This window comes from Alosa alosa, chromosome 10 (genome assembly GCF_017589495.1).
Source record: "Alosa alosa isolate M-15738 ecotype Scorff River chromosome 10, AALO_Geno_1.1, whole genome shotgun sequence".
Lineage (NCBI taxonomy): Eukaryota > Metazoa > Chordata > Actinopteri > Clupeiformes > Clupeidae > Alosa > Alosa alosa.
In genome coordinates, this window is record NC_063198.1 from 32160599 (window position 1) to 32232687 (window position 72089).

Below are 72089 nucleotides of genomic sequence, written 5' to 3' on the forward strand. Positions count from 1 at the left end.
ATAATATAAAATAGGCTAATATAATAGCATCAAAACCTCCACCCACTCACGGGAAAGAAAGCCGTTTGAGCCAGACTGTTTATTTATTGTCTAAACCTAGCCTAAGCAATTGACTTTCAATGTAGACATAGAAACGTAGAAATGCCCTGCAGTGAATAAATTATTATTATTGTTATTATTATTATTATTATTACTACTACTACTACTACTACTACTATTCTCATTAGGCCTATTATTATGACACTCCAGTAGAAGCTAGGCTACTCGGCTCGCCTACAGATCCACTCATGACAATGTAGCCGGCTGATTCGACTGACTCGCACTCATAACAACATAACGTGAACCCGGTCCGCCCCGGCTGATCCAAATGACCCAGGTAGGCTAGCCTACTCAAGCAACTCCATACAGAGCTTGCAATGTTTCGGACTGTCTTCGCGACCTAATTGCATTTTAAAGTAGGCTATGCGTGCAGAATATATGTTATTTCAGAAGTGAAAGCATGGCTTTTGTTGTGGATTTTCTTTTAACCTTGACGAGGAGTTACTCGCTCCTCTAAAGATCCACTCATGACAACGTAGCCGGCTGATTCGACTGACCCGGGTAGATACTCAAGCAGCTCCATGAGTGTGCAGTTCGGACTGTCTGCACGACCTAATTGCATTTTAATATGCTACATCTATACACCAAATCTAATTATGTCTAAGCTACATGCAGAACATTGAATGTTATTTCAGAAGTGAAAGAATGGCTTTTGTTGTGGAATTGCTTTTCACTTCAAGGAGGAGCTACTTGCTCTCGCAGATCCACTCATGACAACGTAGCCGGCTGATTCAACTGACTCGTACTCAACGTAGCCTAACCGGCCGGCTGATCCGACTAACCCGGATTGCCACTCAGCCGCTCCAATCTGAGTCCCATGGTCTGCGAATCTGCAATGTTTCCGGCTCTGCGGGAAGTTAACCAGGTATCTCGGACTGCCTGCTCACTCAGTCGCTTGAGTTGATTTGTGGAGTTGTGGTTGCCTACGAAATTGTTACATTTTTGGCAGCTACGATGGCTAGGGCTAGGAGGCTAGCTAATGTTGCAAAGAGGTTTGTGTGTGTGGCTGTTTCGTTTTTTAGATTGAATTGTAGTAGGACTCAACTGATCCGAGTTAATGATACTAGAGACTCGCGACTCATGGGTTAATTTAAAGACACGGGTGAAAGATCCGAGTGAGTCACGACTCAAACACCTTTATTTGTGAGTAATTATCTGGAAAGAGGTTTAAATACTTCTGCTATATGCCTCATTCACATGGTTATGGTGTGAGAGTTCGTAGTTTTCAAAATCACCAGAGCCATTATTTCGCTAACTTTATATATTGACAATACATTTAAAATTAAGTGTGTAATATTTACATTTAAATACATGGTGAACCGCCTTGTTTAGCGGGCTTGTGGGTATTCTGCAGATACACACAGACATGATCAGCCAATCCACATGGACAACATAATCTGTGGCCATTGGTAATTTGGCACCTAATTACTGCCTAATTGGCCTGTTTGAGAAAATGAGAGCAGAAGAGACCTCTGAAGTTCGCCTACAAAAAAGAACCAAAACGGACATCTTTTGCCCATATAAGGAGTTCCAGTTGTTAATTAAAGCTAACTACCTATGGCAAGTTGCATTGCAAGTTAGCTCTGGGGTAGCAAAAATCGAAGTGTGCCGCCTTCACATACCGGAGATCACAGTATCCACTCGAAGGCAGAGGACAAAAGTGTGTTCAGGAAAACGTCTGCATTTCAGACTTTTTCATTCCTGCGAGAGTTTAACAGGTGCGATAATTCAAAATCCCCATGTTCTTTTCCCATAGGAAAAATCGCCAGATACCGGATGTCAAAGATGGCAGCTTTTTTGTAGGCGAACTTCAGAGGTCTACTGAGCACATGCTGGACACCATTTTTAAAGATGGCGGCAGCACGCATATTTTTGGTTGAATTAGCTAGCATCGGCCACTGAAATGAATGGGGTTGTTGAATTAGCTAGCATCGGCCACTGAAATGAATGGGGTTGAATCAGCTAGCATCGGCCACTGAAATTAATGGGGTTGGAATTCCTCCCTCTCTCCAGCTCTATAAAATGACCTCCCTGGTTTGCCCTACACCATCAAGACCAAGGCATATGCAGGAAACATGCAGGATACTGACAACAGTTAAAACACAGAAACATGCGACATCTTCACCTCTGATTTCTATTGATCATTTCCAAATGTCTGCGCAGAGTGGTCCATAATCGCTCAATGTGCATTTAAATTGAAAGAAGAAACTTCTTATTTGTGTGTGGTTGTACTATTAAAAACACAACCGGTGCTCTACTCAAACTCTGCTCCCTTGGGACTAAACAAGAAAGGCATCTCAGTGCTGTGGTTGGACCAGGGGGAGATAGAGAGAGGGAGAGAACAAGAGAGAGAGAGAAAGAGAGAGAGAGAACATGGTTCTGTGCTCATCAGCCCGCACTGAGACTCTGCAGAGCTAATTATGTAGCACGACAGCTCTGTAAATACATCTAATGAGTTAGAGAGTGGAGGACGGGCGGCACAACGCACCGTCTGCTGCTGGCAGGGGGGCTCCGTCTGCCAAGGATGCCGCCCCTCAAAGGGCCGTGTGCTGGCAGCCAAGTGTGACAATTCTCTCTCTCCTGCGCTTCAAACTTTTTTTTTTCCCACAACATACTCAGCTATTTCCTTATTTTGTTCCAGGCACAGCCAGATGGAGAGCATCAGTGTGACAGAGGCGTATAACGATTTTTTTGTTTAACATGATAAATGTAAAACTGATATACCACTGCAATAGCAAGGATCTGATATCACAAATGTTGACAGCAAAACAGCCACTCGAGAGCTGTTGGTTTGAAAATCAGTAAAAACATTGAAATCTCAGCGGGGAAAGTGCCATATGTTCAACTCTTTAATGCTTCCACTTTAATGATAATAATTCATCTATCCTGAAAACAGACTCATCACTGTCGCCCAAACTTGTCTCTTTTACGATCTCTGTCAGGACTACTGAGCGCATTTACGACGATCATATAATTCCGAGGCGGACTGTTAAAATGCCACGGTTGTACATTTCGGGAGGCAGATTCCACGGATCATTACGTGGCACCAACACTGTAGGCAATACAGCAAGCCTCAACTGCGAGCGAAAGACCACTGTGTTCCCAAGACAGGGCCAGATGACTTTCTCAGTCAGGCTCGCTCATGACATAATGACTTTGAGGGCTAAACATTACTGATTAAAAAAGAATAAACACACACTGACTATGTATGCGGCACTTTCTGTTTGTGGGCGGTCTGTTTAAAAAAAAGATTACAGCAGTCTGTGCCGGGGAAATCTATGCACAGCTCTGTGGATTAGGTTTGTTTGTCATCTTTGTTCATAGTTAAGGAGTAAACAATCACAGCAGGTGTGTGTCAGGCATTGCCTTCATGCCTGATTACCCTCCACAGCCACGAAGACTGGCTCATGTGGCCTGAAACTCTGTGCAACAAGTCTCACAACGCTTAATCAACAGGAGAATACCCCTAACAAATAAACAAGTATCAATGACAACCACAGTCTAAAAGCGTCTACCATCTTTACTATTTTAATTGTGAAACAAACACTGGCAGCTGCAATCTGTCAATATGGTGATCTCATTTGTGCAGCCCTGTACGTGTCAATAGGGCTCTCTCCTCCTCCTCCGTGTCTCAGTGAGGAGTTATCTTCTGGTGTGCTGATCCATTCAACTGACCTGGATCACTCGGATACCAAAATTAATGTTTCGATACCGATACCAAGTCAAGAATTGCGATTATTTTTTCGGTAAGGTGTAATCTACACGTTACTATTTCCAAACCAGTAATCAGCTTAAAGTTACTTATCCAAGTCACTGTGCTTTACTATTTTTGTCATTTTCTTCTTGTCTCGGGGATTAACGTAATATATGCTCACGTTTTCAGCATGAGGACAATTCACGTGTAATACCAAGCAGCGACACAAACATAAATAACAATGGAGGGAGGAGCGAGATGCGCATTTTCTAACTGGAAATACAGTCATTATTTTGAGTTTGTCAGCTAAACATGACAACATTAAAGTATGTTGTACACTCTGTGCTAGCGACAAAGTGCTGTCTAGCTAGGAAGTTCCAGGAGTCTCCCGCATAGTGGCTCCCTGACACCCACAAATTAAGGGCTCAACATGCTTCTGCGTCAACTCCACGACGTAGGCCTAGCTATGCCGCCACTCCTACATTTCGGAGTGCAGGGGACAAGCAGAGATGAGCTATGAGACAAAAGTTCACACTCGGTATCATGTTTCAACACACTTTAGGTCAACATCACACCGAACTTCTCCTTTAAAATCTCCCGGAATCTAGAGTGAGCGGGCATGCACACGAGACCGAAACTTCAAATCGAGTGTGAGTGTAGCACATGACAGAGAGGGAGGGTGCGAGTGTGCGCTAAATCAACTAATCAGATGACTTTAGCATTGCCCATGGTGGGTTAAATGATTGCAAAAGACTTCTGAGGTGAGTTTAACTGTCAGACACCAAACAGGACGAGGACCGCAAAAGCGTCACGTTCAAAAGTTTATTTAAGGGTTGGGGGTTAAGGGGGTTTCAGGGGTTCTGGGGGGGGTACAGGAGTTCCAAGAGTCTGCGTGTGTGTGTTCCCCCAGTAGCCGAACAGCGATGGCAGGAGCTGGATGATCCGGGAAGTCCGGGGCTGGAGAACACAGAAGTAGTCGGCTGGGTCCGATCACAGGCAAAGAGTCAGAGGCGTTTTCCAAAACAGGCAGGTAACTGGTGCTGGTTGCAGACGATCTGACAAGTGTGGACTGAAAAGCAAGGCTTTATATACAGGGCATGATGAGTGGTGAATGCAGTGCAGCTGGTAGGTAAACGAGGGTGAGGCAGAGCAGAGCAGGAACAGGTCATCAGACTTCAATCAGCGCGTGTTACCAGGCAGAGAGAGAGCTCATGACATTAACAAGTTTGTTAGACATTATTTGCATATTATTCAGACCTATACTAGATGGCTAGTTGCCAAGGCTACATGAAAAGCCCAAACTACCAAAATCTACATATTTTATCAACACAATTTCTATATAGGCCTTCCTTATTTGGTGTACTGACTAGACATTACAAACCTATTCATCTGTATTTCAGTATCTAGATAGGCTTCGGGATACCTCCCTGTCTTATATGTGGAGCGCTTTGGGTTGCACTCTGTGCATGTTAAATGCGCTATACAAATAAAACTGACTTGACTTGACTTGACTTGACTGAAATACTTTTTGTAGGTTGGAATGTCTCACGTTACTGTTAAAATGCACTTCCAATAAAGTGAGTATTGGCAAAACCAGTTGTCATTTTTATGTTGAGGTGGCGGGGGTGGCAGCTGCTGAATGTACAGTAACTAATAAAGCAACTTGTAATCTAACTTAGTTACTTTTAAAATCAAGTAATCAGTAAAGTACTTATGTTTCTTTTTAAAGGAGTAATCAGTAATCAAATTACTTTTTCAAGGTAACTGTGGAAACACTGGGCATATCTTTAATGTGGTGTGTAGGTCTAATTGAGTGCCCATTGGTGATTTGTACTGTAGGTGTAATTGGGTGCCTGTCACTTGAAATACGTGAGAGTAATTAGAAACATGGTAGAGTAATTAGCCTTCAGTCTCACGGTTAGGCTAGTGGATACAAGTTGTGCATAGTGTATAAGGATATGTGGATGCAGTTCATTTTGTTTTCTATGTCATTAGATAAAATAAATGATCAAAAAACTAACAAGTTGAAGAAAATCTTTCTGGGATCATATGAGATAAGTGTCTTGCAATGTTCATTGAGCACTACTGACAGACGTGACCTGAGCTAACGGGATAGTTAGCAAGAAGCTCTCTCCAGATGTAAAAGTTTGCCATGGTTCCGTAGCCTATTTCTGAATTACATTAAAGTAAGTAGGAGAAAGCAGTGGAGAAAGTGACAGCGCAAGAAAGAAAGTGCGTCCAAATTCACCCATTCTTCTCAGTTGAACTACTTGCGAAGTGGCCTACTCATCATCACACAGAATGAAACTTTGAAAGAGCTTTTTCTCAGCTTTTAAATGATGTTAGCCGATAAATGCTGTGTTGAATGGTTCGCGAGAAAAGTAAATAATATAATTCAATTTAATCATACATTCTACTGAAGGTTTTGCGTCCATGATCTCCCTACCCATTCATCTCTTATACTTCACGAACCCTTCTTTAACACATGACAAACCATATATCAGAATAAACAGCAGACCTTACCGAACACAAAGGTGTAAAGTCCCCTGTACAGTTAGCCGTTCCAGAGTAATCCAGTTTTGAATTTGCAGTACATTTCGACATGCATGGACATCCAAATTTGGGCTTTAAGTTTTACAATGTGTTAAATTCTTCCACATGATTTCATAACGGGCCAAATACAAAATAAATTTTCGCCTAGATATTGGTAAATCAGAGGACGGCTGACTAAGAGTTTGTGAAAGTAGCCTTAATGATCACAAAATGCTAAGCATGCATCAAGGCTATTTGAGTTTCTTAAAGCTGAGCTGTGCTTAAATTGTTCAATACATGATTTAATAGCAGGCCAAATATAAAATAAATGTTATATATAGCCTAGATATCTGTAATTATTAGATGATCAGATGATTTACAGTTCTATGTAATATGTCATGTTTCATGTTTTTGTAATGTTTCATGCAGTGATGCAGGTCTACTGCAGTGAATAGGCTAAATACAACTTTGATCATTTTTATATGCTACTACTGTATAGTTAACTTTGGCCTTGGTGCCCTGACATGTGGCCTTTGTGCCCCCCACCAAATATGCCCAACTGAAGGCCAAGTGGCCTTGCCCCCAGAATGGTGAAATTCCAAGCCTGCGCACCACTATCACGGGCTAGGGGAGCATGCCTTGCGCGCACACGTTACTTCAAAAGAACACAGTCATTCTTAAAAGTATGATACTAATAAAATTAGGTATCGTGGCAATTTTTAATTTCAGGGAAATTGCGATACTTGTGTAGTCTCGGTGCACGTGCAACATTACCCGGATCATGTCTACCAAATTATCCTCACTGATAACAGCTTGCAAAGCAACATTTAATTGTCCAACATAATTATACCAGATACATTTAATGGTTATGGGGAACAGCAGTCAGCAGACATCTGACAGTGTCCCAATTATTTACTCTGAGAATAACCCAGGATATGCCTGTTGACTGTACAAATATCACCTGGCAATAAGCACACATGGAGAGTTTGCTTTAGTCAGTTACATCTCTCAAAATTGAAACCTTTAGATCACGGACATTGCCAGTGGTTACTGTAAATCTCTCAAAATAAAACCTTTAGATCATGGACATTGCCAGTGGTTACTGTAAATCTCTCAAATAAAACCTTTAGATCACGGACATTGCCAGTGGTTACTGTAAATCTCTCAAATTAAACCTTTACTGTAGATCACGGACATTGCCAGTGGTTACTGTACAAACTATGAACAGGCTAAGGCATCTGTCATAAATCAGTTGCATCATTTGGAGGGCAGTTACATGTGAGCAGAACAAGAGATGCAGGGATTGGACTACAAACCATAAGAGTGAGTATTCTTGAATATGAATATTGTTTAATATTCTTAAACTGGAGCACATTGAATAATTTTGTCTGATTTTCTTTTTTCAGTTTAGTTTTCATAGCTCCTGAGGGTCTACTTATGAACTCAACTGACTGCATGGTAAAGCTGAGTAGAAAATGAAGTTGAAATGAAGTGAAGATGTAGTTCAAGGTTGCAAATTTATCTTGCACAGTGTCGGCTAAAATAAACAACTCTGTAAATACACCAAGATGCAATTTACTTTTTTCGCTTTCAATTGGAAGGTGTCTTGCTGAGATCTCAAATAAAAGAAACAAGGTTAAACAAGTAAAAATAAATTGAAATCTGCAACTACATCTGACTACTCTTCGGCAGAGAACCTGCAGGGGCACCTGAATGGACAATATCACCTTTTCCATTGTCGTGTCAGATATTCAGACTTGGGCCAGAATTTAAGTCCGTACATCTTGCCCACAACGTAACAAAAATACTCCATTATATGTGCTGAAGTCAAAAACGTATCCCCAAAAAGAAGGTGCAAAAGTCCGGCAGAGTTCCATGCAAAATTCTTTTAATGTTTCCATGGCACAAAGCCTGAGTGGATCGTACGATCGCACTCCAGACAATTGACCGTTCGCAAAAGCCACGCCCCCTAGCCCGTCAAACTCAGAACAGAGTTGTCAATGGTACAGTAGCTGTTATAGCAGGATATATTAGAACGCCAAAATATTATTGGGAAAATAAGTCCCCACAGGGCCGAACCGCGGCGCGGCGGGGTCTTGTTTCGCCCTGAAGGGACTTATTTTCCCATAATGACCGGCGCGCTCTATACATTATCCCGCTTTTATTATACCGCTACTTGCCAAAACGAATAATAAACTCCCCACGATATGACTTTAGCTTACATAGCCTAGCCTATTTGTTACCATTCATCGTGGCATTTGCTGAAAAACAAATAGTTCGCAACAACACACGCTGCTGAACTTGAATCAAACATTCTTTAGAACACAGCTGATCAACCGTCTGCTTTCACGTTTGAATGAAGTTCCAGTCCTTGCGTACAGTAGGTATATGAAAGACGTATCAGAAGCACAAAACCCGTTGCCATTGACAGCGGTAATTATATGTTTGCAGCGGTAATTACATGAATTTATTTTACCGTAGAACGTTGGGAAATCCCATTCAAGTCAATGGAGCGTTCTACTAGCATTGTGAAGAGCCGTATAATAAGACTCTGTAAAAGTTACAGCACAAGAGGCTCTTTTAGAGAGCCACGGACCTAAATTAATTTACAATCATTTCCAATCCGTTAAAATTGTCCGACTGCAGTATGACATGAAGGCACATATCTAGCTAATTTTGTTGGGTGATGAACTTAAACGGGAGGCGAGTGTGATTCACTGATATTAATATTAGCTGTGCTAGATAGACTTGCATGCATGTTACAAGGACACTGGGCCATTCATGGAATAGGCGGGTCAGTATATGGACAAAAAAAAACACCTAACCTCAAAAAAATTGATACAAAAGGTTTTTCAACTGATTATGATACCTTTAGATGTACTTAATAACATATTAAAAATCTAGTAAAATCTGACCCCAGTAAAGAGGTCATTTTCAAGATGGCGTCCAAGATGGCCACCAGAAGCTAATTTGGGATATCTGAAGCATTAATCAGCCTAGGAAAGTGTTTTTCGTGTTTAATCAGATTTAGAGGTCACTGATTCATATATGTCTAGAGATGCACCGATATGGAATTTTAGGGCCGATAACGATAACCGATATTTATTGGTTTGTTGTGGCCGATACCGATACGATAACCGATAATATTACTCTTAAAAAAAAAATCAAGCGGCAATGACGGGCCCGAGCACCTGCGGGCCGCAACCCGTGACATGTCAGAATCCAACAAAGCACCGACGTGGTGAGTTTCTGAAATGTACATATTTGATGCGTGTGCTATTTGTTTTTGTAATTTATTTTCTGCCACATTTACTCGCTTGGCCAGGTGGGGGCTTAATGCAAAGCAGGCCCATTGGGTGTCATCATAATCATAATATATATTAACCTGAGAAATTTCAGACCATTCATTTTAAGCAAAGAAAATTTCTGACAAACTTTTTATATATATAACACCAGTTAAGACATGTCTTATCTTCCTCCATGCATGCACAATACAATGCCCTCTATAATGAATAGGCAAATCTAGTGTAAAGGGGATATATGTTGGCATGTTAAGTCCAGGGAAAACAAATTAAACACCCTAAAATATGTATTTTCTGAAAGCATATAATCTGTAGATAAGATATAACACCATTTAAAATATGTCCCATCTTCCTCCATGAATGCACAATACAATGTCCTCTATTCTGTATAGGCGAATCTAGTGTAAAGGGGATATATGTTGGCATGTACAGTCCAGGAAAAACAAATTAAACACTCTAAAATATATATTTTCTGAAAGCATATAATCTGTAGATAAAATATAACACCATTTAAAACATGTCCCATCTTCCTCCATGAATGCACAATACATTGCCCTCTATTCTGTATAGGCGAATAGTGTAAAGGAGATATATGTTGGCATGTACAGTCCAGGAAAAACAAATGAAACACTCTAAAATATATATTTTCTGAAAGCATATAATCTGTAGATAAGATATAACACCATTTAAAACATGTCCCATCTTCCTCTATGAATGCGCAATACATTGCCCTCTATTCTGTATAGGCGAATCTAGTGTAAAGCGGATACATGTTGGCCTCTTTTGTCCAGGGAAAACAGATTAAACACCCTAAACTACATATTTTCTGAAAGCATATAACCAGCAGATGAGATATAACACCAGTTAAGACATGTCCCATCTTCCTCCATGCCATGAACAATGCATTGCCCTCTATTCTGTATTGGTGAATCTAGTGTAAAGGGGATACATTTTAGCCTATATTGTCCAGGCAAAACAGATTAAACACCCTGTTGGATTCTCTGGTTGTTGCGTTGTGTTTTAGTTCTAATGTCTGTATTGAAGATGGTCAATAAAGCTTTTGACGGGCGGATCAGGATTGGCGATTAGATGATGATTTATTGTAGATGGTACAACAATGAATAACAGAACACAGGCTAAGTCTCAAACAGTAAAACTGTGCAGAGTCTAACAGTTGTGGTTGTTATTAGAAGCTGCTGCTGAGCCTTCTATGGCTGAAAAGACTAAACGCCGATGGAGGGCTGAATGATTTTTATTCCTCCTGCCATTTATGGGTAGAGCATTGAAACATTTTCAATTTTAACATTTAAAATCCTATTCTTGTTTAATTTGACCATCATCTGATATCAATTTCAGTCAACAGCCCTGTAGGCTGAGAACACAGAATAGTAATTGAGATATAGCCATTCTAACCTGTTGACAGCCATTTTGGCAGCCATTTTGAAAATGACCCCTTTCCCAAGGTCAGATTTTACTAGATTTTTAGTATGTTATTTAGCATGTCCAACAGTACCAGAATCCATAAAAAACCTTTTGAACCCTATATTGACCCGCCTATAAGGAACATGGTGCTGGCCAAAAAACGGAAACATAGCCTACATTGCAGAGCCACTTTTACTTTATTATTATATGGTGAATAAATGTTACACTACTGTGCACAGCCCACTGATTTATAAAGATCAGTGGCACAGCCCCATGCTCTGACGTGACGAAGCTAGCACGTTATTAGCAGCGGTTAGCTAACTATGCTAACATTAGTTATCTACAAGTCTCCTCCAAGTGACAATCATTTTATATACAATGCTTAGCTTACTTATTAATTCTTTATTTATCTTACTTACATTGAGTTGACTGTGGGGCTTAATCCACAGATGTGGTGGAGCACTGTTTTGTTATGGTTTGCTAAGGAGTAACCCTTTGCTTTAAAATAGTGGAGATCTGGGACGAGATAATTTAAACTAATTTCACATAATTACAGAAAACTTAATCAAGGATTGAAAGGCATTTTTCTGTGTATCGGAGTTGTGTTAATCCCACATATGTCATTTGACTGTCCTTTTCAACTCATATCACTATAAAATCCCATAAAACCGGACAAATATCAAGGCTCCCAATACATTTCAATGGAGCCGTAAGGTGAAGTTGACGGGCCATGTCTGCCTGCACGGAGCTTCTGGACTGCCATTGGCTCATCTGCGTTCGATGGGCGGGGTTTTGCGAACGGTCAATTGTACCAATATTTATACCCCTCCTTAGATGCTGACACAACACTTAGCAACCTCGAACCCACAGGTGGCATTATGAAAGGATTGTTGTTTGGTTTTATCTTTTGCTAGTCAGCATTGTTGTTGCCAGGTGTACGAACTTTTCACCGTAACACAAGTTCAAAGGTATACACAAAGTTTAGGGGTTTATATAGCGATCAAAGGTCACACATCGTAATGGGTTACATAACGTTCACTCGCTTGCTCTCTCATTGGCTGTTTTGAGTAGCCTAGAGTCCACTTCTAATGCCATCTTTATCTCTGCAGCTGCAAGGCTAAGCATGCTTTTTCAAACAGGCTTCGCCTAGCCACAGTGAGACACAGAGAGACATTGGGATACAGAGTGCACATAGAGAATAATTCTGGTAGAATAGCTTCAGTATGTTAATAGTATTAGTTAAACTTGTTATTTTAAAATGTTATAAAACAAAGTTATTTAAGAATAACTTCAGTGTATTACTTGATTACCATTAATGTTATATAAATACATGTTTTACCGTTTCAAACTCTTTCTCATTGTGATGAGAAACCATAGTAATAATTTATACCACACCACCCGATTAAGTCTACATACAGCTGGTGAGTTTTCTGATTTATTAGGCTACTCTAAACATATAAATGGTTAACATTAACAATTTATGCCAGTCTAATTTATTACATCATATTACATAACATCATATCACATACCATGTTAATCTGCTCTACGCCTGCCTTTAATATGAGTGTTTTTGTTTTATATCTGATCAGAATATAACAGCACAAGTGTGATAAAGTTATATTTTACGTGCTGTCATATATTCTCCTTAATGTTACATTGTCTATGGGTTTGATTGACATTATATTGGAGACTTCTGTTTTTGTATCCTATGTTGTTGTTGTATGTGTTTGGTATAGTTGTATTGTTATTTATTGTTGTTTGTGCTTAATGTTCTATGTGGCTCCCTTTGAAATTCCCTCCGGGGCAATAAAGGTTTCATTCATACAAGAAGCTTGTGAAAGTATAAGATTAAAATTGCATTCTAGTAACAATAGTGAACATTTAAGTGCTATACCTGGTGTGCAATACAATCATTCTGAAATATTCAGCATGCTGTTGAAATTAAGCTCAGCTGTCAAGAAGCTTGTGAAAGAGCATATATAATAGCCACAGCGATGTATGCTATCCTGTTCGTCTTGTCCAACCAGCTCACTCAGATCTCATTTGAATACTACTGTACCCTGTTCCTCTAGTCCAACAAGCTCACACCTTTATGACAAGCCTTCATTCTCTCAGTTGAGGATAATTCTCAACGTTCAAACACGTTCAAAGAAACAGCTCACAAACCTAAAGGATATGCAGACCATTAGGAAAGGACAGAGCGGGTAATATACTGAAGGATTTTGACATTATGGTAGATGTGTAAAAACTGTCGTTCTTGAGCTAAGTGGTTGATTTACGTATGGTAGCAAAATGTACGGCAGAGTGAATGGAACAAAATATGGCATGCATGTCTTATCTTTGATTTTCTAGATGTCTTTGCCAACACTGTTCATCATCTTAAGCTGAGACAGGCTATGTGGAAATCCAATTTTGTGTCCTTTCAGAGTTCTCAGAGATACCTACAGTGGAAGTGTCGCTGGCTTAAAGCCAAAGCTTTTGTTGTACACTTCTGTTGTGATGAACTGGTTCATAACTCTTTGTGCACACTGCATTGTCAAACCATCTAACTAATTGGCTTCTTTTCAACACTTTCAGTGGGGGTCCACTGAGAAGACAAGGTACAGTGTTTATACATTATTTTGGTGTAGTTAGTTTCCTTTTGGATGAGCATAGGATATACTCTACACTTGTGATGATTATAATGTGCAATGCTGGCCATATGTTGGTTCTAAAATTGGAGTGAACTGCTATGTAGCCTAAATCGTATCATGCCATTTAAATGCCAATGAACAACACTAATGCTCAAAAAGTTAGCAGACTTTCTCAAAAAGTTAGCAGACATCATTATTCCATTTTCTTGCACCAAGTGTGCTCTCTGGCTGCAAGGTCAAGACTGGATAACTCTGATCTTTTCCATTTATAGACTGGAAACGTCTTTTGATTGTTTTGACTACAATTGCTTTAACATGGATTTTGGTGTCTTATCAATCACTCCTAAAGATGAAAGTTGTCAATCTTCTTGGTAAGTTGGATTTCTGTCCTCTTTAAATGGTTCAAACCTTTTTTTTAAAATGTATCAGTGTTTCTTAACATCTTAATCAGTCCACTCAAGTACTTGTGTTATCAAGGATTCAAGTAACTGTAACCCAAATTAGTATACTGCCACTCCAAATTATGTAGCCTAAACATAAGTATGCCAAAACAGATACCCTTACTCAAGGGAGTATAACATTAAAATTGCATTCTAGTAACAATAGTGAACATTTAAGTGCTATACCTGGTGTGCAATACAATCATTCTGAAATATTCAGCATGCTGTTTAAGCTCAGCTGTCATTTTTTGATGTTCCTCCTGAAAGACATGTGTTATGTGGAGAGTAAACATTATATTCTGTCTTGTCTGTCCACTATTAGTAACTCTAGAATGGACAATGCCCATGGTATTTGTAAAAGAAAATTCCATGCAAACTGTCATGTTTTCATGTAAGTTCTACAACCAAGAAGATTGAATGCTCAAATTTCAAGTGATCATCATTCACATCATGCCATACCATAGCATTGTGTTGGCGTTATGGACGTGACAATTTTGTCTGGAATTGCCCCTTTAATAAAGCATGGCAAAACTGGTTTAAAAACATGGGCCTACCCTCCTGTTGTGTTCGCGGTTAAATTTGACCGATTGACAATTCTTGTATTCCTGGTCAAAAATGAACGTGCATTAGAAATGAATGGGTGAGAAAATGGTCAGTGTATAAAATTGAGTCAAGGCACATATCTATTGATGAGATGGACTGTATATGTGCTTCTGTGCATTCACACGCACACACACACATGCACACACACATACACACACACACGCACGCACACACGCACACACACACACACCGTCACTCTTTGCTTCTTTGCCAGCCCCCACTGGAACCATATAGTATTTTGCCCTTTCTGACTTGCATGAGCTCAGGTCAGTGAGGCCTGGCTGCGGGCCATAAATAGCAAATGGAAGTTCAAAACTGGTAATATCCAATAGAACTTAAGTTGATACAGAGGTCTATCACAACATTAGATGATAATATATGTTTTACTATGGATTTATAACAAGTTAGTCATAGCACTTGATTAGGCATAGCACTTTATCAGGAAAGAAATTAGGAAGTTAGCATGTAGCACATAAGAGTCACCTGTAATGATGGTGGATCAAGGACGGATCCTTCAAAGCTGTGTGTATCCTCTGCGTGCTTGGAACAAGCACACTCCTGTGAACACATTTATGGAAGTCAAGTCAAGTTCAGCACATTTCATACACAGAGGTCATTCAATGTGCTTTACATAAACAAAACCAGACAGTAATAACAAATGAAAACATAAAAGGGAAATAGTGAAAGAATAGTTTAAAAGGTCAAGATCATATTAAAAAAAAAATAACGCACAAGGTAAAATCATTTAAAAATAAAGAATAATTAAAAAGACAAAATAAAGACACAAGGTAGAATAATTTTCAAGGCAGATTCAGAATTTGTAACTCAGTGCAGTTAGCAGAAAGCATCTGAGAACAGTTTGGTCTTAAGTCTAGATTTAAAACTGGCTACAGTTGGGGCCTTTTTGTCATCGGAAAGTTGGTTCCACAGCTGAGGCGCATACAGTAGCAGCTAAAAGCTGCTTCACCATGAATCGCATGAATATGCATGTTTAGTTCTAACAGCAGGTTTTACTAGCAGGTTTTTCTCCTGAAACCTGAGAGGTCTGGAGGGTGTGATTTATAAACAATATAACAATAAAGTTACTTACTGGAAGCCAGTGCAGGGACTTAAGAATTGGAGTAATGTGGTCAGTTCTTTTAGTTTTTGTTAGGACCCTAGCTGCTGCATTTTGTATCACCTGAAGTTGTTTGATAGTCTTTTTAGGAAGGCCTGTGAAAAGTACATTGCAGTAATCAACCCTGCTGTAGATAAATGCATGAATGAGTTTTTCTAAATCATCTTTTGACATCAGCCCTCTAAGTTTGGCAATATTTTTGAGGTGGTAAAAAGCTGATTTAGTTATCGCTTTCATGTGGCTGTTGAAATTCAGATCACTGTCAATGAATGAACCAAGATTTTTAGCAGTATCCTTTGCTTTCAACCCTTTTGTGTCAAGGACAGTGGCAACCCTAAGTCTTTCCTCCTTTTTACCAAATATAATTACTTCAGTTTTTTCTTTGTTTAGCTGAAGAAAATTTGAGACATCCAGGTGTTGATCTAGCTAGACTGGAGCTAACTGTTACAAGTAGCTTCTAGGGCCTACTAACATCACTTATTGAAGGCCTGTTAACCTTAAATCCTCTGGGTTGGTCTGAAGACACAGCTGTAGCTACGCCATATCATTGGACTGAGTGGGACTAACGTTAAGTTAACACAGACTTTTCTTTATTTTTATTTATTATTTATTTATTTATTTTATTACTTGTTAATTTTTGTTTGTTGTCTGTCTTGTATGTCTACCGTTGTCTCGGGTACGCTGGCGATTACGCCGCTCCATCAGGCATCTTTTGTCTTGTGCGTCTTTTGTAAATTTGTTTGTTTGTCTTGATGTCACGGGAATGCTGACGACTACGCCGCTCCGTCTGGCATTTTGTCTTACGCGTAAATGTCTAGTGTGTAAAGCGACCTTGGGTGCTTTGAAAGGTGCTATGTAACAAATAAAATAGTACTAATACTAATAGTATTAGTATTTATTCCATACCAGGGGTGTCCAAACTTTTTGACTCAAGGGCCACATTGGGTTTTTTGGAACACAACAAAAAATAATGGGTATATATAAGTTTTATATAATTTAAATGACAAAGTAATTTTGTTGTAGAAAATTAATTTCTAAAGAAATACTGTTAATTTGATGTTGTTTAATTAATTTATAAATAGTGCACTGTCACTTTAAAACTCTTTTGCCAGCTCCACTCAAATATAGCCTATGGCTAGTGCTGTGCCTATGGCTCATGCCCTCTCACAGTTTATAAGTGGTCAGTAGTGGGAACTACTGTTGCCATCGCGATTTCCTTTTAAAAGTTTCTTATTTAAAAGGTAGATATCAATTATCAACAATGACAAGCCAGCTGGAACATGCCGCGCTCTCTCCCTCTCGTGCATGCACGCTCAAATGCGTTCCTAATTAAATGGGTAGTTAGATCTGCTGCAAAGGAGATACTATGTATCTCGATGTAACAAGCTGTTTCGACATTGACATTGTAATCGCTCTCTAAGAAGAGTATAAAGCAGTTTGCAGTAGCCTAAAGTTACTCACAGTCGTCTATCGCTGGAAAAAAATTGCGAGCGGCCTAACCTAATTAAATGCTCGGCAGGCCGGATTAAAGTGCATGCGGGCCGGATCTATGATAAACTAATAAATGCTCGGCGGGCCAGATTAAAGTGCGTGGTGGCCGCAGTTGGCCCGTGGGCCGTAGTTTGGACACCCCTGTTCTATACACTGACACAGAGATTCAAGGGGCCATAGTGACAGAGCTAAGTAAATTTGTGTGTCATCTGCATAGCTATGATATGAAATCAAATTATGTTGGATGGTTTGTCCAAGTGGGAGCATATAGAGGTTGAATAAAAGTGGCCCCAAGATCGACCCCTGGGGAACACCACGTTGGTGTTGAGGTACAGTTTCCAATACCAACAAAGACGATTTAAAATCTGTACTAAACAAAGCAGTTCACTATGTATTTAAATGTACACATTGGGCGCTATCTTAACGATCTGAAACTCAAGTATCAAATGATGGATGTTGCTGGTCTGTGGATGTTCCTGATCTGTGGCGGAATTGTTTTCTGAAACTTGCAAAATATGAACAGGGAACGTTTGCGCCGGAACACGGCTTGTCTTTTTGCTGAACCACCCCCGTGGGCGCAATTGCATTCCCTAATTTACTGACGTCTACCTGTGGAGGGAAATTCCAATATGCACTGAATGCAAAATAGGAAAGACAAAAGCGCCAGTATACAAAGTCAATTGTGCTTCAGTGCACGATAGGGCCCATTGTGTTATTATCACTATGTAAAGTAACCTAAATGAAATATGGGCTCAAATCATTTTACAACTTTGAACTCTCACACCGTAATAGTGTAAATAAGGCATTTAGGAAGGATATCTAAACATTTTGAGAGAGAATGAGAGCCACTGCAAGCGAAATATTACACTTTTCTCTTTATGATTTTGCTTAATAGTTGCTGCTTTGTGGTTTATATTGGCAAATGAATCAATTAATTTATTCACGTGGGAGAATGACTGGTGCATTCATTGTTTTTCAAAAAGAAGCGGGCATGATTTTTAATAACGCACACCTGCAGCTTCCTGCACACTCGCTAGTCTGTTACATTGTGTGTTTTCCGAATGGTAAGAAGAAGCCTTGCCTCGTCTTTGAAGGATTTGACTCGACAGGGCTCGTTCTACCAAGCACGAATCCTCGACTTTGAGAAACAGCAATAGTCTTAACCAAAAGGAGGCTAAGGGGTACACTGACTATATCATTCATGCGTTTTCACCACCTACTGACAAATGCGTAGAACACAACAATCATATGGTTTGTGTCCCCTGTAGTCTTGTTTTGGTGTACAATGGCCGCTGCCTGAATAAGTCGAATGATGTCAACTTTATCTTCCTACAGGTGACACTGAAGGATTTGTACAATCAGACATGTTTAAGAAGATATATGCAGAAAGTAAGTTAATCCTCTACTGCAAGAAGTCCCAAGTCTATTTTTGCATATGCGTATGTGATATATTCACTGATGTTCACTAAACATTCAGTTGGGTTTGTTGTTTTTGATTGGCTGGTTGGTTTGAGATGTTGTTGGTGATTAGGTTCAGAGGGCAGTCAGGTCTCCTGACTTCCACTGGTTGTGTCACCGCACATTCACTGTTAAAAACATTCTTGTCCGCGCTGTGGCACTAGCGTTATTTGTATAATTATAGAGTTTATGCCAACTGCAATTAGTTTATGAAGAGAACCTTCATGACCATTAATATTTAATAAATAATTAATTAATGATGATTATTTTAATTTTGTTAATGAATCATTTATCCGTTATTCATTAATTTACCTGTACATCTCATGGTGACAGAAAAGCCTCCCCCCTGGTTATGCACATAAATAATTAATGGCAGACCTTAATGAACAAAACGAATTAATGACAGACCTTAATGAACAAAACTAATTAAAAGTGGGAAGTGATTCCAGCTGTCCTAATCGTCAGTCTCAACAGGAGTTGCAAATAGGAACCAATAGTGATGGAGTCATTTTTTGACTGAATAATATCACTCATCTACCTGGGATTGATATAATAGTCATTTCAATCAACAAATACAAAACCAGCAGAGCTGAAGGTGAAGATCAAAAGAAAAGGTGACAGGACACATTTATCAGGCAATTATGAATTAGTGGAGCCTTGGAATAGTGGGTTGAATTTTCAAAATGTGTGCTTACAAGGACACAAAAACTGGCCCACTGCTCATCCCTTAAGAATTTTATTTTTAACTCGTTTGACGTTTCGAGCGCACACACTCTTCATCAGATCGCAATGTGAATAAATGTGTATTTATATCATTCAAATACTGATTCTTAAAGCCCAAGATGAAGTAGGGCGCAGGATGGCGTCACTAGGTCTACAGAGGAGGAGCTTGGACAAACCTGCCCCTTCCAAGTGTGGTATCAACACATGTCCTGATGGCTACTTCGCCTTTCATCTAAAAAGTGGTGTCGCAAATATACTTGGACCAAGAATTTGCTTTGAGGGCAACATGTGAGTAAAGTAATGATTACAGTTACACCATTGAAACTAAAATCAAAAGAAGTAAGTGCTAAATGCCATTAAAATGATTTAAGCTAAACGCAAAACTGATGATCACATTGACAGTCTTTGAACATCTCACTGAAATGAATAATAGCTATAAATAACAGACTTGAGGCAAGACACTAACTCTATGTTCAGACACTGCCATAAACAAGGCATATCATGTTTGGAAGATTCCTTGGAAGAGCCAATAGATAAATCATTATAGCAGCATATTATTTGATGAATTACTGATCGTTTGCTAAATCCTGAAGATGGCAGTACAAACTAACTGTCTACATTGCACTCCTCCATTTCCACATGTTTTGTTCATGTGTTTAAAACCACAGCATAATTTCTCCACACACACTATTTGATTGCAGGTTTGATTTCATGTGCTCCATAGGTTAATGAGTGGGGTTGCCAATAACATTGGCAGAGGAATTAATATAGCCTTGTTGAAAGGTGAGGTGCCCGCTGTGACTCCCATAGATGTCATTTCATTTACAAATTAAAATGGAATAATGAAATGTTAGTAGTAATGTTTATTTTTATTATTATTTATTAGCACAATCCCTGCCCTAATCATGTCATTGTTAAACCTGTGAAAATATGTTTGTAAAATATGTATGTAAACTGATGTCTATTTATTTATTTACATCAAGGCACTAAGGATATGCTCATACTCTGGGCAGCCGTGGCCTACTGGTTAGCGCTTTGGACTTGTAACCGGAGGGTTGCCGGTTCGATCCCCGACCAGTAGGAACGGCTGAAGTGCCCTTGAGCAAGGCACCTAACCCCTCACTGCTCCCCGAGCGCGGCTGTTGTAGCAGGCAGCTCACTGCGCCGGGATTAGTGTGTGTTCACTGTGTGCTGAGTGTGTTTCACTAATTCACGGATACTCATATATACGACTATACTCACACCATACAGTAAAAAATGTGCCAAATGTATTCAGTCCCATTGGTGGCACAGGTGGAGCATGGCTTTAAATTAACTTGATGCGTCCGCAAGATGCAATATTCTTATGAATGCTAGAGGCATTATTTACATCTCTGGGGCCGAGTTCTGTGGTCTGCATTCTAGCGGACCTCTCCATCAGTTACACGTACAGTATTTGGGCAAGGTTTTGTTCACAACACATGGAGTTGTGTACGCAAACGTATGCGAATGCTTTGTCCAAAAGCAAGCAATATCCCCATCCTTAGTCACCTATTGTGGAGACAGTCTCCAGGCACAGAGCTGTTCATGGTTCAGTGCCTTGCTTAGGGGCACAACAACGCTGGCAAGAATCGAACCTATGACTTTCTGGCTGTTGCATGAAGAATTTCTTAGCCAGAACACCAGACTTGAAATAACAACAAGGGAACACATGATCTCACCTTTATTTTCCAACAGGTGACACTGGGGAAGTTTTGACCACAGCCAGATTTGACATGTATGATGGAAGTAAGTTTATATATATCATCTTTTACCAGAGGTGGAAAGTAACGAAATACATTTACTCACGTTACTGTATTGAGTATTTTTTCTGTGTATTTTGTATTTTTTAAGTAGTTTATAAAATCGGTATTTTAAATTTTACTTGATTACTTTTTGAGTGAAGTATTGTAATTTCGCTACATCAAAAATCCCATCCGTTACTTGAGTTGAAAAAAAAAAGTTAAGACTAACGAAAAACAGAAAGGGAGAAAAAAAATTGGCCCTAAACCACTAGCCTAGTGAAAATGATCAGCATGTAGCCTACAACAGGACATGAATCAAGCTGGTGCCATGCAGTCTTTCTGAAAGTGATGGAGATGGAGCTGGATTACGAGATGCATCAGATTAGCCTATGAAAGTGTATTTTCCGCTATTCCAATGGGTTGTCTCAGTTCGTTTTTAGCACCAATGATTGAGATATTCAAGCAAACACCATGGGATTTCGTGGTTTTGACGTTTGTGCTCACCTTTCTTTGGAAAGAAGTTTATTAGCAGTTGTTTCCCCTCATTTTGATGTCTCTCTTTTTTCCTGTTTTGGCCTTTGTTTTTAGTAACCTGACTTGGCTTTCTTGGAGAAAGACATTGCACCAGCAGCATAACAATTAGCGGTCCACTACTAGCTTTATGCTCAATAAACAAAAGATAGACTACCTTATGAATCGTGCAGGAGGACTAAACCATTTAGCTCTTTAGCAAGGGAGAGTGAGAGGACCTTAGACAGTTTTCACTATGTTTTGTATACAAAATCCAGTCAGTCAAACTTTACATTTCGTCTGACATTCATTTGGAAGTTAAAATATTCAGGTAAAATAAATATATGGTGGAAATAAGTATTGAACGCTTTTTTTTTTTTCCAGTAATTAGCCTAAACTTCCAGTGAGTCTATTCGAAATTTTCACCACACATTATATTAACACACATATAAAAAATCCAAACATAAGAGTTTTGTGTATTAAAGTGGAATGACACAGGAAAAAAGTATTGAACGTGCCTACTGAAATTTCTTCAATACTTTGTGGAAAAGCCTTTGTTTGTAAAGACAGCTTCAAGACATTTCCTGTATGACAAAACTTATTAGTCGCAGTATCAGGTGTGATTTTGGTCCATTGTTCTAAACAGATTCCAGAGGTCCCTCTTGTGAATCCTGATCTTTAGTTCCAGATTACTTCCAGAACTGTTTAATTGAATTTAATTGAATTGGCTGCTTTCAAGTCTTTCTGGAGCTTTCTCCGAGTGGTCCTTGGCTTTTGGAATTGACTATCCTTCTGACTCCCTGGTCAGAAATATTGCGAGGAGATCCTGTGCCGGTTTATGATGCAGTGATGTTTCTTCCACATGGAGATAATGGTTCCCATGCTGCTTACTGGAAGATTCTGAAGTTTTGAAATGCATCTGTAACCAGTTTCATTGATATGTTTTGCAACAATGGTTGCAAAGGTCTTGGGAGAGCTTTTTGCTTTTATCCATCATGAAATGTTTCTTGTGTGATACCTTGGTAATGAAAAACTTTTTATAGCCCATCAATATGTAGGCTACTAACCAAGCTTATATTAATTTGTGCAGATAGAAAGGATAACTACTCTCTAACTACTTACAGATTCCAGCTCGTTCCTTCCCTTTCCTTGCCTTAGTGCTTTTTCTTAGCGTGTTCAATATTTTTTCCCTGTGTTATTCCACTTCATTACACATGACTCTACTTATGGAGTTGTTTGGATTTTTTATGTGTGGATTACCTGAGTTATTACTAATGCCTGATGAAAATGTTGTGCCCCCTGTATTCCACTTTTCAAGGGCCCTCTCCTCCATTGCCCCATACTTCCCACTTTCCCCCCCAGTTCGATGCCCTTTAATCTGCTGAACCTTCTGCTCGTTTCCAAATATAAAAAAAACTCTCTGCAACTCAACGTTGGCCTGTCTGCCTCAGCTGCCTGTGAGGGGCTTTTCAGTTGTGCTGGATTACTGTTCATTGCAAAGCGACCCAAGGATGAGTGCAACTAACTTTGAAAATCAACTACTGCTCAAACTTAAAGGAGAACTCTGGTGATTTTTCACATAGATCTCCATTTCTCAACATCCTTATCAGGCAAGTACCTCTACTCGGCGGCCATATTGCAACACTTTTTGGGCACTTACCGTGCATCTATTTCGACAGAAATGCGTGTGCGTAAGGCTTCACGACACCAATCTTGCTCCAGCAGCGAGATCACAACAGATGATTGGCACGATGTCTTCACAGCACACCACATGATTGGCTCAATGTATTTTACAACACACCACATGATTGGCTCAATGTATTCACATGTCAACGTTTTGCCACGGAAGGGTTGTAATATGTGTAGACAACTGCCATATTGGCGTTACAAACTAACCCCATGCATTACTATGGAGGATTTTTTGAGTGCTGTATCTCCTCATTAGAAAGTCTCTGGTAAAACTGGTTGTTCTGGTACCAAAAAAAAAAAAAAAAAAAAAAGTAACTAAGGAACTTTTACTTAAATTACATTTTAAATGAACTACTTTTTTACTTTTACTTGAGTACATTTTCAGATCGGTATTTTAACTTGTACTTGAGTAATATTTCATCAAGGTATTGGTACTTTTACTTGAGTACAATATTTTCATACTTTTTCCACCTCTGTCTTTTACAGTACTACAACCAGGTATTTTTAAGTTAATTGAGTCTGTGTGTGTGTGTGGGTGTGTGCACGTACGTGCAGTGTATGTCAGTTTGTATTTGTTGACAGGGTAGAATACTTTGTGCATTTCAGAGCTGGAGCCGGTGGTAGACTTCCTGAATGCCATCAAATTGAACACCATTGTTTTAATAGCCTCTTTTGATGAACCAGCTCACATGTGAGTGTCTCTTTGCTTGAGTGACACATATGACAAACTATGTGAAAGAGTCATTTGAAGAACTTTTATGATATTCATTTTGTCTAGACATATTTCTTTAAAGCAACACCAAAGAACTTTCCCTCTGTCGCACGCACGCTATTTGTTTATCCAGCACCGGCTTTGCAAATAACAATGTCCACAGACAAGGTAGAATATTTTGCATGACTTATAAAAGTACGATGTATTGCGACATCAGATGTAAGTCAAATTTCTAGTTTCTTATGTCTCATTCCATCGAACTACAGATCCGCTACCCGATCTGGCAAACTTACATAGTGCGGTTATAGCCGATAGAGGGCCGCGAAGGGAATGCAGAATTGCCGTTCACCCTGTTACGAGTTGATGAACCACTGAAACGATTTTGGAAACATTATTTTAAGGTACAAAAAACTCTTTGGTGGTGCTTTAATGTAATACCAAAGCTCTATGTTTCATTAAAATCTAAGCATTTCTAAAATGCTTCAATATGGCTTCAGGGAACCTTTATGTCATCTCATTCTCACTCCTCTTTTCCTCTCAGTCTGACGAGTCAAATTCGTAAGCTGATTTCCGATCTGGGAAGCACTGAGATTCTAACACTCGCTTCGAGAGATTCCTGGGTATTTGCAGGAGCTCGAGGAGTAATTGGGAAAAGCCCTTTTGAGCAGGTTTGTATATTACAAAAATGTGTTTATCTAAGCTCATTTCATGAAAGATGTACTAATTTGTCTTTTAATTGATAAATTAGTTTGGTATAGCATCAATAATGTCATTTTTTTACTTAGTTAAAAAGTTAGTATGACATAATTCTCAGATTTTTAAGCCTAAAAAAACATTAACTTTAACATTAACATAAACATAAATGTATGGTTATTTAATGATAACATCAACAGATTCTATGTGTTATCACAGCATACTCATGTAGGAGAAGGAAACCTTAATGGAAAATAGTGTTAGCATCATAATTCATTCTGGCCCTCTTTGTATGAGTAGGGTTTTTTTTATATATATATTTTATTTTATTTGTTTCATCTTGACAGGTAATAAAGAGTGACAAGAGCAATAATAAATACGGAGGGTGGCCTGAGACAGCAAACGTGGGAGGCTGCTTCCCACAAAACCCTTACAAAAAGAAGCTTAATAATGATGACCTTAACATCAAATTGTAGGGCACCAGTTGAAGAGACAACAACAACAACAACAACTGTCCAAGACCAGGGGTGTACTCCAAGCACGTGGTTTAGTGACAAATCTGGGTAAGTTAACTCAGAGTAGGTGGTAAACCTCCTAATAGAAGAGCTGTATGGCTTCATTCTCCTAACAGAACAATGCCATAGGGCTCTTGTTGTAGGATGTTTACCACTTACTCTGAGTTCACTTACCCAGGTTTGTCACTAAACCACATACTTGGAATACCCCCCAGAGGCACAGAGAAAAGTGTCATACTGTTTTTTTTATAAAACATGCTGTACAATTATTATTCAACAAGGGCATCATAATAGAATTCAATATCTCCCCTATGAGTTTTTTTTAGAAAATACAAATTGTATTCATTAATGATTTGCTTTTATAAACTTGTATAAAACTCACACGCAGAACATAATAATTATGCTGATTAAAATGATCTTCTTTTGAAAGTTCTGCACGTGAATGTCCTCTTTGGCAGATAATGTAAAAGGAAACAAACAGGAAAAAAAACAATGAAAAAGAAAACAAACAGCATTGTGCGCGTTGAGCTGAACAAAGAGGGTCCGTCGCTTTCAAGAGCCCGTCCAAAACATATGGACGCTCTGAAAATGACCCCTCTGACGTCACCATCCAGGGGACAGCATGTCCAATCAATGACAGCTGCTCCCTATAGCCAAGCCCTTGGAGCATGGGCAGAGGCTCCCTGACAAGAATGACAGCTCTACCCGGACCACCGCCTCAAAACACAGTACTGGGACTAGCAATATGCAGGGAGGGAGCAACATTCCACACCCCTTGTCCACTTGCACCTTGGTCATCTCAGCTGATGAGTGACTCGATGACTTGGTGTGCTGGCAAGAGGCCTCGTGGCCGAGCCGCTATGGGCCGCCTTAGGCTTCCTGATCTGTCAGGGTCAATTACCATAATCTGGCTGGTGCCTTAAAGAGAGCTGGTGCCTGACCTTAAAGGGAAGAGAGCACAGGCTAGCAACAGGTGGTGGGTGGACAGGTGCTTTGACCATGCCCACACTCAGACACACCACTTTGGCACTTTGATCTGTTCGCTTCTGTTTTCTTCTCTGTCTGTCATTCTCTCCCTCTTTCGTTCTTTTCCTCTCTTTCTTTTTTTTATTTCTTGTTCTCTCATTTTTTCTTCGACAAACAAAGCCCTCGCTGGCCGATCTGATCTGGTGCACACACGCACTGACCCAGCACCATGTCAGACTCGGTGACACCGCGCCTCTCCGCCTGCGAGATGACCTCGTCATAGTTCAGGTGCTCCGGCGTCGGCAGGGGCACAGCGCTGCACTTGTCGCCCCGAGGACCCCTCTCTCTCTCTCTCTCTCTCTCTCTCTCTCTCTCTATCTCTGCTCGGCTTGTTTATAAATATCTCTCTGAGCGAAGCCCCCACTGGACATCTCTTCGCTGTCAAGGTGCCAGGGAGTGTGAGAAGGATCTTTTTTTTCCCCTCTCTCTCCTCCTCTCCACTCTCTCTCACACCACCCCCCAACACTCCCACCCCTCCCCTCGGGCTAACCAGGCTGGACACAGCGAAGGATCTGGGCAAGCCTCTGGGAACAGAGGGGTTGCAGGGAAAACTCTGGAAACTGGGACCCGGTGGAAGAAAGGAAGGAAGGAGGAGAGAAAGAAGGCCACCTGACGGAGAGACGGGGAGCAGGCAGCGTGCCCTGCACCACAGAGCATGGGGGCGTCTTATGGAAAGAAAGTAAGTAAGTGGGCCGACTGGCTGAGATGACATGAACACATAGAGCTCTAGTGCCTTGTTTAGTCCTGCACTTCATACTTATTTCGGTTTAAGCGTTAAGAAAGGTGGAAAAGCCATGGCCTTTTTTTGCTCCCTTGTCTAAAACCCTCTGTCGGCTTGCCATAACTCCTGACTGACCTGTTTTGTTTGCTACGTTACTTTTATTAATGGTATTTGAGAACATGCAGTGTTTGGTAATTGAGTACATGTCTGTGTGTACATAACACTAGTTGTTGTTGGAAGTGCTCTGAATTCAAAGTTTATTTTGATAAGAACCTAAAAGCGTTATTGTCTAAATTTGTCTAAATCTTCAAACATGCCAATGCCATTTTAAGGGGAGACCACCATTCAGTGAATCATTTTTCTTTGGGCACACAACCACAATACCAAAAGAAGCTGAGAGAGACGACAGGGAGAGAGTAAATTCTTCAGATGTCTGAGGGTTTCTCATTAACCAGTGAACTCTTTGCTGGTCCTTAAATAATCCAGCCGTATCCTAGAGGGTACACAAGTGGCTATAAGCACAAATATTTAAGCAATGGGGTGTGATCTGTTTTTCATGGCTGTGTGCAGACCAGGGCTCTGAGAGTGACAGCTGGCCCTAGAGCCACAGTTGGATTATGGGACACAAAAGACCCAACCCAGCCTCTACTGAGTGTTTGACATTGCATGCTGGGAACACATGTGTATGATTCACATATCCCTTTTCCATATGCATTAACCTCCGATATCAGATATGACTGTGGTCAGCTGGCTGTGCATGGGCTGACTAAGCCTGCCAGCACCTGGTCACTACAGTCAATCCCCCACTCCAACCCTGCCCTTCACTCTTTTTTGCCTGTGTTTGACCCCATATGGTAGATCTGCTTAAAGTCCCCTTCTAGTCACCTTCTCCTCTCCTGCCATCTGTGATACTTCCGTGTTTACACTGAATCTATGTACGTATGTATGTACTGGTATGTATATAAGTATGTATGTATCTATCTATCCAACTATCTATCTAGCTATCCATGTCAATATGTGTGTGTTAGAAAGAGACTGTGTGTGTGTATGTTCCTTGCCTCTGTTTTGCTTACATGATGAGATTACTGTGAGCATGGACGTGTCTGTGGGGTAGGCACGGTGGTAGGCACGGTGGGGGTTAACAGACAGGCATGCCTTCGAGCGTTTCAGTATTGCACCACGAGGCCAAAGCAGCAGCGGGGCAAAAAGAGCGCGCCAGCCCGCCCGCCCGGCCCGCCCGCCCGCCCGCCGGCCCGCCAGGGCTCTTGGAGAGCGTTGGAAATGTCAGCGCACGTCAGAGCTGTAATTTCATCCGCTGTGCCAGCTTCCGGGCTTGTTTGGCACCGGCTGAATGCCCCCGACCAGACCTCAGAGTGTCGGTACCGGCCCACATAGCACAACAACTGCCTTTCACCCGCGCACAGGCCCGGGCCTGCCTGCCTGGCAAGGGAATGTAGGGAGAAGGCCATTAGAGTCATCTTCTGTTTCACAGATGAGTCAGGGTTTCGCGTTTGTACTATGAGAAGGAACTACTGACAGATTTTTTTATGTCTAAATATATCTCTCTTGTGTGTGTATGTGTTTACATGTGTTTGTGTGTGTGTGTGTTTGTGTGTGTGTGTGTGTGTGTGTGTGTGTGTGTGTGTGTGTGTGTGTGTGTGTGTGTGTGAATATGTGTGTGTGTGTGTGTACGTGTATGTGTTTACATGTGTGTGTGAATGTGTGTGTGTGTGTGTGTACGTGTATGTGTTTACATGTGTGTGTGTGTGTGTATGTATGTGGGTCTGTGTGTGTGACATTATGAGGGCTGTAGGTACGCATGTGTCAGAATGGGTGTGGGAGAATATACATGTCTATCAGGAAGTGTCCAGACTGCCTAAGCATTAATCTGGAATACATTTTCCTTCTTCAGAGGAGGCTTCTCACATTTAATTTGAAAGAGAATTGATCATACGAATTACTCAGGCCACACAGGCAAACTCGCTGATGATAAGTCATTTCCCCGTAGGTGGCCTCTCAGGCCTCGGCCGCGTTGCTGGGTTCGTTTAACACATGTTTTTCAGCTGCGGATGAGGCCGGCTAGATGTGAGGAAACTGCTCCAAATCACTATGGGGACTTAATGGATGTGATGGTGGGAAATCTGAATTTGCTGAATCCCTAATGAGAGCGCCGCAGCCTCCGACAGCAGCGGCGTACGTCGCTCAATCTTCCCGCCCACTCCTCGTCCAGCTTGCATACAAAGCCCATGCTGCTCTCATGTGATTGCCTGGTGCTAAATGCGACGTGGACTGGAGTTTTAAGTCCTCCTGTGCCAAAGACCTACTGAGGGAGATTAAGGCAATCAGAGAAAATCCTCTCTAAATTATCCAACGGTCAAGCTAAAAATAATTACTACCTTTTGTGAGGAATTGAAGTTGTGGAGCATGAAAATGCATGCTTTGAAACCCATCTCCGTACAAAGGATTTGTGTGTGGGAGCTAGTCATTAGCCAGGCAGGTTTTACACATAGCGTTCGCAGAGACTGCATGCAGTTCCTTGAGGCAGGCACAGCTCTACTTTTTAGTTCCTACAATCAATCTTTAGCTATCACCATTTTCTTCACTTCACTAGATAGACTTCATCATAGCCCAGCATGCTGCCAATAGGCTTGATGCTAATGTATCCAGAAAGTGAGTGTTATTGTGCACAAATACTCTAAAGACGAGGTCCTCTCTGTTGAAGGCTACTCTTGAAGGTTGTTATGCCTTTACTTTTATGATTCTCAAGGTATTCATAAAGATTCAAATGCACAGTCCCCCCTGAGGCCAGTGTTGAGTTCTGAAAATCGTTTTTCCTGTCCTTCTTTAAATGAAATTCCCCATGTAATAATTTGTTTAGACATATCAGACACAATACAATACAAATCATGCAATCACACAAATCACACAATACAAAGCATGCAATGGCGGCTGTTTTATCGTTGGCCATTTTTTAAATTGCTGGGGTCTATTTTCAGAGGCTGGGGTTTGTGCCAGCTACTGTGTAAATAAATAAGGGGGGGGGGGGTCTTTAGCAACTCAGCTCTCAAGTTCATTCATTTACTCTGTGAGCACTGGGGCATGACAAGCTTTGCATTAGTGTGTGTGTGTGTGTTTGTGCGTGTACGTGTGAGTGTGTTTGTGTGTGTGTGTGTGTGTGTGTGTGTTTGTGTGTGTGTATGAGAGAGAGAGTGCACTGGGCGTTTGTTGGTTCGTTTGAGAAAGACAAATGCAAGAGTGGACAGTTACTAAAATCCACATTTTGGTTAGTTTTATCTTTGACAATCTGTCAACTAAATATCAGTCCATGTTAACTTTATCTCACCAATGTATACAATTTTGAAATATGCAAAACTTTCAACTCTTTTCCAGGTCTTGGCTTAATCAAAGCTGATGTACAGTAATGTCAGATGAGAATTAAGACTATCTGATCCAAAACAGTCTATTAACCCAGCCTGGGCAGGAGTGCTGAGATAACCATTCAACCTGAACCAGAGCCTCCACTAAGACATTCAGAGCTCCTATGCGGTCAGAGCCTTTTCTGGGGGAGCATCACAATTACTGCACCTTCACAGAAACCCCTTCAGCTTGCTTCCACCTGGCAAGATCAGAAGAGTCTGCTTTTTCTTCCCTTCACTAGTCTAGTTACACACTAAAATGTATTTGTTAAACTATTTCAACACATTTTTGCTTCCAACAACATGATCCTAGGTAGGCCTACTAATGCCACATAAGGTAACATCTGATATGCACAGCAAACAACTCTTTGTCTGGGGTCTATTCTTCTTGTGTGCCATGTCAGCCTCTAGCCTACTCTGTCATTGAAACAGGCATCCATGTGTGGACCACAGAAGATTAGTGTCATTGACTTGTGTTGGAGTTATATCCGTGGTCACATCACGGAATTTTGGGCGATTCCGTGATGTTTACACGGATTTTTGAGTTAAGGGCCCGTGGACATTTCACAGATTTCTGTGAGACCAGGTTGCAGCCTCAGATCCAAAAAGAACCAGAACTCAGATCCAGCCTCCATTATTCTGGAGATCCAGCCTCCATTATTCTTTTTAGCTGTTAGCTATTAGCATTAGCATTTATGTCACTCTGAGTGATTGTGTATTTAGCACAGGCAGGAGAACACACTGAGCGTTCAGCCTACATATCCACTGCAGTGACAGGAGGAAGTCTGTGAAGGAGCCCTAAGAGAGAGAGAATCTTTGTGAGATCTATCTCTCTCTCTCTCTCTCTCTCACCTGGCCACGAAAGCTAGCAGAGGCACAGATGGCACACAAACCTGTTCTCCCTCCAGTGCTACAAACCTTTGCTCTGCTCGCTCTCATCCTTCCTGATAGCACTATGGAAACCTGCGGGGAGCTGTTATTCCAGGACCCGTGTTTGTGTCTGTGTATTCTTGCAAGTGCAAATAGGATTATAATGTTCTCTAACATACCCCACTGTTTTCATGCGAACACCTGCTTGTCGAGACATTTAACATAGCAAACTTCAAATGTTAATTACCCGTGTCTATTATTTAGCGTTAGCATGGCTGAGTGAACAAACTGCTAAATCTGGGGAAGATGCTAACAACAGTGCTATTTCACACTCAGTCAAGCTGAGGGGTTGTTTACATAAAGGTTAAGTAATAAACCTCTACAAGAACTCCTACAGAGGTTGACGTTTTCCTAGGCTTTACTGATATCCCACAGCAATGCCTTGTGAACATTAACAGACAATATGTGCTCTCCTGACAATATTAACTAGGCCTATAGCAATATTTTTATCTTTTATTTCAAACAAAAACAAAAAATTCCATTTAATCTCCAATAATGTCATGGATGAACAGATTACAGCCTAATCCTGATGTTTGGGCTGGAATCCATGATTTGGACTCAAATCGAGTATCCTGGCAAAAGATCACAGCAGCAATCACCTGCTGAGTGAGCCAGAGTAGTTGCATTGGAGTGGTATAATCCACAACAGAGGCAGAGAACATGAGGAGAGGGAGATAAGAAGCACGCAAGCATCTCCTCACTGCAGAATGTCAGTCAAACCTCCCAAAAATCTGGTATTTACCATGAGATGGGGCTCCTGTTGTGAGATACTGTATATTTTTGATGGAATGGTCCCCAAGAAATCTTATCATAGCTTCAAGAAAAATTGCTAATGGTTGACAATTGCGGTTTAACGCAGAGATTAGCCATTAAGATTATGCTTTATAATTGTCTGACTGTCTCAGCATAGTCAAATGACTAAATTAGACAAAACAATCAATTTCCTGTGGGAAAGTTGTAATGCTGGAGGCCACACAGATAGGCTACTGCAATCCTGCCCACTCTGCCACTGCTTCATAAGGAGGGAGGGCTCTGCAGATAATTACCCCCTCATTGCAACATCATCAGTAATGAGTTTACAGTTTCAAACACAAGGGATTTATCTGTCCTGTGAAGGGTTATTACTGAGGGAACAAGACCGTAGCAATTACATACACAATTCGTCCTTTGTTCGTCTTTTTTGGGGTAATTGACCATTGATGACACCAACTTTATTAAGTCATAGAGGGAGCCATTAGATGCACAATACAATGATGTTTTCTGGTTTCATACAGTTTCATTAGGGAATAAAGACAAAACTTTGCCATGTACATACAAATACCTGTAGTGTGATTTATTAAACAAACAGGGAGGATGGTGCATAGTTATTCTGGTTCTGACAAAAAATTCAGGCTTACAGCCCAAAACAGTGTACTGTGCTGTTGCAAAGACATGACTAGGATACATGAGTTACTACTGAAGAGAGTTCTAGATGACAGGGAAGTGTTCCCCATGGAGGAAAGCTTGAAGTGACACAGTGACACAAATATAAAGACATGTCCCTTCGCTTGGCCTCTCCTAATCTTACACGTGGGTTAATCTGAAATCCTGGCAACATCTCGGAGGCACCTCAGAGGCCTGGCTGATGTTCTTCCAACTGGGTAGAGTCCTCCTCTCTCTCTCTCTCCTTCACACACACCCAGGGTGATAGTCCAGCTGCAGCTCCCGGCCAGCAGATGGTGTTTGTGGGTTTTTTTTTTGTCTTTTCTTCTGGGGGGGCTTGCTGAGGTGTCCTCATTAAAATTCCTCTGGCCATGTGGTCTGTGATCAGACGAACTGCCTGTGAAGTTGCCCCACACTTCCCCACATTTGCTTCCCTGCTACTCCAGAGAGAGAGTCTGCCAGCCGTGAGAGAACCACAGAGACAGCAGTATGTGGACAGGACATAACCCTCATTTAGTCAGTGACAACTGAAGAAACACTTATTTCTATTACACTGAGTTCTCCATGAATTGATTCAGATTATCTCATGTGAATGCATAAGACATAATGTGTGATTGGGAAAGAACAGCCCTGATTTTTACATCTACTCGCAATATGCAAATGACTAGTCTGGAGAGTTACCTTGTCACTTATGATTTACTCCTGAAAGTGATATAGGCAATTAAATCTAGTAGAGGTGGCTTCATGCAGTATCTATAATGATAGGTAATCAATGTGTAATTAATGTGATCTGGCTAGGATTTGACAGATAGAACTTAGATCTTTAGTTGTAATCAATCATGCCTGAGCAATCCACCTTGGCCAAACCAGCTAACAGTGTCTTTCTGCTCCACTAGGTGGCAGAGCTAGATTAAAATCTGCTTTGAACAAGGAGCATTATGCAAATGCCACAACAGGGATTGTGAAAATCAAAGAGAATGTAGAAATAGTCTGTAGCCAATTCATTCATCATCAAAAGAAAACTTGTTACTGTATATGCTCTCTCTCTCTCTCTCTCTCTCTCTCTCTGTATGCGTGTGTGCAGAACTTTGATTATCTCAGAAATCAAGAGGTCTGTCATTGCTCTCAAAGACTGTCTGGGATTTATAAAATATATTAATATTGGACAGTGAAAGAAAGAAAAACAAGACAGACTTGTTACATAAACCCTCAACAAGACAGACTTGTTACATAAACCCTCTCTCTCCCTCCCTTCCTCTCTCTCTCTCCCTCTCTCTCCCTCTCTCTCTCTCTCTCTCTCTCTCCCTCTCTTTCTTTCTCTCTCTCTCTCTCTCTCCCTCCCTCTCTCTCTCTCTCTCTCTCTCTCTCTCTCTCCCTCTCTCTCTTTCTCTCTCTCTCTCTCTCTCTCTCTCTCACACACACACACTTCTCATCTGGAACCTGTTGCCAGAGAGGACACAATTTTCAGATTTCCGCAAGATTTACTAGTGCAAAAACTTTCTGTAAAACATGCTCCAGATAGACAAATCACATGTCATACTTGCCTTGGCCTGAGGGAAGGGAGTCGTGAGCGAGTGAGTGTGCGTGTATGGGGGGGGGGGGGTGGTTATGTATTTACATTCCCTCTTTCCCATGCCAAGATTAGCGGTGATTGTGATGACCCGCTGCTGTGGCGGCCATGTCACCGTCAGGTCACTCTGAGTGAGACGTGCAGCTCTGGGTCGGGCACAGATGCGCTGGGCATCTGGTGACCAGCGTCAGTCCTGGCTCTCGCCAACGCTGTGGTCGGGGCAAACAGGCAGTGCCATTAGGGACCGCAGCGCGAGTGTGTGTACACACCAGCGGTGTTGTACATCAGGTCCCAGTTTGGGTTTAATGGCATGCCCCCAAGAGCTGCTGGCTCCTACTTCGCCCCCCTCCACACACACACACACACACACACACACATTCCCTTTCATCGCATCAGGGGTCTGCAGCAGAGCACTCAGTTAAAACACCCCTCGTGGGACTCTTAAACGCCTTGGACGGATATTAAACCTCATAATGACAGCACGGGGCACGAGGGACTTCGGAGACAGTGTCAACACACATGCAAAGCTGTCAACAGCGCCTTAGGGGACGCATGTGTTTAACCATCAGATTTCATGCGCAGAGCTGACTGCCTTTTAATGTTTTTAACATGTTTCGAGGAGTTCATCATATCCAATTGCATTTAGACGTGATGTATTTAGCGTTCTAGTACGTAGCAAGGATCTTTCTTGGCCTTGTCTGTGCCTGGGTATAATTGGCCCAGTGTAGCGCGTCCCGTCCATGGCCCCTGCTAATTGTTTTTTGTCGTCTGGGAAATCCGAGTCCTTGCATCCTGAAACAGGAGTGGCGCACCAGGGCGAAAATCTATAAAAAACCTTTTTGTCCGCAACTTATTAGGGCCTCAGTATCGCTGTGGAAGCGCATGAAGGTACTCTCTCTCTCTCGCTCATTCCTCTCTCTCTCTCTCTCTCAATAAAAGATGAAGGGAACTCAAAAACAGGGCCCAGAACAGAGGAGGTCAGATGACCGCTGCTTGAAACTGGACACTGAGAGAAGGGGACTGAAGCATGTGGATTACCCGGGAGAGTAATGTTGATTCCTGACCCGGACTGCTGAGCGCAGGGGTGTAGAGGGATGCCTGATTGACTTGGCCTTGGCCTCCAATCCAATACCTGTGAGACTGCAGAGATTGGCTCCTTTATCACCATGCAAAAGTCAAAAAGGCCATAATGTTTGACATATTCAATTATAATGTTGACTGGATCTGAGTGAGATGTTTTGGAACTTGCTGTAGTGAAGCATGAATGGTTGTCATTCATTTATAACATTGGCTCTTTGATGCCTGTAATTGCTGATAAATAATAAATTAGGGCCGTTATTATTACTTTAATTGTTTTTATTTATTTATTTATTTATTTCTATTTCTGTTATGGCTTCTAAGGAAATAAAGTAAATAATTAATAATCAGATCTTCGTCTGAAGTTTGTCTCTACTGAAGACATAGCAGACATTGTCTCATAGTAATGCTGACTGAAATGCTACAGAACTAAACTCTAAATATGGATAGACTCTTATTCCTGCTAAGCTCATTTCGACTTGACTCCATTGTTATTACCATAGGCTTTCCCTCTTAGTGCCTCTTAGTAGGCCCTTTGAACATAATACAGCTCAGCACCATGCTGTATCCAATTGGACGTGGAAACACAGGCTTGTATTGGAAATTAGTGCACCAGTAATTCATTCCTCTGAAACGCACAGCTAACTAAAAGTCTGGTGGTGGATTATTCCAGATTCTGCTCATCTACGGTGGAGAGGGAAGGCAGTATGGGACTGACTGGGGTTGTCATAAAGTCATGTACTTTTCCAACTGATGGCATACATTATTCATGCGTTCACTAATTGCACATTTACAGAGTTTTTGAGATGGGCATTTTTCCGGGAATGAGGCGTCTCTTTCCCCACACAGAGACACCCAGAGGACTTCGGCATGTGGAAGAAAAAAAAAAAAACATCATTCATCATTCATTCAGCCTGCCTTATGTGCTCATTGCTCTCCACCCCTACCCCCCATTCACCCCCTCCATCCATGTCCAAAAACAGAATTCACCTCATGTCTCACCAGTGGATTAACAGGAATACCCCCACCTCACCCACCACCAGCAGCCCAGCTCACCTCCAACCCCCACCCATTAGTAATGCTGAGGCAGAGTAGGAGGACACTGGGGGCCTTGTCGCCGCATCAAGCCTGAGAAGGCCTCTCCTAGCAACCATACACAACAACACAATATCCTTTCACTCAGCCATGAGTGTGTCTCAAAGGGGGCTGCCTGGGATTCGCCTCAGCCCTGTGAAGTGCCTGTGTTTTCAGGACTCACTCGATCTCTCGATCGCTCGCTCGGGGGACGAGGGGAGAGAAAGAGGGGAGACTGGCTCTGTGGTCTAGGATGGAGGGTGAGAAGACGTGACAGCTATCTGAGCCAGAATGGTGGAGATGGGATGGGATGATTCTGTTTTTGTGTTTTTTTCTTTTTTATACATCTCTGTAACAGCAAAGGGCAGGGGTGTAGTCTTCATTGCTCTATGACTCAGAAGAGTAGCAATGCCTTTTTTGAAAGTATTAAATCGAATGTAAGAAGCAGTATAGACTGGCTGAAGATAGGCCAGACTGCCAGAATGCAACTGACCTGAACGACTTTCCTCTCTTTCCCTCTCTATCTGCCTCTCCTCACCCACCCCATCACCACCACCACCACCACCACCACCACCCCACCCATTCTGGCAGAAGAAGGCCTACACTATAGAGCCCCAGTGTGTGAAAAACGGAAACCACCTGAATGGCAAAGGTAAGAGCGCTCTCATGTTTCACCCCGACAGAACAATGCGGGCTCCAGGGCTGCACAGAACAGCTCCTGTGAATCACAATGGCTTTGCCAGCTCGTCCCTCCTCCATTCACTGAAGTAATTGACCTGGTGGTCTGACTTTACCATAGCGCACGGTGAAATACCCCCCGGACACATCACATGCTGGTATGTTGTTGATGTCATGTGCTGAACGGGTGTAGATCTTTTTTTGGTTTTTAATTGAGTCTCAGTTTAACAAAAGGTCTCCAAGTATCCGGTTGGAAAACTCATGAATTATTATCAGTCCGAATGGGCATGGCTGGTACGATAGAGGAAAACCAAATGCAACAGTGCTTCAGTTTACAGGTCAGCAAATGTGTTCAATAGACCAACATTACACACATGACATGATACAGTACAGAGCAGAGATTGTCCTGTCTGTCATATTTAATGTTATATTATGGGATTAAGTTAAAGCATAAAACTGGCACATTTTCCTCATGTACAGCAGGTTGTGAGCACATTGCATAATATGTTATAACACATGAATTCAGTGTGCTGGGTTTTCTAGCACGGAAGGCATAGTGGAGTCATCTCACTACAGGACAAAACCACAGGCTGCAGATAAACTAATGTGTCTGTCTGGTATAGTTTTTAAATGAAACCATTCACATTCATATACAGTACATTTCTGACCTTTTGCATGTTTGCATGTTCAAATAGTCCCTGATGTTTTGGTTACCTCCTAAAATGTGAACATTGATTGAGAAAATGAGAAGTTGATACAGTCAAATCAGTTCAGTATGAATGCGCTGCACTGTTTAAATGCTGCCAAGCGATTGTGCCCACAGGGAGAGTTTTATTTCAGGGAGGGTGGGGACATGAAAAAGCTCTGCTGTTCTGTTCAAGTCACTCTCCCCTATGGCAGCTCATGCCCTGAGATGGAAAACACACAGCTGACAGACGGTTAATATGGGCTTTAGGCGACGGAGCTTAAGAACTGCACTAATCCTGACTGCAAAAGACCCCCATGAATCTGTGAGCTCGCTCAAGACAGAAACACTGTGAGAGCAAGAGAATGAGAGAGGGGGGGGGGGGGAGAGAGAGAGGGAGGGAGAGACAGAGAGAGGGAGGGAGAGAGAGGGAGGGAGAGAGAGGGAGGGAGAGAGGGAGTAAGAGAGAGGGAAGCAAAGGAGGGGAGGGAGAGAATGAGGGGCGGGGCAGTGAAGAGGCAGAAGATCATGTGACTGTTTACACTAGCGAGGGCAGGCATGTGTGTGTGTGTGTGAGAGAGAGAGCGTGTGTAGAGTGGACTTTTTGCGGCACAGCCTCTGACTGGCCCCTGCAGAGCCATGTAAAGTCCCAGAGCTGAGACTCTGCGCTGACAGTCGGAGCAGCGACACACAGACAAACACCACCACCACCACACACACACACACACAAACACTCACTCTCTCTCTCTCTCTCTCTCTCTCACACACACACACACACACACACAACCACATGGCTCAGAGAGTCACCCACAGCCATGGCCTCTTTCCAGAGGGACAGCCGGGGAGGCCCAGGGAAGTACTGGTCAAGTCAGGTAAGACCAAGAGACACTATTACTGCTCTCAGCGAAGTTAGTCATCAGTCACTAAACCACTACGAGAAGTGACTTTTCATCATGGCTAAAGTGTTATGCAACTGCTTTGTTGTGATTGTGGCTGCAAGGGGATGTCTTAAACTAACTGCCACACAGAAAGAAAAGCTTGTTTTCATCACAGAGTGTGTTACTTGTCAGACAGAGACTTCCTTTTTAAGTTTGTCTTGAAGGCTTGGAGGTTGCTGTGGTTATGTGCTGTGTATATTGGAATCGATATTGGCAGATGGACATTGTACTGTACTTGCACCAACTTGCACTTGTCACAGTGCAAACATGGCAAAATGTTTACTCTCTCTCTCTCTCTCTCTCTCTCTCTCTCTCTCTCTCTCTCTCTCTCTCTCGAGCAAAGGGAGAGCCTGTGCTAAAGGTGGGTTAATCAGTGAGTTTGCTCTGTGTGTCTATGGCTGGCCTGTTTGGAAGAGTGGAGGAAGGTTACTGTAGCTGTAATGGCTGTCTACATCCCTTGGTAGTGGACTGGGGAATTTGGGGGCTAATTTGGCTCAGGGTGTGGCGGGACAGACAGTGACCAAGCACATCACCCAAGGGGGAGCAAAACAATCCATTCCGTTCCAGTAAAGGCCTCAGTCATCGTCCTCACCCATGCGCAGCTGAACTGATGTCATAGACGTTGTGTGTCTCCGTAAAACCAGACCTCTAAATCAATCCTAGAAAAACAAACTCGGGTGAATAGGATGACAGAGAGAGAGAGCTTGTTTGGGCTTGTTTGTCATGTAGTTACACACTGCCTGCTGAAGCAGTCACAACTGGAACCTTTAACAGCCTCAAGCCCTCGGGGCATTTTTGAAGAGATTCACTAAAACACAAGAAAGTCATTCAGCTTTGAACTTGAAGTTGATGAGGCAAGGAGTGGAGTGGAGTGGGCTCTTTCATCTTTTGAGTCCTTCCTGTCTGTCTGTCTGTCTGTCTGTCATTTAGCTGCTCGTGCCTGATACACTCTATGTCTGTCTGAGCGAGTGTGACAAAATTTTAGTGGGTGTTTTGAAACATGACTGACGTTGTCGGAGTATCCTGTCAGAACTCAACAAACAGTGGTGAAGTGAACTTTAACACATTTCACCATGGGCTTTGCGACCACTGTTGAGTAACATGCTGTGAATCTTTTACAGTCCGTACCTGTCGTGTGGAAGCCAGTCATTGGTTGGTTTGTTCTAGTGCCAATACTGTAGCTTCCAGAATCCATGAACAGAGCAAATCAGTCAAAGGAGATCACATCAATGGCCATGTGGTGTGTGCTAAGCATGTTTGAACAGCTATCAGGGAGGTGATAATATTGAGTAAATGCAGGTATATAGTTCTATTTGTACCCACACATACACACACACAGTCACATACAGTACACACACACACACACACACACACACACACATACACACACACAAACTTGAACCAAATGTTCTGTACATGCCATTGTTATTTACACACTTTCCCCAACCCTGCAGTGCATGAGAGAGAAAAAATCTCATAACCCTTAAGCAATCTGAGAGACAGAGCCACACACTATTGAAATTTATGTTTCCCTTTTTTCATGCCTGTCAGCACGCAGTTCGTCGCAGCACAGGGGTCCTTTCAGAGGTGCTGATTGGTGCTTTTGCATGATAAAGAGCTGACCGAGCCAGAGGCTGAACTTCATGGTGAATTGGGGGTCAGTCTTCAGAGACTATTATGGGAAAAGAGCCCCCACCTTCCTCCATCCAACCCCATGGGAGGGAGGCAGTTCTGGGCATCCTCAACTAAAGATGACATCGCCATGGCAACCGTTTGTGCTCTGTTTGTATATAAGCAGAGCCAGAAATGGGGGAAGCTTGTTGATGTGCTGTTGATTTGACAGGGACAGAAATGACATCACTCCACGCCTTATTGCATTCTTATATGATTTCACCAATGACATCACTCCACGCCTTATTGCATTCTTATATGATTTCACCAGTGAAAACTTCATAGGCTACAGTCTGCACTTTAGCTGTCATTTGTTTTTTTCAAACAGCATTGTAGACTGATAAAATACCTAATTACACACTGTGTTTGAACCATTAATAGCTGCTTTTTTTCAAGACAGCATATTCATAATTGCTTTAGACTTCCTATAAAAAACCGACTTACCATATCCATTTCAATGCTAATGTAATCCTCAATGTACCCATCTGTTCAAGATAGTGTTTGCAAATCCAAAAGTCACTTTGAAGTTTTATTTTCACAGGGAAAATATGTACATAGCTTTATATATTTGGGTGGATTTAATAAATTGCTGCTTCACCTGGCAGGACCCTGCAGGGGAGGAAAAATGTAAAACACAAACCCAGTAAAGGACAAAGAAGGTCACAAGTAACATAAAGAAAATGCATTGGCCCACTGAGTATGGATGATATTCACTTTCTAAGCAGACACAGAAAGCTCTTTGTGGTCGCACTGTGTCCGTGACATAGATATAAAATCAATAGAATAGATATGACATAGATATAAAATCAATGGCAACATAGATGGCAGGTCAGCTCAGCAGATGAACATTTGTCAAGCAGATCGGGTTTCTCCCTCTGCTTCTTAAACTATGCTGAAGTCTGAGCCTTTCTGAGGATGGAATCAATTTGTATTCAATCTGGGCAAATGCACCTGAATGGGAATAGTGATAGATGGCACGAGCAATAACGCAGTTCCCACATCCCATGTCTGCTACTTAGCTAGTGAAAAGATGGCGGAATGCATTCATGCAGATGCGGAACGCTTTCAGACCCGTTTACACATACCGTATTGTACTGTCAACACACAAATGAACAGTAGGCTATGTTTGTGTTTATAAAACATAATGGCCAGTCAATTCAGTGCATTCAAAGCCTGACTTACCTTTTGTACAAAGACATGTGCGCCACAGACACACACACACACACACACACACACACACATTGTGGTGTAAGCTGCTTTCAGACACCAGTTCTTCAGTAACCTGTGGAGTGGCCTTTTAGCTGGCTACTGTAATTACATTCGGCTGTGAGCAAAAAGGCCACCCATCTCTGCCTCCTTCCTAGTGACCAGCAGCACAGCCATCGCCTGTGTGGTCCTCCTGCCGAGTGATAAGCCACACATCTTTGATGATTAATGATGCTCTTGGGCAGTTCCAGCGTTATGGATGTGACAGTTGGACTCATATTGGTAAACAAAATGCCTTAGAGTGGGGGCAAAATTAGTATCAGTGAATTAATTTGCATAACTTTTAATGTAACCTCTGTCCTCTGAATACTGAGAAATCCTCAAATTTCATATAATCATTTTCATCCTAAGAATACAAGGCATTTTATCAGCGTTATGGATGTGACATGAAATAGACACACTTTTGTGAGAGATTACAGGTTTTCTACAAACTCTGTGAATTTTGAAGGAAACTGCCGAAACTATGATATATGTAGCATGAAGGAGTCTTGAATGAACACAAAAAGTGTGTTTTTTGAAACGATCGTCATTTTCGTAATGCATTATGTAGGAAAAACTGGCGTTATGGATGTGACGGTTTCACGTTATGGATGTGACATGTCTGAACCAGTCCTCGACAAACTACATAAAACACATAATTAAGTAGTGAATTTTGATAGGAAACAATTGAAATAGTAATCAGGAAAAACTAGCGATGAAATTATTGCTTCCTCAGTGCCCAATAAGATCCACAGGAAGAATCAGGACAACAAGTCATTTAAAATATAAAAAAGAAATATTTTGGTCAGTGATTCCCGGGTTACTGAAACACCAGGGAACATGAAACTTGGTGGCCACTCCCCCACCGTGCTAGGTTAAATGACTAGCCCTACCTGAACTGTTGCACCCAAGATGACAAAATATTTATGGTATGTTAGTCTCAAGAGCCCGCATCAACCTAGCCCATACCCACTCATTTGTGATTTGCACACATAAAGTACATGCACACGCACACATACACACACACACACACACACACACACACACACACACACACACACACAGACAGGCAAGCACAGACACACATAAACACATACAGACAGGCAAGCACACACACACACACGCACAAACACCCGAATGCACACACATAAACACACACACACAGGCACGCATACGCGTGTGCGCATGCAAACACACAATACACACACACACACATAAACACACACACACAGGCACGCAATGCGCACATGCACACAAAGAACACACACACACACACACACACACACACACACACACATAAACAAAAGCAAACTCACATATCCACACACTCATTTACATGCACATGAGTTGCAGGGGTAGGAGATGGAGACAAATTGACAAGTGTGATTTATTTTTGCAAAGAGAATATGCAGGACTGAGAGGCGGTCATATTTTGTACCGCTATGTGGTACATCTAGTTTATTGTATTTAAACTGTATAAGCAGACGTGAGCGGCAGGCTGAACAGATCTGCAACAGAAGGAGGTTGCTATGTTAACTCCAGCTGCAAAGTCAGCCATCTTCACCAGCTAACACGATAATCCAGTTACTGTACAACAACAGTAGGACAGTAGGACCTATGACAGTTACGGGAAGATAATCGCTCAGATTTTCGTTATTAGGCCACTTGAAAATAGGCTATGGCTAGGCTAATCACTGGAGGTATTTTAATATTATGTTTGTTTTGCTAATGCTTAGGCGAGGCCTCCCTGTTGTTTTGATCAACCTAATAATCTTTGAAATGTCAATTGTAAACACTAAGGTGAAATGCGTTGAAACTAACATGTCACCAGACCAGACGTTTATCAGCTTTGAGGTAAAATAAAGTCTCCAGTCTTGTAAAGTCACATTATGTAACATCCATAACTTCACATCCATAACGCACCATTAAAGGTTTTAAAAGTAAGAAAGGGGCACAATTTGTTCATCACACTTTACATTTATAAATCAGCTTTGCACAGACACTATGGACATTGTCGCATCAACACTGTATGTGTAGCATAAACTTTTCCTATAAAACGTTATGGATGTGACATGGCCATGGAACTTGCTGACTTAAAAACAAAAGCCTTACAAATGTAAGGAGTTGTGCTCTTAAAGGCAAGCTGAGCATACACATTGCTCTACCATTCCCTTGTCAATCTGGAATTTGTCAAAGGAGACAATTTGTTTGAACCTTCAGTCCATTTATCCACTTTTTAAATATGTATAATATTACCATGTGAAAAATGTTGTTTCTGTATGGTTGCACACCATATTTATGATGTAAAAAGAGTGTAATTCTCCATCAAATTCAATCAGATCAGTTACAAACAATAAAATATAGACCTAAATGAAGATTTTAACAACAGTTCTATTTGCGTATGCACGACTTTTTTTTTCCATGGTAAGGATGATCTTTGCATGAAATTGCCCTCTTACTGTGAATCTCAACATCACTCAAGCTTAACTGAGTCGCAATAAATGAATCTTGTCTGAATCTGTGTTGAGGTCTTTATTCAAGGATAGTTGTTTTTCATAGTCACCTCTGTGTTACATAATGTTTCTCTGGCAAACATTTCTTATGTCCCGTCTTGGACCAGTCGCCAGTAGTCTGACTGAGCCCTTCTTAAAAGATGCAGTGATTCAGTCGCAAGGGGAGAAATATAACTCTGGAAAGCCACTTGTAAGCATGAATGTCCTCCACTGGCTGCCAGATGGCATCGCTGGCATTGCAGCAAAATTTGGATGGACCACCGTATCCTCCTCTTACTCTCTCTGTCAGACTCATCTGTTAGATCCACAAAAAATGGATGGATTTTGACTGCAACCCTCCTTTATAACTGTGGCAGCATGTCTTGAAATCCATCTGGCTAAAAATCATTTCAAGTCATTTTATGTCTAGTTTAAGTCTGACACCATGGGTGGGCACCGTGACCGTGAAAAAAAAATCCCATATTCGTTCCAATCTCTGCCGCAGCATTTTGATCAGATTGATGGGGAGGTGCTGTGGCAGCTGAGGTGCCTTTCTAATATTGAAGAGCTTCGCGTGTCTCTGGTTCCTCGTGAGAAAGCCGACTATTGTTCAGCGGTGGCTTATGACACCTGATCTATTTTCCAGCCTCTCTCCGGGATCAGGTCCCTCCTCTAAGCTCCTGTCAGCAGGGGTGACGGACCTGGGAGTGGGTTTTCCGTGCAGGCGCTCAAGGTCCAGTCAATGGCCAGGGGCCCACGGACTATAACACGAAAGAAGTGTTTACAAAGGTGGCCACACTGACACACACAACACAAACGGCTAACGAAAGGAGGCTGTGTTGACGTGGCGACCGCCTGCAGTCCACCCATGGCAGCTTGGAGGTTATATGAAATTGCCAACAGGGTCAACAGACAGGCAGAGCGAGGCAGGCAGAGAATTTCCATGGGGTGTATCTAATATAAATAAACTCAAGTGCTCAGTAAATCACCTGCCATTCTTCCGCCTGGTTACCTGTGACTGCAAATATGCGCTTGCATGAAGGAATAAGGCAAATCAGCCAAATGACCAAAGCTATGGGCTCTTTATTGCCAAGCCCCATAGACTCCCTGTTGAAAATGGGCCCAAAATGAAATGATAGTTTTTGCCAGGTATTTCTACCTGAAGTTCAGAGACACACTTGACTAGAGACATCTAATTTACCTCTCTCTCTCTCTCCCCTCCCTCCCTCTCTCTCTCTCTCTGCATGTTGATTCTCCAGCCTCTGCCTACGCAGACCTGCAATGGGAGGCTCCCCAGTCAGAGGTGGCTCAGAGGGACCCTTTCAGCAGCTACCCGCACCAAGACGTCCCCCCAGTGGCCAGCTACGCAGCGCAGACAGATTACATGGAAGAGGAAGATGATCTCATCAAGCCCAAAAAGCTTGTTAATCCAGTGAAAGCCTCCAGAAGCCACCAGGAGCTCCACAGGGAGTTGCTCATGAACCAGAAACGGTAGGAGTTCTCACTCAGATATGCTTTTTACACTTCACCACCACCACCACCAACACCAGGACCACCAACACCACCACCACCACCACCTCCCCCACCACCACCACCAACACCACCACCATCACCACCACCACCACCAACACCACCACCAGTCCAGCATTATCACTAATATCATCCCAGCTGCCATCTATCATAAACATTTATGCTGTAGGCACACACACATTGACCCTCTCAATCTGTTCCGGTTGAAACGTTCAAAACCAATGCAAATACTTTGAAATTAAAATTAATAGGACTTTACTTTACACAAGTTACTTTAGCTCTACAAAATGTCAACTTTGAAACATATTTTTGAATTGTTTTTTGTTTAATTGTTGTTTGTCCCCAAGTTACCATTAGCTAAATGTTGTTTTTTCCTGTGCCACCTGAAATGCCTTAGGGAACGCACATGTTTGTTTATGCTGTTGAAAGGGACTATATACTGTAGATATAACATCATCCCTCACAGAAGGTCAGTGAGATAGAGGCAGTAAATCGCACTTGCTGCTGCGTGATGGGCGATTGGTTGGTTTAATGCCCTTTGATGTGCTGCTGCCACTGCGTAAGCAAAGATTCCGGATTAACCGTTATAAAATATGCTTTTCCATTATGTAAGGAATGCGTGGCAGAAGAGAGGCAACCCTGACAAATGATATAGCCGTGCGATAGGAACCATCATGCCATCCCCATATGGCTGTTATGAGAGAGAAATGGTGCACAGCGTACACAGCTTAAGCACAACACAGCACAATCCCCTGCATAATCCTCGGCTCTTAGGCCAGCACTGCCGCTAGATCCCGCGGTCTGCCGTAGCCTTAGCAGGGGCTTACTTTGGGACGTTGGGCTATGCTGAGAGAGATCAAAACACTAACAGTCAGAGAAATTCCTGCGGCCAGAATCCAGGTGTAGCCAGCGGAACGCACAGCTGGAGAGAGGGAAACAGGAAATGTAAAACATAGCAGGACAGGGTGTAGTAGTGTGTTGTGTCAAGGAAATGGGTTCCCTAGGGGTCCCAAAAGGCTCGAGTACCTCGGGGTGCATTTTTGACGGGGAGCTAGCTAACACTGTCAACCTTGTGTAAAGTATAGGTGACTCACTGGAGAAGTGATTTAGACTAACAGACCATTACTCCTATGGTATTACATCAGTCATACTTATTGTTGCCTTAAGGCATCCACCACTACAGTCATCTGTTTTGATATTGCTTTTACACATCCAGTATATCCTAATATCTACTGAATGAGGTTTTCTGCGGCTTTGTGTCTGTATTTGAAGAGGATATAATGTATGTGCAAAAGTGGAGAAATAGGAGAAATGTTAAATTAAAAAGTAGACCCTCCATTATGCAGTGCCTCAGCCCTGCCTCAGCCCTCTAAATTAGCCCTCTCACTGGTGTACGGTTGTTGCTAGGTAACGGCTCACTAAAATGCACTGCACTCCCCTACCCTTACCCCTTCCACCTACCCCCACCCCCACCCCCACCACTCACCCTCAAATGTTTGGGCAAATCCCTTTAGCTTGAGGACCCAAGCCCCCCAGTCAAGGACAGTGGGAACTCAGAGTCCATAGAGAGGACTACAGAAGCCCCTTTATCCTGTATGCCCTCTCTTCTGATGCCGGTGCATACTGAGCTCAGGAGAAGCTCTCCAAATACACACACACTTACCCACACACACACACACACACACATACACACACACATCCACACACACACAAACACACACACACACACAGACACACACACATACACCTACACACACACATTTTAACCATTTGTTTATGTCCACATGAAGAAAAAATGGTACAGGGACACAAATAATAAAGAATGCAGTACAATAAAACCACCCCTGATATAGTGTCATAGCATAGTGTTCCAAAATGGACTCTTAAGCAGTTATGCCAGAGTATTCCATAATGGGGACCCATTGGCTTGAGAACCCACATAATATAGTTCCTCTATCGATCCTCTCGGAGACGCTAAACGTTACCTCGGTGAGTGTGTCTGCGAGTAAAGTGGCAGTGCGGCACTGCAGCAGTGCCGGGTTGAGTACGTATCAGATGATTCCCTCGCCAAGCGCTGGGAGGTGAGGGAGCTCATTCCGCTCGGCTGCTGCAAGCAGCGTCTCGGAGGTGCAGCAGACTGGGCTGGCAGGGAGCCAGGCTCGCAATTAAGCAGGTATCTGCTGGGGCACACGGGCACCAAGGCTGGCATGGCGCCGCAGGAGGGGGTGCGGGTGGAGGGAAGTAAGGGGGCGGGTGAGTGTTTGTGGGTGTGTGTGTTTGTGTGTGTGTGTGTGTGTGGAGGTGGGGGTATCCTGTGAAATTTGGCCGAGGAGTGTTAATCAGAGCTGGCCCATTCAGGCTAACCCTTCTGACAGGACCAAGCCCAGATAAGCCGCGCCGATGTGAAAGCAGGAACTGGGTCAGTAACTGAGCCGCGCCCTGTCCTCAGTCACTGTCACTCAACAGATAAGGCCTCGCTCTCTAAAAGGCCCTTTGAGTGACACTGTGGTTTGAGAAGAGGAGACAGAGAGACAGAACAGAAGAGGAGCAGGGTGAGAAAAAATAAAGACTGAGAGGAAAGACAGAAAACAACAAACACAAAACCGGGTCAAAGGTCACCATCCTTTACAACGTTATCTTCTCTTTTTGGAGACAGCTGGAAGAAATAAGATCCTACCCATAGATCCCTTCATGAAGGTTGGGAAGAGGATAGGAGCAGGGAGTCAATATTAGCCGTCTGCAGGATGTTTAGCAGGGTATTGATGGAAAGTGCCTATGCGTGACATTCCTCCACCTGTTTAAAGTGCTTTTTAGATGGCCTTGTTTGCTCAGGGGGAGGCTGATGCACTCCTCCCGTCTCCTCATTAATTGCCACCTTGTTTGTTTGTTGCCGTCGCGCCGCAAACCGGTTTTGACGGACAGCGCCTAAATGAGCACCGGTGCTAATTGTGCATTCCACAGCCCCGACACTCCCCGGAGTTTCTCACCTTCCAAAGACCGGCGACTACCACCTCCCCAAGGTGGGACGAGACACAGTCGCTTAATTTAATTAGGAATCGTCAGGAGAGACACAGTGTGGACAGTTTATGTGTATGTGTGTCTGTGCAACAGCAAGGGGGGAGGGAGCGAGAGCGTAGCAATGGGGAATCCAATGGTTTCTCTCTTAGCGACAGACTGACACTCCGCATAGCATCTGTTGGCATTACAGAGGCTGGATTATGGGTGCGGCTCCCCCACTAATAGCTAGTGATTATCCACACTAAGTTTATTACAGACAATGAACTGTCAAGCGGACAGGATCTCCTTGCCAAGCCAGTTGTCACTGACAACAAGCATTTGGGTCTTTCAATTAAGATCGAGTCTTGACCTCACACGCCACAAGTGCATCCCTCTGCTGTGGGCATCGCACCATGGTTGTCATAACAACAATAAACACCCTGTAAGCATAAAATAAATTGGCTGCCAGGCAAACCAAAGAAAATGCAACATTCTGTTACTTAGTATTAGTATACCTATCCACAAAACTAAATGAATATTAGCATTAGCAATTATATTAGCATTGTGTAAAATGTTGAACAAAAGACTTAAATGTCTTTGCAAGAAATGTTGCATTTTAATTGGATCTTAGATCTCTTTTTTGGACATGATCATCCACAAGAGTGCTGGATGAGATGGGTGGGATTTTGTCCTTGAGTGGGACAAGAGGGCCCTCTGCTGGACAGCAAGAAAGCATGGAGAGATAGTCAAAGCTGTGCTGATTTTCCCCCATCTCTCTCTCTACCCCCCCCCCCCTTCCCCTCTGTTATAAACACACACCACCACCCCCTCCACCATCACGCATATACACACATGCACAAACACACCACTACCATACACGCACGCACATGCACACACACACACACACACACACACTCTCTCTCTTCCACAGGGGTGTGGAGCCGAAGCCGGAGCTGCAGCGCGTCCTGGAGCAGAGAAAGAGGGAGCAGATGATCAAGCAGCGGAAGCAGGAGGACGAGGCCAGGAAGAAGATCTCCCCGCTGGAGCAGGAGCTACTCAAGAGGAGGCGCGAGCTGGAAGAGGTGTGAAAAGTCTCTCCACTGCCAGCGCACGTGTTTCACACTAAAATACCTGCACAGGGTATTAATGCTTTGGTTCTGCTAAGGGCCTCAATGTGCCTCCGGGACCAGTAATGTAATATCACTGCCTGTCAATATTTACGACAGCAGCAGAATAGAATATTATCTTGTTTGGTGGTGTTTTCTTACCCTGATAGAGTCTTACTGTAAAATGAAATATGCCTCAATACCCTGGGCAATTAAATATGCCTCCCTGGGTAATTGTCAATATCTAAAAACCCTAAACAGTCTACAGTCTTATTATTGTGCTAAGATGGTTAAGGAACAGCTACAGTAGGTTGTAGTCCTAGAAAATGATGGGTTATCAGCGCACCATGCTGTTTGGTAAAAATGCATCTGCCTTTGTGTGTGTGTGTGTTTGTATGTGTGTATGTGTGTGTGTGTGTGTGTGTGTGTGTGTGTGTGTGTGTGTATGTGGGTGTGTGTGTGTATGTGTGTGTGTGTGTGTGTGTTTCTGTGTGTGTGTGTGTGTGTGTGTGTGTGTGTGTGTGTGTGTATGTGTGTGTGTGTGTGTGTGTATGTGGGTGTGTGTATGTGTGTGTGTGTGTGTGTGTGTGTGTGTGTGTGTGTGTGTGTGTGTGTGTGTGTGTTTGTTACAGCTGGAGCGTGAACAGGAGCAGCAGGAAACAGGAAACCAGAACGCACCTGAGTTCATCAAGGTGAAGGAGAACCTGAGGAGGACGTCGTTTATAAACACGGGAGAGAAAGAGGTGTGAGGACAGACGCCCACGAGCCACACGGCTAAGAGCCAGAGGAGAACCGGAGGAGAACCGGAGGAGAACCGGAGGAGAACCGGAGGCGTCCGTCGTCAGTGTGATTTCTGCTCTGTGCGCTTGTGTGATTGGAAACAGATGCGTGTGTGTGTGTGTGTGTGTGTGTATGTGTGTGTGTGAGTGTGTGTGTGTGTGTGTGTGTGTGTGTGTAGGTGTACGTGTGTGAGTGTGTATGTGTGTGTGTGTGTGTGTGTGTGTGTGCAGCTGCTGTACAACACCGTGGGCCTGAGAGGCGGGCTGGCCACCAATGCCTTCACCATCACACACACACAGAGCAGCGCGGCCTGGGATGGACGACGCTAAACCTGCCATTTTCATACACCTTCTCAGTCTCACTAAACCAATGCAAAGGAGCGGAGTGCTGAGGAAGACAGTGCACACGACATGTCCTAAAATGATGATGAGTTGCAGCATGTTCTAACACGTTGGAGGACCAGAATGTACAGTTTGAACCTTCTGTGTGAACGTTTGTGCTATTTCTTTTGGGGGGGAATTGCCCCAAAGAAGTCTGAAATGAGGAATAATTCATTGAATCTGAAAGAGTTAGATTAGTGCATGGAGATCTTAGTTTCTGCTGTAAGAGAGATGGACCTGTTCTCTGAATGTGTTCGACGGCTCTGCTTTGACCCAGACATATTTCTTTGTGTCTTGGCATTAAGACAATTAGTTTTTTAATGTATGCCAGCTGTTGTGAGTAGTGTGGCCACAGGGTTTGGGCACAAGTGATCAGGGGGCATAAAACAGTGTTATCATCAAACCAGGCACAGTGCGAGGATTGTTAATTTCACAGCTGCCAAATACCCTAAAGAAGACGCATTGCAGGACAGACTACCTAAAACACTTTTCCTTGCCAGATACAATCGGCACAAGTCACTTTTTAGAGTAAAAAAAAAATAAAGATAGAACACACTCTTTCTCCCCTTCTGAAAGGAACGCAAATATCATCATTTGTCATCGTTTGTAAATACGCTGTGGAATTGTTCTAGTTACTTACCATTGCACAGTCATGACACAGTGGGTGTATGCAGTCCCAGATCTGGTCAGGTGTGTGAGAGGGAGGAGAGACTATTTCTGCATCTCTCCACTTCAGTGCCTTCACCGCTGTGCACAGCAGTGGTGTACCAAGCTGACCTACAGTAGGCATACGGGCCAAAGTCACAGCTGCAGTGCTTCAGTATCGAAATCAGCGTGTTGAAATGCAAAACAAATGCTTTTTCCTGTAGCTATCTTAACGTATTTAGGTTTGTATGACAATTAAACAATGGTCAACACTGTTTTTCTACAAGAAGAAAATACTCATTCGGCACTTTAGAATTGTACATTTTAATAATCGTTTGAGTCACATAACTGATTTTTATTTTATAAGAATGATGATATACTGTCTTAACTATATAATTTCACAGTTTTAGGAAACCAGTCGGTACTCTACTTTATTAAGGTGTTCTGGGTATGCCATTTTGTTTTCATATAGTGTTATTTTTTGCCTTTAAATGGTCCTCAAGCCACTTAATGCCAGTCAGTACACTTGCATTTTGGTGTAGATATTTCTTCCTTTTTTCCTGTTTGATTTTGCTTTTGTTTTTCTTTGGGGCTGGGGGTGGGGGGTGGCGTGTTGGTTTGTATGTCTCATGAAATATCTAATCACACACACTTCAAGTGTCCAGTGCTTAACATCACAATATGTAAAATTGAAACAAGGAAAAGAATGTACGACTTTATATAACAATAAAACATTAACTCTACACAGTATCACTGACTGTTTTTTGTTGTGATAGCATATTTTTACTACCATATTTCTCTTACCATATTTCTCTTAAGACTCAGTCATGATGATGGAAAATCAGGATCCAGGCTTTTATTCTTTTCAATGAGGGGCCAGTGCCCCTCAAGGAAGAGATGCATGTTTGTGTTACCCCATTATGGGTTTTCACCAGTATTCTCTGATCAATGTGCAGGGCGGCGCTTGGCTCTATTAATAGGAGGCGTTCCTCCACACCCTGTGTTCCTCTTCTTTCCAGTATTAAAATACAGAAATGTGTACCTATTCTGAAAGGCCAGGGTTTGACTACCTGGGCCTTTTTGGATCCTTGCTGTTTGGGGTTATTCTGCCCACAGCAGGTCCACTATTGTAAAGTAATCCAATCTTTCTAGCGATGTTCTGACCAAGATCCTTTTGTGGAATGGTACACAAGACTTCCAAATGCAGCTCTCCCAAGGACACTGAGTCTGCTGGGGTCTTCAGGGGTGGTGTTAGATATCAGATCAAAGGGCTGTCCCCCTTTCAATAAGCTGTGTCTTCCACCATCACACCTGTCCCAACCATAATTTAGGACTTGGGTCTGGGACTTTGTTCAGTCTCTAACAGATCTTGAAAATGCATGTAGCTTGGAGCAAAAGGTTTTAGCTTTCATTCCAGTACTAATAAGCAAAGGATCATTTAGTGGAGTTCAACAATTTTCAAAGATGACGTCTGCTGCAGTCAGGCCTGTCTTGACATCTCAGTTATATCTCCAAACACACAAACAATACAGTACATGAACTTTGAGGCTTGTGATGCCTCAGAACAGAATTCCTAGTAATAATGTTTCTTGAGGAGCCCAAGTCCTCAACCTATAATTTAACAGGCTATTTAAACACATCACCATTGTTATCAACCATCAACCATGCCCCTTCGGGTCGGTGGCACACCCTTGTCCACAGTAACTACAGGACGATGTCATTGTATGAAATAACATGGTGAGGTTCTGCTTGTACTGTAGACATCAAATATCATCCAGTGGTGGGTGGCTAGGAGCAAAGCTTGTAAATGTATGACATAAATCATTACAAAACAAACAAACAACATGAAAAAAATGAAATCTCAACCCATATGTTTTCTAATGAAATTAAAATATATCAGCAGTTAAGGCAAGCAAACACACCATCAGAAATTAAAGCAATGAGAACAAGAAAAAAATAAAAAATAAACAACACGCCAGGAAAGGCTCAAATGGGAATTATATAAAATTATCCTCCTGTCATCTTATCACCTATAATGGAATTGGGAAATGTTACTAAAATGACAAACTTGTAACAATATCATCTGACCAAGTGTTCCTACTAGGCAGGATAAACTTAAAAGGAAATCAACTGAAATAAACAGTAATATAAAGAAATAACTGTGCAACAAAATGACAAAAATAAAATTCAGAGAAGAGAATCAAATCAAAGAATCAAAGAATGTATAGAAATGATATTAGTTAAGATAAACCCTTTTGTTTATCTATGTTCAAAGGCCTCATCAGGAATGCACAATTAAAGCATACATTCATGGTATGTGAAGTATGGGGAATTAAAAGGGGAAAAAACAACAAATTTTGTCAAATTCTTCAATTTGTATCTTTAATGTTAAAAACACTGGATACATGCTCATTGGTCCGTGTAACGCTTTGCAGTACTTTGTTCTATTTGCTCCATCCATCTGATCCAAATAAAAAATGTGTTCAATAATCCAAATTTCATTTTTTTTAACTGGTCAGCAAATAGATAATTGCTGCTATTTGTCATTAGTCACATAAGATAAAGAAACAAAAGTAAAATTCAGTTAATATTGGATTTTTGCCTTTTTTACCGTTTTTGTTGGGCTGAACCACAAGCGTAGGGGGGGACCTGATACATTTACTGTAACAGAGCGCGCGGTGTTGATCACATTTTATCAGCGGATGTAGAGATGGAGGGCTATCAAACACAGTTCTGCATCAAGGTGCCAAGCGATTGATAATGTCAGCTCGAGACCAGAACTTCAGATGCAGAGGGAGACATTGCTGCGTCCTGACACTTATGAGTAGAGACGAGCTGTTCTGGGAGGCTTTGGAGACCTACATGAGCATTACCAATAGCCTTGAGCCGTAGTAGCCTACAGGCCAATGTAGGCTTTTTGCTGTTGAAATTAATACATAGATAAACTGATAAATTATTCACTGTTGTGTCTTCGTCTAATGAACCTAGTGTAAAGTATTAAATAAGCAAAAACGCCCCATGTCAAACAGTGCTTGGGGTAGCCTATTCGTGGGTTTCATCAGGTCCCTTTACACAGGTGTATTAATCAAGCACCATGCAGTCTGCATTCATAATCAAGGTGCATGATTGTATACACCTGTGGAAAGGGACCTGATGAAACCCATGAATAGGCCTGTATAGCCTAAACTGACGGATGGCAAAGCATTCTGCTTTGGGGGATTGTTTGCTATGGTAGGCTATGGCATGGCCATGCTATATGTTCAACATAGGTTGAAAGTTATGTTTAACGTCCCATCTCCCATGTCTCAAATCTCAAGTTTTATTTATTAATCTCTAAAGTAACGAGTAAAAATCACGAACAACTTCAGACGACGCTCTCGTCCACCAGCTATGGTGTTCTCCCCGGTGCCCGTGGTTCAGTCCAACCACAAGCGCAAAAAATGAAAATTAGAAAATTGACGCATTATTTCAATTTTTAACTTCTGAACAGAAAACCATAACTGTGCTCAATTGAAAATCAAAATAAGCACCAATAACCCCTTTACTGTGCCGTCCTAAAGAATGGATAACAGATTTTAAAGACTATTTTTATATTTGTTCATGTGAATTCTGAAAATAGAGCACAGCACTGCAAAGCGTTACACGGACCCTCATTGCAAATGTTTACAATTGCGTTCCCCAAAAATCATAGATATAAAATACATCTATATCAAGATAAGAAAGGTAACAGTAATCTGGACTTGCCCTGGTCAGAATGCCAGACACATGAAAGGAAAGAAAAAATAGAACAAACAAAAGTAAACCCATTGCCAGTCCTGATCGCATTAAACATTGGCTCAACATTAAAGAAATCACCAGACAACCTGGAAATCAATTAGTAGAAAGCAAAGAGTAAAAAGGCTTGCAATCATTTAGTGTGGAAGACAAAGGGGACAAAACAAACAACAAAGCCACTCAGACATGGCAGAAATTCATAAAAAAAACAATATTCAAAACATTATAAAAAACAGGACCGTGATTGTAGATCACCAAAGAGATTAAATCTGTGTTACCCATACATTGAAAGTGTACCCACAGGTAACAATTACAGTAATTGACATTTATAAGAATTCCCGTTGGTACAAAGCTATGTTACCGTTGGAATTAAGCTTCCACATTCACACATGCTGGCCAGCACATACACTGACACATGCATTCATTCAGGGCCCATGACAGACAAGACAAGACAAACTCATCATGTTAGTTGCAACACATAACACTGAACATAGAAAACTCCATCTTTACAGATGGGGCAAATATTACTTTAATCCTGATCATCCATCATCCATCCAAGTCTCCATAACTTAAATAGTTGCATTATCAATCCAATCTCAAACTAGTTGTAATTTATCCAAATATAAGTTTGTAATCTAAAGATGGTTTCATACATCTGTTATGACCAGCAACACATTCTTATCCTATTGTTTCAGGTGAAAAACCCCAGGCATTTACAGGAGAGTGGCCCTTTTCTCCAACTACCCAAAATATGGCTTCAGAGAAGCCCAACTAGATCTCACAGAGACTACTTGTCAGTACGTATGGCCATTTACAGAGCAGGAATGCTCTAACGCCCAATATGGCTTCCAGAGTGGGAGCCCAATATCCTACAAGAGGTCAACTGTCAGTCCTCATCAGGATGACTATGGGACTTACTCACCAGAATCTCACCACCAGAAAACACAAATGCTCACCTTAAGAGTGCTGTCAACCAGGATGATGAAGATCTTAGCAGACTTGAATCTCAGTAAATCCCAAAATTGTAATCTCACGGTTGGAACCTCCATAACTGATAGCATATTTTTGCTACCATATTTCTCTTAAGACTCAGTCAGGACGATGGAAAATCAGGATCCAGGCTTTTATTCTTTTCGATGCGGGGCCAGTGCCCCTCAAGGGAGAGATGCATGTTTGTGTCATCCCATCATGGGTTTTCACGAGTATTCTCTGACTATACAGAAACAAATCTTAACCTTATAAGTTACACACAAAGAGAAGGAGTGACCTACTATGAATATGCAATGTAAAGGTGTGGGGAGGGGATGCGGCCTCTTGGTGCCATCAAGTCTGGTCAGCTTCTATTGTCTTTTAATTAAAACTACCCCCTTTCCTGGGAAGTTCACCAGAGGCCTGGACACATGCTGTTCTACAAACATTAACATTTCACACCCGGTGATAGGTAAAAGGCCTCTAGACAGGCTTTCATTGAATTCAAGGATAAACAAAGGATACTGTGAATACAGACCAAAGACACAAGAGATACACATGGATACAAAAATCACAAATGACCATAAGAAGTACACAAGGATGTACATTTACAGAAATGATTCTGATTCACAACACTTTCAGTTGTTTAGTGGGAGAGGCAATGTAACATGCATTCATATTTTGACTGAACACGAGTGAGGACTGAGAGCAAGCTGGAGTTAACTTACGAAACAGGCATACTTCCTTTGGCACTCTTGCTTTCACTCTGTGTCTTCAGCAGCGACTCTTGCTTTGGCTCAAATGCTCGTTCCGCCATCATGCACCGGTGACTCCACAATGAGATATCAAGTTCAGGCCTCTCTATTGGGTCCATTTAGAAAGAGCCAGCCACTCTCTTCTAAGGCCAGAGGCTGGGGGACCAGGAGTACTTCCTGTGGAATTTTACAAACCCATGACATGAGACTATAGAGCGTGAGCAAAAAGTATTTCCAACAGCTACTCGAATCTTCTCCAACCTCCCTCGTCCACAAAGATGTAAATATGAACAGGTTTGCAGGGTCATTGTTTTTCACATACCAGAGTTCTTATGGAAAGTATACTATCCTTGACCAAACCTGCCATCTTGATAGAGTCTTAATTACCGCAGGCATTTAAATCCGTAATACGATATAGGGCATCTCAGGACCCTTTGTCCAAAAACATGCACTATCAACCCTCCAATCTGTATAATCCCCATGAATCTTCAGGATCCGATTTGTTGTGCCCGGGTAAACAGGGGGCTAATTGTTTGAGGCGCGCCTGCAGGTGAACCTGAACTGAATGGTAGCTGACCTGGACGTCAGCTTAGGAGATGAAAAAGATTGACAGAGAGAGAGATAGAGGAAAGTCTCTTCTTTTTTTAAATGGCCAAAACACATCAGCCGAACAACATGAAGCAAGAGCCAGTGCCACCGTTTTTCACAGGCTCCTAAGCTTTCACACTTACACCCAAGCTACTTGTGACTCTGAACAACAAGCGTCCCTGTCTCCACGTCGCCTAAACAAAAGTGCCGCTTAATTGACACCCCCCGCTGCTCAAACCCCCAAATCCCCTGGCAAAGGATGTTCCCTTCACCACCTCGGCTAATATATGGAATCTCTGCCTCCATCTTAAAGTGGTCCCTCTTATCAGGCCTGCCCATGCACACCTGAGTGGAAAGGCTATGGAAATGTGAGTGCTCCCTGTGGCCGCCTCTGTCCACAGGGAGGGATGATGGAGGAGGGAAGGGAGGTAGCTACGCCTGCAGGGCTGGGGTGTGGCCTTCTCCCGCATAGCCCATACAAAGCGCAGGGGGCTTCCTGGGACGCCGCACTGCCATCAAAAAGTGTCGCTATGGGGCTCCGCGTCGACTCTGCCGCATCCCTGCTCCTCATGGTGCTCACCACCTATATCTGCCAGGCAGGTAAGCAATCTGATTGGACATGGTACCAAAGGCAGCACATGGCGTCTTTACTGATGAATTACAGAATTTAAATGGCATGTGAATAATCGATAAGATATACTTATGAAGACTGGTTCCGGTTGAACATATTGGGGCGGCTTTATTACAAGCCATCTTAGAAAGTTGACCGTTGTGCCCTTGAGCAAGGCACTTAAGCCCAAGTTACTCCGGGGACAATGTGATCCCTTGTAATATAGCTGAAATATGTAAGTCAGTTTGGTCAAGAAGTGTCTGCTAAATGTAATGTAATGAATGGATGTCTCAAGGTTTTAAAGAGATTTGCATCACTTTGTAGCTCTGCTGAAGAAGCCATCAGCGTCGGAGTTTTTGAAAGGTGGCAGAGAGAGACGTGCAGCCAGATGCTTCCACAGAGGCTGCAACATGGAGAGCAGTGAGTCAGAGGAAGTTCCCGAGGCCGGGTCTGACTACGTAAGAGCACGTATAGCAAAGAATTACTTTTACTGCTATTACCATTCTACTTACAAACGCATGTAGTATTCTTTTATTGCTATTACCATTCTACTTACAAACGCATGTAGTATTCTTTTATTGCTATTACCATTCTACTTACAAACGCATGTAGTATTCTTTTATTGCTATTACCATTCTACTTGCAAATGCATGTATTATTCTTGTGTCTAGATAAATGCACCAAAATAAATGTTCTATATAGCTTTAAAATTGTCCAATATGTGACCATTCTACTTACAAATGGATGTATTACTCTTGTGTCTAGATAAATGCACCAAAATGATTGTGGTATGCTGTATATAATATAATGTATGGAACAAATATATATGAGTGCATGATTCAGTGGGAAAACTTGTGATTGAAATTGATTGTGATTGATAGGAGGACAACTCAAACATGGCCTTCGCTGGTGGGGCACTAAACGGAATGAAATTGGTGAGAGACTGAATTGATTGACAGATTATTTTTTTCATACACTGTAGATTTTTTGTTTACTTCTTACACTTGTCTGTCTGTCTGGTCTGTCTGTCAAAATGTTTCTATTGAGAAGTCACGTTCTCTCTCTCTCTGTCTCTCTCTCTGTCTCTCTCTCTCTCTGTGTCTAGGGTGCTGACAGCGGGGCTGAGGATGAAGGCTCGGGCATGTAGCCCTCGGGCAGATGCCCCTTAGGGAAATCTGCACCCAGAGGCAGCCTGGTGGTGTGGTGTGGTACAAGAGGAGTCAAGGTCTGGAATACTATTCTACTGACCAGACGCAAGGGCAGAGCCAGAATCCTTTTATATGTACGAATAGCAATAGGATGGTATTTAAAGGCATCCAGTTCATTCAACTAAATTAAGTTACCCAAATAATTAGACATGTAGATATATTAGGTAGTAGGTAGACCTTTTTGAAGATTGGATTTTTGTTTAAAGAAATTTTGAAATGTGACAAATGATCCAGTGATAGCAACAATATCAGTGACTGTTAGTGAGCAAGTACTGAGTATCAGAGCTGGTTTTAAATGTTAGAAATGTCAAGAGAAATTCAATCAGGCGTTTCAGGCGTTTTAGCCTTTTTTGCTTCTCTGCCCACTGCCAGTAAAATACAGATATTAAAGACTTCAAATCCTTCAAATATGGATTTCTATTCCCATTGAACTTCTATAGCTTTTCATCAAAGCAGTTCATCAATGGTGCTAAGTTTTGTGTGCCTACAATTATCATGCATAACTGAAAAAAAAAACACTTTGATTAATTTGGGTTTAGATTAAGCCAATGAAAAGGCATGAGTCACTGCTATATGAGACATGTCACTGTTATATCAATGTAAGCTGTGTAACTACTGTGAATGTTATGTTTAATTAACATAGTTAATTAATCAAATTAATTACATGTATTACCATGTATACCACACTTGTATGTATGAATCCATGTATGAATAAAATGTATGATGCTACAAATAAACACATTTAAATTACCTTTTTGCATTGTGGCATTATTTAATCCGTTTAATCCCACATTTGTACCAGACTTGAAAATATCAAAATCATGTGTCTTGAGTAACCCTTTGAAGTAATCAATTACTATTTTTTCAAATTTTCCTGAAAAAGTGGGTGAAAAGGAGTGTTTTATGCTTGGTCACAATTGTGACCGGTGGGAAACAACATAGTCCGATTTTAGGGATTTTCACACATTTCATTGTGCAATCATCTAATTTTCAATAAATTCCAGGCAGAGATGATATGGGGACATTGTCCCAGGTCTGTTCTTCACATTTAATTTTTTATCACAATACAATACTCAACATTGCCTCAGCAATTCTCTATTATATTCTAAGTGTGCCGATTTGTACATAGAAAAAGCATTATAGCACACTGTTATGACTATAGTGTAAACAACACCACCCTACAATAGAACAACAACCACAAATGTTACAAAAAGTGATGTTGTTTGCCTGTTTGTTTATTATTGTAATATTTAATTGTATAATTCATGAATCAATTAACTTAATTAATTACCCAACAGATTGTCCTGCAAGTCTACTGCCATACTTCCAATGCCATTAATTGCCTTTCCATTGGACCAGCAATTGGTCTCCTTTGCTCAGTGGTATTGTTAAGGTCACTAAATGAAGTGAACCTGTGTTACCTGTAGGGTATACTACGAAGCTCGATTAGTGGGTTAGCGAGGTATGTTGCGCTCAAAGCCAGGGTATGCTGTGACACAAAAGTGGCTCTGTTTTAGCATCACTGTATCACCATGGTGTCTTATGCTGTCAACCAAACCTGGTCAGGAGCAGGTTATGTGCTAAGTTATAGCTCAAATCGTGTAAAATACCGCCCACTGACCAATCAATTATCATGAAAATTGAAATTCTCACGTGTAAGATTCTGTCATATATCTTACAGGTGGAGCTCCGCCTCTCCAAACATTTTGGATCTCACAGGCGCTTTAACAGTGTTGTGTGAAAATATGCCACTATGGACGTGCATACCATACAACATCTGATGACAATCTATTTTTTCAATGTTGTAGGCTAGACACTAAAAATGACCGCAGTGTAGATTACGCTATCGCTCATAAATGAAGTAATCATTTTATAATGTAGGCGGTCTTGTGCGTCTCCACGTTTCACGATAGTCCAACATCATCCCAACACCGAGAACGCGCACAGATCTGAGTTGAAAGCCTAGTTTTACAAATGTATCACATAACTGCTATCGTAGTATCACTTAACTTATACCCCCAAGTCAAGGCTTTTTGTAGCTTCGATATGTCTAGATAGCCTAGATATGTCTAACATGCTTCGTAGTGTACCCCACAGGTCCCTATGCTCCAAAGGCCTTATATTCATAAGGCCCTATGTTCCCAGTGTCCTATGTATCCTGGGACCTATGCTCATTCGGGTACCTATTATGTGCTTTATAAAGCTGGAGGACCCTGGAAACATACAATGCTTGACCTGAGGAACACAGGACCCATGTCTATAATCCTATATAAACCTGAGGAGCATAGGAGCCTGCTCTGACCTCAGTTATTGGCCTAATCTAGTGTCAGAAAGGGTGTGATATCCACTATATTGCTCAATTTGATTAATTTTACCACTGAATTAAGTAAAGTTCTAAATGCATAATAGGAAACATTCTGTAATTTGGACATACAATAGTGTCAGAGCAGATTGTTGAGACACTTGATCTTTATTTTTGATCACATGAAGCTTTGCTTCTGGTTTGTCTGACTGGTCCCTGTGGCAGAGGCCCTTTACTGTACATAAGTGGAGGGGTATTGCTGGGAAAAGGGGTGGGGAATATATTTTCTGGTAAGGTTGTTCCATGTCTACTGCAAGTCTCTGCATAAATTCAGCCAATATGCCTTCAACAGGCTGACTGACAAGTTGATTATACCCCCACCACCTTGTTATATGTAATATAATAGTCAATAAGTATAATGATTTACTGTTTTTGAGGTGTGATTGTAAAAAAAAAAAATCTGTCATTTAGATCTGATATATGCAGGAAGTGACAAGGAAAGGAAAGTGAAATTAAAATAAACAACAGCATAGAAAATCAGCTATTACAATACCTATGCATAATAGTGTGGTATAATGGATTTTCTATGTAAAAATTGGCACACTTAGAATATAATAGAGAATTGCAGAGGCAATGTTTAGAAATGCCATGTGATACACATTTAAATGTAAAGAACAGACCTGGGACAATGTCCCCTATATCTCTGAATGGAATTTAGTGGAAATTAGATGATTGCACAATGAAATGTGTAAAAATCACTAAAATCGGACTATGTTGTTTCCCAACGGTCACAATTGTGACCGCCATCATGTTCACTCATGCTATGAGAATACTGAACAAAGTTCACATATTTCAATTGCATCCCTCCATACTAGACACCTTAAAGATTATGTGTAGCCTACCAAAAATCTTTGTCCTATGTTTACATAAACATACTTTTCTAAGCTTTAGTTTGGGAGCTTTTGGGTGGACATTTTCTGGTCAGGGTGCAACCAAAACATAAGCAGCTCTGGCCATGTGAGAAATTACACTACACATTTGGCACTGCACAAATTTAACTGAGACCCTTTCAGGTTTCTAGTTTTGGGAGAAATGTATTGATAATTCATCCAGTAACCGTTTTAAAGTCACAAGAGCAAGATTTTTTTGTACAGTCACTATTGTGACCGTTGGGATTAAACGGGTTAATATGGTTACACTTGAACTTGTATGCTACATGACAGCATACTGCTGCTAGTCACTGTGTGCTACTGCCCCCTGTTGGATACTTACAGTATAATCTACCCATTGGTGATGTCCTGAAACGAGGGCAAATTATATTAGATAGATGCTTAAATAATATAATTACGTGTTACCTCAGTTAAATTGAAAATAGCGACGCGTGTTTTCCCTTCAAATCACTTAATGTCTACGGTCTGAGGCGAACTGGGCACAAATACAATATTCTCCTCCATAAGGACACCCAACACCGCCTGCCTCTACTGTTCCATGAAGTCCCTGGTGAGATGTTGCTAGGTGATGCCAGACGTGTAAGTATGGCAGGGTGTCAGCTATACCGTGGGAGACGACATGGTCGGACGATTAGGGAAATGGAGATTACCGCCATTGGGAGAGGGGAGCCGCAACTAGGCTACATCAGAATAATAATTATGTATAGTTCTGAATGCTTTAACTGTCCATTACAGGCTTAGAAATTGCAATTGCATTGGGAATTTAGGTCAGGTGAAATTTGTGTTTGGTCCTTGAGCTCTTCCGTTAGGTTGCCTGCATCTTCGACCTAAACTTCGATTTAACACAAACCGAATTGCCACGTGTGTCAGTTGTCAGTTATGTTGACTCGAGTTTGCGCATCATTCCCAAGTAATTAGTGGCTAAATTAACCTGCCGGCTGCTAAGGCGATGTATTTATGGGCTACCTTAAGGGAACTCTTATTTAGAAGTAGGCCTACAGTAAGTGCTTGATCTTTTATTTAGGAAGATATACTGCATAGTAGTGTGCACTGCCTGGATTAGTGTTTAATTTAATTAGCCTTAATTAGTTTAAATAACTGCGATATTTGTCTCTGCGTTTGTTTGTTTGTTTCTTGTGTGTGTTTTGGTGATAACACCAGATTACAATTAATAGCCTGACCAAAAGTCTCTTTTACGTTGCGTTGCATCCAGCAGGTGGCGGAAAAGCTCTTTCATTCTTTCACAAAACTCTTATTTGAAATACCAGTGACATTGTCATCACATTTTCTCTTAAACTCATTAAGCTCATGGAGTACAGAAAGCAGGATAGTTTAAATGGCTACTTGATGAAAGCATAAATGATGTCCTATACACTGTTGTATAGTGTATCTTTGAATATTAGTTGCTAACATGAGCAGGTCTACTAGATATTTGCCAACTCAGGGCCAAATCAGTCCAATTCCAGAACTAGGAACAGACTAGAGTCTAGAGATGGTTGAACTGTGTGAACAGTTTGTTTAATTTATTTTGCCTCTGCAGTGGCAAGCTGCTAGGTTTTACTGTTAAGAATGTGAAACCGGTCTCTCCTGTTTGTTCATTTGCACGTTCTCCTCACCGGTTGTGGCACCAATGGAGGCATGTTGCTGATCAAAGGCCTGAGCCTAGAGCATTACGAAGCTATTGTGCAGCACTATGTCGTCTTGCTTGGACCCGTTCTCTATGGATGACAGGAATCCGCAGCTTTTGTCTGAAAGATTACAGCGGCACAGTCCAGGGACTGATGTCGCCAGCGCAGGGTCAACAATGGTTATCCCATTAGGCCTTTGGATTACAATAGCTCCCGCCTGTCAGGGTGTAAAACACGGGGGGAAGACTTCCTCAAAAGAGAGTGTTGTCCTTTGATCTCACAGCCAGATAGACTCTGATATGTATAAATGGCATATACTGTAGGTAATGAGATTATGTAGGCCTAGCTGAGGATCAGTTCTACAAAATGTCTTCACATTGCTGGTTGACTAAAGCCTCCATTCTGTGGTCATATACTTACGACCACCATTTCTCATCCTTGCCTTGTCACAAGTACATTTCATCTCATGGGCTTTAGAGCCATCGGTCACACACAAATCATGTGTCACCCATCAGAGCATAAGAACACAGTTTCCTCTACACCTGTCCATTCCTTTATTAAACAACCCATGGGAGGACTTAGACACAGTCAGTAGGCTTTAGCACCCAAGGAGTCTTCATCTTAACTGGTTTTGAAACAGCTCAGTCCTTTTTAACTCTCTGGATATGATTGGTTCCCCCCTTGGGCTGACTGTGCACAGGCTGTGCCTAATGTAGTCCTGAAGATTTAGACTCTTACTGTGTATCACCTCTGACCTGACCCTGAGGAATCGACTATCCAGAGGGGAGTCCACCCACCCCAGCCCATTTGGGCTCAACAAGCATGAAGGCATGATGATGCATGTTAAGAATGACTAGAAGGTCTGCAACACATTCATCTTACATAACGGAAATGTGTTCTCTCCAGTCCTACTGTATTTCGCCAGGGCGTTTCTGCAAATCATGATTGCTGAGATTATTCATGTGCACTTCTGCATTGTCAAAGTGTTACCATATGCAAACGGTTGTTCACTCCAAAACCACCTCCTAATAAAGGAACACGAAGAGGTGCAATTTCTGAGTGAACCTTTGCCAGCATGGCTAAGTAAGGTAACGGTAATTGCCCATAAAGTCCAGACGAAATACAGAATAACGAACTGCGCGCTGATGCAGGTGGTCTAATCAGAAGTAAGGCAATTTGTCTAAATATGTCATAGCATATTAGAGTTCATGCCATATTTATGCACGATCGTGACTTAAGACCATCTCTTATTAGTTGGATTAGTCGCTGTTGGGGGTGCTGAAAAAAACACACCATTGTGGTTATTAGCAGGACATCCGCCAGTCATTAGTGAGACTCATTTGTCGACGAGGCCTATCACGGTCTGCTAATGTGCACCTCTGTCGCAGCGCGCAGAGCCACATAGTTCAGTCTTCGAGACTAGGGATGAGCGAGCGCCGTGCGTAATACCACATCTCCAAAATCAGCGCAGCCGCTACGAGAGTGAGAAGCGAGGGGACAGAAATCCACATGGCACAATGAGCAGCTGTAGAATTATTCCATCTGTTTAAATGGAAAAGGCTTGACAAACGTGTCATTCTACTGCAACTTTTTGGCGAAGTCCGAGTTAACTTTAACGCGCTGCTTACATGTTCCACTTTGAAGTGTTTGCACTGGGAATACGCGTCATCTCTGTGGCAAATTAAAAATAGCCCAAAGAATTTGTTTTCATTTGGGGCAATTGACGGAAACGCTAACCGCTGCAAGTCATGGATGCTTACTTGGCGCTAATATTTGCAACGTGCCTCGGCGGAGTATGGAGTTGTCAGCTTCCCCACGACTGGAGACCTCAAACCGAAGCGTGCAGAGCGGAGCTCGCCGAGATCATTGTCTTCGCAAAGGTCCTCGCCATCCACAAGGACTCGTACAGCCTTTACAACTATTTACCATGGCAGTATGACACGGATCTCTTCTTCTCTGCTGAAATCGAGTTACTTTGTGATCAAGCGTGGGGGAGCATGCTGGAGGTCCCGGCTGGTTCCAGGTTCAATGTCACTGGACTTGGTTACTTCCCCTGCTACTCTTACAGTGTCATCGAAAACAACTCCTATTACTTTTTTCTAAGGTAAGAGATTTTATTTAGTGATATTTAGTGATTTGGGGAAATCAGTTTTAATCAGAGGTATTTGAGTAATTCATTTGTCATCAGAGTTACATAATCTATAAAATATGCCCTGGAGCCTATGGCTCGTACTCATAGTAAGGCAATAACCACAGCATCATCAGTTCTGTGGACATCCTAGCCTACAGCATCCTACACCTTCTGTCATCGCCTGACAGTACAGTGCCCTTGACCACATGTGCAGTGACTTCATCTCTCAGTTTCATAACTTTTAAAGCCGGTGTCTAACTTTTCAGAACTACACCTTTGCTACAGAACTTTAAGTAGCTGTAAAAGAACCATCTGATGCAATATATTAGTTCATATGATATACCAAAGATGGATATAAGTTTGAATGTTTGACAGATTTAAAAGAGTTACAGTGTGGACTTTGTAGTGTTTCATAGACCATGCTATCTTTCATCACCTCGTCTTCTGAATGCATATACCTGTAATTATCAGTCTGCTCAAAGGCAACAGAGCCCGCTTTAAGTTTAAATATATGTTGAGATCCCATCTCTCTCCCTCACATCATTGTTCTCTCTCACACACACACTCTCTCTCTCTCTCTCTCTCTCTCTCTCTCTCTCTCTCTCTTTCCCTTTCCTTCCCCCCCACACACACACAGACACAGGAAGAGAGAGAGAGAGAAAGAGAGACTAACACACACACACACACACACACACACACACACATATTGTATCTCCACTGAGTCCCTGTTCAAGAGCAAGGCATACATTTACACAGACACACAGCTGGTTTAGGTTACTGGGTGAGTCCCAGTGCCAGACGTCTCTTAGGTTCTGTCCAAACATAGAACCCAATCCTTGCACCGGCCCTGCTCAGAAGGTCCTAATGAAGCCAGATCCAAACATAGAACCCAACCCTTGCACCAGCCCTGCTCAGACGGTCCTAATGAAGCCAGATCCAAATGCATGCTAATATGTCTCCGGCAGCGGAAGGGCTTGTGTTTCATTGCCCGAGTGAAACTATGAAACACTAGTTCACATGAATAAGAGCTCTTGCTGTGTCCAACCATGCAACTCTGGGGGGTCTCTCTCTGCTCTCTCATGGGACAGACCAGCCGTTGGCATCTGCATTCAGTCACAAGACAATTATTTAATTATTTTTTACATTAAAACAAGTGTGAGAAGTATACAGATGTATCTTATAAATAACACTACACTTCACAAGAGTCAACATTAACATTTCATCAAGGTAATAGTATACACATTCCTGCATATATACACTTTTCTGTCATAAATGTCTCCCAAAAAGCTGTTTCTAACCACATAATTTATGCTTGATTGTTATACATGGCCATTAAGTTCTCTTTCAGTTTCAGTCTGATCTCATTCCCTTTGATTTTGTTTGATTTCTCTTCCATGTCATTCTGCCTCATAGAGACTTATTATTACAGTAAAACATTCTTTGTAATATCCAGTTGTGCTCTGCCATATGAGAAGTACTTCTTATATTTATTACAATGTCAGGGACCACATGGAGCGAGTATGGGAAATCTGCCCTAGAAAGACATGGACAGTATTATTGTCCCTCTTAAAATAACACCTCATTAATACGAATGATGGGATATAAGGCTGATAGTTTTTTCTGTCAAGGTTCATAATTGGATGACTTATGCAACACAAATTACACAAGTTATTTGAAGTTATTTGTTAGTGGTCCTAAAGGAGACCCTGATCTCCTCCTTCCTGGTTTGGAAATGTGAGTCATGGTTTTGGAGTTACGGGTAACTTGATAGTTTGGTGGGATCATTCAGAAAGCACTCATCACTCAGAAGATAACCAGATAGTAATATTTATGACAAATGATGGCTGCTGGTGAAAGTCAGCACAATTCAACATGATTGAAATTGTTGTAGACATGCTCTCAGTGTCTCAGCAACCATAGCACGCCACTTCTCACACACACACACATGCACACACACACACACGCAGGCACGCACACATACACACACATACAAACACACTCATGCACACACACACACACACACACAAGCATGCACACACGCACACAGACAGACACACACTTCATAATGCCTGTGATGACACTAAAAGCTGCATAACGATAGAGTTCAAATCCTGTTCCCCAAAAATGTCCCATTTGTTTTGCTGTGTTGAGTTCAAATGAGGACTCCAAATGGCAGCCAGCCTCTGATGAGAGAGTCATGGTGACAGGATGCCACCACTGGATCAGTTTCACGACGGCCTGGAGCAGCAGTCCTCAGGAGTGACACACTGCTGTTTCCTGGACAGATACACCCGCTCATGGGCATCAATTTCCTCCGCAGTCTCACTCACCACCTGTCACAGGCGCTTACACGAGGTGCAACAGACCATGCAAGTCTATAATGAAGCCTCAAATTTTACCCTGACTTGCTTCTCAGTTTGTTGTAATGTGTGCTTTTGTCGGACAGCCGAAAGCACTTGCATGGACATCAATTGCTTGATATGATTGCTTTCATTTGGAAATGGGTGAACGCAACCACCTACAGTGCAACTTGCACACAGTAGACCTGCCAGACACTGCTGGTGGCAAGGAAGTGGCAGTGAAAAAGCATCAAGTGCATTCCCTGCTGACATGATTACAGGGCGTGTAACTTTCCTGTCGCCCAAGGGCAGCCAACCTCAGAGAGCAGGAGTTCCCTCTCAGAGAGCAACTGCCACTCAGAGGACAGTCTGAGATAAACCTGACTGACTGTGTTAGGGCCCTTATCCAGCCAACGCTGAGCAACAGCAAAGTAGACCACCCGTTCAAGGGGAACTAGACTTGCGCTGACATGCAAAGATGACGCTGTGTCCTCTTGCCTGATCATGATCGTTAAGGACCTGGTAAAGTTTGTTTGTGTGCGCGTGTGTGTGTGTGTAGGTTTTGTTTTGTTTTCTTGGTCTAGTTTTCCGTCACCACATAGATAACTCTGAAGCCACCCCCGTGAGTTCGTGTCAAGGCATTCCACCCCGAAAGCTCACCACAGTGAGCTGAGCTCCAGGGTGGTCCCTAAGCCAAGTAAAACATGGCTGCTGATTTTGGAGGAGGCTGATGTTATAAACAAGCAGGCGGAGGTGTGTGTGCATGCAGGAGGAGGTGTGTGTGCAAGCAGAAGGAGGTGTGTGTGCATGCAGGAGGAGGTGTGTGTGCAAGCAGGAGGAGGTGTGTGTGCATGCGGGAGGAGGTGTGTGTGCAAGCAGGAGGAGGTGTGTGTGCATGCAGGAGGAGGTGTGTGTGCATGCCTAATTGTTTCAGCAGAGGCCCTGAGGATCCCTGCTGTCAGTCGGCCTGCATTGTTCTGTACGAGTTGAAAGAGAGCTTGCCTGGACATCGCCCTGATGGGGCTAACTTTTCCTAGTGGTCTCCCACCACCATCCTAACCCCTTCCCTCACCCCTAGGACGCCCGGGGCTCCGGTTACGGCCCCGAGAGTCTTGGTATTACAACCCTCCTTAAATATTAGGGGGGCTCATTAACTCAAGAGCCAACGAGATAAACATAGAGATCGGGATACACAAAGAAGTTCCCTGTGACACATGAAAGCAAGCAAGGACCAGCTTTAGGTAAACAGCCAGCTCGGGATTCACAAAGCACTTTACTGTGGTGCGGTGGTCATCCGAGAGGCTCTTAAATGCGACCGGTTGGTCGGCGTCTAATCTGAGGACCGGTGTCATTAAGCTTTTTACGGTGCAGCCGGCCTCGTGCTCCGACTCGCTGCATTGTTCTCGTTGTTGCTCGCCTTGCGCTGCTGCTCCCCAGTCAGTTCTCCTGAGTCAGCAAGCAAGTGTTGAAAATGTTTCCACCGGAGTCTCTCTCTCTCTTTCTCCCATTTCCTGTGCAACGGCTCCAAGCCCCCCCCCCTTCTCCACACAATCAATCACAGGAGGTAGAGCCCAGACAGGACACTGGGGGAGATTAACATGGAAAAATACGGCTGTTAGTGCCCCCACATGTTGTGGACGCGAGAGCTATAGGGGCCTAACATGCTGCGCCAGACGGGCTCTGACTGACCTGCTCACGTGTTCGTCTCAAGGGGGCATTCATGTGTGGCGTTGGCATAACTCAAGCACAGAGAAGAAGAAGATGTGCGTTTCGGATGAAGTCATGCTAGCTTCAGGTATTCATACGCGTCTGCCTAAAACAGGAGACCCAAGAGAGAGTCTATCTGCGCATTAGTAAATCACAGCCGACAGAGACGCTAGAGAAATGCATGACCATTGACTACTGTGCTTTACTGTCATTTGTCTTGCTCTTATGGTTTTCCACTGCTGAACATGTCACTCTTGGTGAGTGTCCCAGCTGGGACACCCTCTGGATGCCTCCCCACAACCTCGTAAGTGCTTTGTGGGAACTATCTCAGCCTTGAGCCGAATGAGGCAGCTGGTTCCAGTTTTGCAGGACAAATCTCACCAGTCGGATGATCAAAAAAAAAAAGCAAGAAATAGGAGTAAAGCTGCATGGAAACATTAATTAAAGCAGTATGCTCTTGGCTAAACATGGCTTGATAGGGGCCTGGGGATTTCTCAGAATGAACATGAGCACTGAGGAACTACAGGGTCTACTTTGCAACCTTTCCTGGAAGCCATTAGGTCTCACAAAACAGAATAATGCCTGTTCACCCAACTCCTATGCTGTCATGCATTCACTGGGCTGCTGCATGCTAACAAAAGCAGTGTTTTCCTTAAGACCGAGAGAAGAGAGAACAAGAGAGACAGAGAGAGAGAGCATGAAAGCATATTTTGTTGAAACACTTCCTGTAAAAGTGTGAGAAACAATGCACTGGTAATGTCGGGTCCCCATCACCATCACCACTGTAAAGACCAGTGGCCTGCCCAAGATGAGACCCAAGGACAACAAAAGAGTTCCTTTGGCTGCTCTTCCTCTGCAGCACCTCTGGGAGCGCCAGGGAGCGCACACACGTTTCCCATGATGTGATCTCATTAGTGTCTCGCTACCTCCCTGCACAGCATGAAACAAAGAGGCTTTGGAATACCCTGATCCTTTCCAAACGTAACATGCAGTCACATCCCATTCAACTCCCAACTCCCACCCAACCCCATCTCTCTCTCTCTCTCTCACACACACACACTCTGCCTGTTTCACACTCTTCTCTCTCTTCCTCTTCTGTCTCTTTCTCCACACGCACACTGACCTCCCATTGCCTGTGCTTACATTCCAAAGCTGCTGTCTGTCAACATTATCAGTGACCCCATGTTGTGCTGATATATAAACCCACCCTGAGAACACCAAGCTGGCGTTTTTTTTATTTATAAAACATGTAAAACATACACCTACGGACCTTATATAAACAAATCACACAACAATGCATACTGTTTTACATGCACTCTGCTCTCGCTGTACGGTGATGGGCGACTGCC

General features: G+C 42.3%; 3 protein-coding genes across 6 annotated transcripts in view; all 3 read left to right on the forward strand.

Moving 5' to 3' along the window:
• The first annotated feature begins 12207 nt into the window (after window positions 1-12207).
• Window positions 12208-25439, forward strand: LOC125301756 (protein FAM3C-like). Of its 2 annotated transcripts, none has more exons than XM_048254471.1 (10): window positions 12208-12470; window positions 13627-13649; window positions 13955-14053; window positions 18669-18722; window positions 19628-19802; window positions 20239-20297; window positions 21231-21281; window positions 24083-24167; window positions 24730-24856; window positions 25229-25439. In XM_048254471.1, the coding sequence occupies exons 3-10, from the start codon at window positions 14032-14034 to the stop codon at window positions 25355-25357; spliced, it is 702 nt and encodes a 233-aa protein (XP_048110428.1). In that variant the 5' UTR covers window positions 12208-12470; window positions 13627-13649; window positions 13955-14031; the 3' UTR covers window positions 25358-25439. The 2 variants fall into 2 exon arrangements, with proteins under 2 accessions (XP_048110428.1, XP_048110427.1); XM_048254470.1 differs by lacking the exon at window positions 12208-12470 and adding an exon at window positions 13139-13253.
• Window positions 25440-25557: 118 nt separating this feature from the next.
• On the forward strand, window positions 25558-52522 carry si:ch211-236d3.4 (protein FAM107B). Of its 3 annotated transcripts, none has more exons than XM_048254473.1 (5): window positions 25558-27101; window positions 37224-37284; window positions 45601-45832; window positions 49800-49950; window positions 50607-52522. In XM_048254473.1, exons 1-5 carry the CDS (start codon window positions 27078-27080, stop codon window positions 50721-50723), a joined length of 585 nt encoding a protein of 194 aa, XP_048110430.1. In that variant the 5' UTR covers window positions 25558-27077; the 3' UTR covers window positions 50724-52522. The 3 variants fall into 3 exon arrangements, with proteins under 3 accessions (XP_048110430.1, XP_048110432.1, XP_048110431.1); XM_048254475.1 differs by having other exon boundaries at window positions 37227-37284; XM_048254474.1 differs by lacking the exons at window positions 25558-27101; window positions 37224-37284 and adding an exon at window positions 38562-38867.
• Window positions 52523-65957: 13435 nt separating this feature from the next.
• The window catches only part of ccdc3b (coiled-coil domain containing 3b), a 14078-nt gene continuing 7946 nt past the window's right edge, over window positions 65958-72089 (forward strand). Inside the window, exon 1 of the mRNA XM_048255126.1 lies at window positions 65958-66667. Coding sequence (XP_048111083.1) covers window positions 66312-66667 — 356 coding nt within the window. The 5' untranslated portion in view covers window positions 65958-66311. The remainder of the gene's footprint in view (window positions 66668-72089) is intronic.

Coding starts and splice junctions, on each gene's coding strand:
- LOC125301756 (XM_048254470.1), top strand. CDS start 13,225: ATGCAGACCATTAGGAAAGGACAGAGCGG. Junction 18,723..19,627: donor TAAGAAGATATATGCAGAAA/GTAAGTTAATCC, acceptor TGATTCTTAAAG/CCCAAGATGAAGTAGGGCGC. Junction 19,803..20,238: donor ATTTGCTTTGAGGGCAACAT/GTGAGTAAAGTA, acceptor TGTGCTCCATAG/GTTAATGAGTGGGGTTGCCA.
- si:ch211-236d3.4 (XM_048254473.1), top strand. CDS start 27,078: ATGGGGGCGTCTTATGGAAAGAAA. Junction 37,285..45,600: donor AAACCACCTGAATGGCAAAG/GTAAGAGCGCTC, acceptor TTGATTCTCCAG/CCTCTGCCTACGCAGACCTG. Junction 49,951..50,606: donor GGAGGCGCGAGCTGGAAGAG/GTGTGAAAAGTC, acceptor TGTTTGTTACAG/CTGGAGCGTGAACAGGAGCA.